This window comes from Ictidomys tridecemlineatus, chromosome 5, assembly GCF_052094955.1.
Source record: "Ictidomys tridecemlineatus isolate mIctTri1 chromosome 5, mIctTri1.hap1, whole genome shotgun sequence".
NCBI classification, from domain to species: domain Eukaryota; kingdom Metazoa; phylum Chordata; class Mammalia; order Rodentia; family Sciuridae; genus Ictidomys; species Ictidomys tridecemlineatus.
Genome location: NC_135481.1, coordinates 130,840,318 through 130,912,406, shown reverse-complemented (window position 1 = coordinate 130,912,406; position 72,089 = coordinate 130,840,318). Strand labels below are relative to the sequence as shown.

At 36.9% G+C, this 72,089-nt stretch overlaps 1 long non-coding RNA gene across 2 annotated transcripts; it reads left to right on the top strand.

Annotated features, from left to right (window-relative positions):
• Positions 1 to 15,544: 15,544 nt before the first annotated feature.
• On the top strand, positions 15,545 to 55,086 carry LOC144377585 (uncharacterized). Of its 2 annotated transcripts, XR_013438576.1 has the most exons (5): positions 15,545 to 15,650; positions 15,938 to 16,008; positions 16,184 to 16,420; positions 24,022 to 24,260; positions 54,477 to 55,086. It is a non-coding gene; the product is annotated as an uncharacterized LOC144377585 (long non-coding RNA). The 2 variants fall into 2 exon arrangements; XR_013438575.1 differs by having other exon boundaries at positions 15,938 to 16,420.
• The last annotated feature ends 17,003 nt before the right edge of the window (positions 55,087 to 72,089 follow it).

The following is a 72,089-nucleotide window of genomic DNA, read 5'->3' as shown; positions in this document are numbered from 1 at the left end:
TTAACAAAGGTCTCTAGACTAACTCTTAATGGTAAAATAAGTGGAATGTGAAACTGCCTTTTTCTTATTTTGATAGCATGTTCCTTCCCTGTCTCAAAGCCTCTTCACTAGGTGCCCAGGAATAATTCATTGTTTTTTTAGTGTTCTACCATTTGAGTCATCTAAACTTGTGCTGCGTAGCTATGGGGAGTATATAAGAAGAAGATCAAAAGGAAAGAAAGAGGGAAGAAAGCATGGGAAGACAAAAGGAAGAAAGAAGGGAGGAAGGAAGGAAGGAAGGAAGAAAGGAAAGACAGAGGAAGGGAGGAAGGGAGAGACTCAAGGAGAGAGGGAGGGAGGCAGAGTGTTTTGCCTCTATTTTAAACATTTTTCAGGAAGTGGTATTTATAATGCACCTATTGATTGCAGCTCCTGGAGGCGACAGCCCTTGGGTGTCTAATGTCCTCAGGAGCATTTTCACTTCCCAAATTAGCTCTTCACTCTTCCTTCGCTCCAGTGATTACCAGTGTTTGTCTTTCTTCTCTGCTTCCTTAGGATATTACTGCTAGTCTCTTACATTTAATATCCAATGTGATCTAAGCTTGGAAAGTCCTTCATTTGCTTCCTTTCATCCTATTTACTATTTTTCTAAGGCCATTATATTTCTTTTTTCCAAGATATAGGTTTCTTCAAGTTTTTTGATTTCAGTTCAGTTCCATCCCATTCACATCAAACATAAAAAGAAGAAAAAAAATAATAAAAATTGAAAAAAAATGTAATTTTTACAGCTACAAAAACTGTGTTGCCTCCATGATTCATTTATATCGTTTTGTCAGTATTTCTGCCCAGGTACTCTAGCTTGACCAGAAAAGTTAAGGTATCATAAGCACAAGCTTTTACTTGGATAGTCAGAGATCTGTTTATAATTTAAAGAGTTATTAAACTAGTTTATAGCCTCAAAGTTAGACTTCATTGAAGGAGAGTGAATATGAACACAAATACTTTGGAAAAGTATGTAGTAAAGGTCTGATAAAGACAGAACTTAAGTGAAGAAAAGAATTTCAGAAATTATTCTGGTCCCCATGGGATAATGATTTGGGGAAGGGACTTTCTTTCCTCAATGGTCACAGGTCACTCAGGTATACACAGAATTGGGGCTGTCTATCCACGTAAGTCCTTCCTTGAGGCCTGAAATACCTTTCACCCAAACTTCCACCTACACCAAGCTTCATTCAGTGGTAATAAATAAGTCTAGGACTGAAGGGGTCATCAGAGAACATCCCAAAGTTCCCCCATGAAATGTAAATAACTCCTGATTACTTAGTAAAGAGTCATTGGAAATTTCCTCTTTGTCAAGAACAAACAAACCAAACCAAAAAACAACAACAAAAAAACCCCCAACTTTCTTAATAATGGGAATATAAGGTGAAAACCAAAATTAAGTCCCTTTCTCTCTCAGATGTTGTATAATAGCACAAACAGTAGTTTGATTAATAAATAAATATATTATTAAGATAAAATATATAACAAAATGCATGAAAGACAACTAAATAGGGTATCAGGATTTTTTGTTGATATTAACCCATGTAATTATCATAACACTATAACATAGATACTATTGCACTTTTACCAGTGAGAATGCTGAATATTGGATTTATTATTTTGGCCCGATGTCATTTTCTGAGAGCCTATGAACACCTCATGTTTTACCTAAGTGATCAACATTCTGGGCCATCTTTGTCTGCCTTAAAATTCCCTCAAATAAGTACACTTGGATTAACTAAATGTGATAAGAAAACAAACTTGGAGGAGAATATATTGTCAGCTGCAGCTTTCATTTGTTTCTTCCATGGTTCTTTCTGGTTACTGACGAGTATTTTCAAATACTTAAATAAGAGCTTAAATAAGACCACAATGTCTGCACTCGGTCTAGACAGTTTGTTGCATTCGATGAGGCAAAAGCCAAAAGAATGTGCACGGCTTGGTTCCATAAGGAGTAAGGACATCACAGAAACCCACTGGCCCCACACTAATGGACATGATCTCCTAAATCGTGTGTTAAATATTTTCATGAGTCAGGTTGTGTTTCAACTTACAAATTGCTTGTTTCCTTATGACTCTCCTCCAAACCTTACCTGAACAATAGTTCAAACCTACTTTTGAATTTTTATCTCTTTATTTCAGATATTGCCAACTCAGTAACGCATTGTTGACATTTTCATTCACAAATCAGTATACCCCAGTCTTCTCATTTAAAAAAATAAATGGAAATCCAAAGATTCCAAAGGGAGAATTTTTACATTTCCCCCCCAAATGCAAAATTATAAAATTAGTATGTATACTTATCAAAGAAAACTAAGTAAACATACACCTATTTAAAAAAAATAGAAAAATGCCACCACCCAGATATAAACAAAATATGTCATGTTTTTTCATACTAGCAATTTTCTTCTGCATGCGATAGTTGCAATACCTTGGGAAAAATCACTTTAACACTTTCTCCATATTATAATTTGTGAATTGAGAAGAATTTGAGTGCCTCTTTCACAAGATTGGTATGGCCTTTGATTGAGTTAATATAGTAGACAATATGATAAACACTGTGTATATGTTTGCTACTGCCATTGTTATTATGAATATTATGTTTATAAATATAATGATATGGAGGATTATATCATGCTATGTTTTTTATTTAATTCAATTATTTGATAAATTTTAGTTTAATTCCTCCTATATGTAAGATATTGATCTACATGTTAGGGGGCAAAGATGAGCAAGGTCACTCAAGGTACCTGTTTTCATGAACCTTGCATTAGGATTCAGTAAGAAGAAACCAATGAAATTAAAACAGTAGCATTATATACAAGTGTGCATACATGAGGGAGTAAAAAAGACAAATGGTTGGTGATAAGGAGTGCCTGCATTGTTTTCTTTTTCAGACTGAGGGATAAGGAAGAAAATTTGGACAAAGAAGTACTATGGGCCAGATCTGAGTTCTGGGGCATTCCAACATGTAGAACTCAAATTTCACAAAGGTGATCAAGAAGGAGAAGTTACATTGCCCTTCTCAGACCATTCCCTGAAGACCTTAAAAGAGCGTACTATAGGGATACTGCCACATCAATGTTCATAGCAGCACAATTCACAATAGCTAGACTGTGGAACCAACCTAGATGCCCTTCAATAGATGAATGCATAAAAAAAAATGTAGCATTCATACACAATGGAGTATTACGCAGCACTAAAAATGACAAAATCATGGAATTTGCAGGGAAATGGATGGCATTAGAGCAGATTATGCTAAGTGAAGCTAGCCAATCCCTAAAAAACAAATGCCAAATATCTTCTTTGACATAAGGAGAGCAACTAAGAACAGAGCAGGGAGGAAGAGCATGAGGAAAAGATTAACATTAAACAGAGACGAGTGGTGGGAGGGAATGGGAGAGAGAAGGGAAATTGCATGGAAATGGAAGGAGACCCTCATTGTTACACAAAATTACATATAAAAGGTTGTGAGGGAAAAGAGGGAAAAAACAAGGGAGAGAATTGAATTACAGCAGATGGGGTAGAGAGAGAAGATGGGAGGGGAGGGGAGAGGAGGGGGGATAGTAGGGGATATAAAAGGTAGCAGAATACAACAGTCATTAATATGGCATTATGTAAAAACGTGGATGTGTAACTGATGTGATTCTGCAATCTGTATTTGGGGTAAAAATGGGAGTTCATAACCCATTTGAATCAAATGTATGAAAGATGATATGTCAAGAGCTTTGTAATATTTTGAACAACCAATAAAAAAATACTAAAAAAAGAAGGAGAAGTCACTGAAATAAGAAGGAAAACAATTCAATGTTGTGGAAGACTATAGGATTCCAAGCGGGATGATTTCTTGCTTATTTGTCAGATTTTTTTCTTTTTTAATAATATAAGAACGTGTAAATGCTTAGCTCTGATCTATATCATATGACAAATAGCTTCCAAGTTTTAATTTAAATCCTAACTTTATAATTTTTTCTCCACTTAAGTTTATTGCATTTTTATATATTCAGGGTTTTTTGTTTTGTTTTTTATTTAATTGTTTATAGCTTTTATGCTACCTTTAGAGACCATATTAAAGTTTTTCTTATTAAATTAAAATTTTTATATATCAAATACTTCTAAAATCTAGAATTTCATTTTTCAACATGTATCCACTACTTACATGTAGATTTTATAGTTAAATTAATTAAAATAAAACAAAACTTTTAATTGCACTAGCAACAAGTTCAAGTGTTCCATAGCCACGTGTAACTAGTGGCTATTGTATTCCACCATCACAGGAAAATGATTTTGACAGTGCTTCTCAACTTAACAAACAACTGACTCATCTAAGTATTTGTTAAAACACAGATCCTTACTCAAATGATGTATGGACTACATGTTTGTCCCCTCCCCCTGGGTTCTTATGTTGAAATTCTAATCCTCAGCATGACAGTATCTGGAGATGGGGTACTGTCTTCATGGTGGGATGAATTCTTTCTGAAGAGAGAAATGAAATTTCTTTCATATCCATTTCTCCCACCTTTTCCCATTTGAGGAATCATGGGAAGAGTCCTCACCAGAACCTGACCTGATGGCATCCTGGTTTCAGACTTCCACCTTCTAGAACTGTGAGAAATCAATCCCAATTTTTACAGCTCTCCAAGGCTTGTTGTGGCAGTCCCAACTGACCAAGGCAATCTGCAAAAAGACCTAAACTTCTGCATGTTTAACAAATCCCCACATATAAGCCTGGTGCTGTGGGTTTTATAACCACACTTTGAGTTGCAAGTGTCTAGGTTTATATTTGTGTGAGAAATTGCAAAAATTCTTTATGTGCATATATATGTATTTCTGTTTATTTAACTTTGTTACATATTGATATGCATGTTTATCATGTGCTAAGTATCTGTATAATGCTCTTTCTGAACTTTTTTAACCTCTTCTATTGATTTCCAGTCACGTCTTGTGCTATATTACAATAAAATCAATGTAGTTTTGCAGGATATTTTAATTTTTAGTTAAGAACATATGTTGCTAGAAGCTTTTCAAGTCCCAACAGCATCAATTTTATTTAAGTTGGAAATTAGATTCATTGATAGTGAATTTACTTAGAAATAATTAGGCAAAAATTGATTCCTTTCTAGGAGAAGAATTTCTCTATTTTCCCATAATTTTTTGTTTTATGGATTGTTCATGTTCCCCAAGATTCACATATTGAAGCCCAAATCCTCAAATGGTAATTGAGATATTTCTCTCTTTCTCTGGAAAAGCCACCCAGGCTGAGATGTTTTGTTACAGAGATAAGACAGTATTTTTTTAAATGTATTGTTTTCTATATATAAGCTCTTCATACTTGTATATGCTGTTGATCTTCTTATGAAATTATCTCATTATTTTTAATAGGTTTCAAACTGGTTATGTTGGACTTTTCAGGGGGAAAATTTGTAGAATCCCTTCTTCAAGAATTTAGTTTTTAAATTTTTTTTTTGTTTTTTATAACCAAGGATTTTATAACTCAGCCATTTTTTATATTTTATTTTGAGACAGGATCTTGCTGAGTTGCTTAGGGCCTCACCTAGATGCTGAGGTTGACTTTGAACTTGCCATCTTTCTGCCTCAGCCTCCTAAATCATTGGGATTACAGAGATGCACCAACATGCCCTAGTTTGTCTAATTTTATTTATTTATTTATTTAAATTTTATTTTTTTATGTTCATTACATGTACTGTGAATTTTCTATTATTGCAAGACATACCAACTGTTGAGATCTGGAGTTATGCATTCATTCAACAATCCCAAGCACTGACTAGAGGCAGACACCATGCTGGGACCCAGGAAATATAAAGGAAGAATTCCTATCCTTAAGGAGTGTCAGACAAGCACATGTGAAAAATGAAATAGCCATGTCCAGCAAAGTATGAAAGAAGCCTCACAACTGTTTTTAATTCACTGGATATTTCACAACACACAGGACAGACACCAGCTTTTGAGGATATAAATTAGGATAGTACCAGGGTAAGGAAGACATGATTTTTGAAACTTGAGTGTATATCACCCACTCAAAGCAAGTCAGTGGTTGGCCGAAATGGGTGTGTCTGATTTTTTTTAGATATAAATACTTTTTAAATAATATTTTATTGTTTTCGGGCATAGACATAGTATATTTATAGTATTTCTGAAATATTCATGGGAAAATATTAGTTGGACAGAACAAAGGAAGTCCGGTTGGGTCTATTCACAAGTTTCTTGCCAGGAGAATATTTCTTTTATGGCCAGCTTGCTCCTTTGACACTCCAAATGTAGTTTTTGTATATCATTAAACCTTAACTGTTTTTTCTTTTAGACACCAAGTAGCCTGGATCTTGAAGCACCCAGACTGCCATCTGCTGCTGCATGACCCCAAGTCATTCGTGTAACATCTCGTTGTCATAGGGAAAAATCATAAGGAGATATGGTTCCCATTCTACCAAGACTTTCATCTCATGCTGTTACCAGAAGGCTTAGAAATCCTGATTGGATGGGAAGGAGATTAGCTCTTTCCCTAGTGGAATAATTTCATTATAACAAAGGGGTCACCTCCCTAAGCTAAATGTGGAATGAATAATAGAAAGATTACAGATCATGAAAAAAATAACTAAAAAGGCTTTTTTTTATAAATTATGACAAGACTTCGGGTAGGACTTCTTGATGTTTTAGAATAAATGCTTTAACATTTAGGCAACTAGACTGCTCTTTTTAATCCTTACTTTTCTCATTTGCATCACTTTTACACAAAAAGCATTCCTTACCACTTGGCTGATATGTAGAACAAGAAGTATTTTCAGGGCTGTGCTTCTACTTCTCTGCCTTGACAGAATGGACCTACTTAACCCTAAAAGTATCAACTAACTGAATCAGTATGACAGAAAAAAGCTAAATCCTACCCTGACTTGAGAGCTTTAAGAGTCACATCAAGCCCAGAGACATCTCAATGGCTTGTTTTCTATGGACACTGGTGTCACGACCCCCTTGCCCGCAAGGAAGACGCGACTCAGGAATCTTCTTTCAGCAGTTTATTCAGGCCCTTGATATTCTTCTAATGATTCTTCTACTACCCGGAATAATAATTGGATGCCCCTCCCAGCCTTAATAAAGCACCTGGAACCCCAATGCAAAGCTGCCACGTGTACCCTTCTCACAGGGTGCTAGAAAATGACACGCCAACTTTCTCTGATAAGGAGCTGGGAACACGCCAACTCTCTTTGATATGGAGTTGTCCTTCACAGACCACAACGGAGCCAGCGCCATCATGTAATGGCGACCACAGTCCGCAGGAACGGCTCACCACAGCTCCCCCTTTTTGTTTCACTAAGACAATACAGGCGAGAGTAGAGGTCCTATCCCACTGTGCAAAAGTGGCTGCATAGTATGGGCCAGCCCCAGGGGGCGCCTTCCCCAGACCTGACACCATATCAGCCGACGCCTTTTTTCGTGGGGCGGGGCGGAGACACGTCAAACCCGCATGCAATAGGACATGCTCCCCTTGAGGTCCCTCTTCTCAATGGATCACTCAAGTGCAGTGCCTTGCCTCGCATCCTGTATCGTGACGATGGTGAGTAAGAGGGAATAGCTGAGGTTGAACTGTGGCCATGCAGAAGTACAACTACAAACAAGTTGGCAGCACCCTGAAAGAAAGGCACGGACTTTAAAGTGATAGATAAAGACCAGTGTGGAAACCCTTCTGCGTGCAATGGCAACAAGACCCGCAGAGTGCAAGGGCTTTCCAGCACTAAGAGAAAGACAAAAGAAGGACATGTCGTACCCAGTGCAATGTTATAATAACTTGGGGTGCAACGACCATGTCAAAGGCACTAGTGTAGAAACCCATCTGCGTGCAATGGTAGCAAGACCGGCAGAGTGCAAGGGCTTTCTGACACTAAGAGAATAACGAGGAAAGACATGTCAATCCCAGTGCAATGTTATAATAACTTGGGGTGCAATGACCATGTCAAAAGTTTAGTGCTTAAGATGCGCAAGCCAGACCTGTGGCGAGTTGCCAGTTTCTAAAGCAGCAAGAGCTTGTATGATCATAGCCTTATCTTGAGCACTACGAGCCTTAAGGCGACAGAGAAACCACAAACAGAGGAACATACCAAAACAACACAGTGCACCAAAAATGCCTACTCCCACCCACTCCTTAAAAAAGGAAAAAGCAGAAGATATCCAATTGGTGAATTGACCCAGAGTCACGGGATCGACACGGGTACTATTCAAGACAGCTATCTGGGTTAGTTGAGACTGGATCATGTCTTCCGCTTCCATGGACCAATTCCCGGCCAGATATCCACCAATGATGTGGGAAGCATTCCTGGAATCATTAAATCTGACAGAGGTTATACATAAATGTGCACGTTGGTCAATGCAGCCTAAAAGTACTAGGTCAGCCAATTCTTCTACCTGAGCTTGAAGAAAATCTATTCTTTGGTTGGCAGCTAAAATCCCTGACAAAATATGTTGATTAATCACATTTTGCGATTCAAGTATAGTGGACGTTTGTTGAACAACTTGATTAATAGTGGCAGCAGTTTGTACTTGACTGGCCATGGCTACTCCGGCCGTAACTGCTGCAGCAGCAGATGCCGCCACGGCTGTCACTATAGCTGCTGTGATTCCAAAATCTCTGCGGACTCTAAGTAGCTCTACAATAGGAAATTTATCTGGATCCGCAGTGACTGGTATTGGGACAAAAGTTGGAATTTTCATAATTACTGCTACAGTCCAAGAACCATTCCAACACTCAGATAAGAAACAGGTAGTATGAGAACAATCCAGCATCCCCGACGAGGTGTGATTAGCTAAAAGGAACAGGAACGGGGATTGGATACAGACCATTGCAGGAGGCAATGTGGCATAATGTAACAGAGAGTTGAACGAAACAGATGTAAGCCTATTACCTCGTTCACTCTCCTTAGTAGTGCCAGAAACATTAGCCAGCCAACTTTTGGCTCCTAGTAATTGAGCCAATGCGGAAATATCGGCTGAAGCCCCCTTCTCATTGGAAATTAGCCATTGAAACCAGGACCAACCTGTTCCTGTAGAGGAGTTGGCATTGTTGTTAAAGTTATAAACATATCTCTTCAGAGGGGGGGAAAAGGAGAAACCTTTAGCAACTTGATGTTTCTCCCAAGAATGATCCTGACAAGGTGTAAATGTCGGGGGAAAACCAAAATTAGGGGTACAGTAAGGAGAGGCTTTGAAATGAGTGGCATAGCAAGTACTATTAGAAGAAGGAGGCATTGGGATCAATACCTCGGAGATAATAGCTAAAGTAGTTATGTTTAAAACAGAGCTAGTTGCGGGGGTCCCTGAGCCTGATTGCTTCCCTGAAACTACTTGGCTCAATACAGCACTGAGAATACTCCCTGAGACTCGACTGGACCGCAATGGGTCCTCCCAGTTAGTCAAATTTTTGGTCTTAAGGCTAATACAATTAGTGTTCCCAAGACTGAAACAAAAAACTCCTGTGAGATTAACTTGAGACTGATTAAAAATATTTTCCATGTCCCCTCTAGGAGAGGTACAAGGAGCAGACATCTCACATGAGGTAGAAAAAAGAGTGGGGAGGACACTAGAATTACTATGAACTGGCATTGGCATTGGCCATGCCCGTGCCACTGCCCACCACTGCATTGGTGCCATCTGTACCGTTGGCACCAGCATCAGAGCCAGAGCACTCATCAGAATGAAGCTCCTCATCATGGGACTGTTGTGGCACCTCCTGCTGCTGGTTAGTAGATCTCGAGACTCTTCTTGTCAGGCGTTCAGGGATCCACAGCGGCTCCGTGCGATCCTGGGGAAAAACACATACAGATCCTCGTGCCCATGTCAGCACGGGGTCAGGGCCGTTCCATTGGCCCGTAAGAACATCCTTCCACTTAACATAGCCAGTCACAGAGGGCTGAGGGGACACATGTCTATCAGCCGCAGAGCGGCCATGAATATCCAAATTCAAAAAATTAATGGTAAAGAGAGCTAAGGACAGGCGTTCTTTAGGAGTGTGGTCAACTCCTATTCCCCCTTTTTGTTTTTCTAAGGTTTCTTTTAAGGTGCGGTGGGCACGTTCAACAATGCCTTGCCCTTGAGGATTGTAAGGCAACCCATGAGCAAGTTGTACTCCCATAGTAGAACAAAAAGATGTAAACTGTCTTCCAGTATAAGCAGGTCCATTATCAGTCTTAAGGGATGCAGGTGCACCCCATGCTGCCCATGCCTCTAAGCAATGAGTAATAACATTACGTGCCTTTTCTCCCGATAAAGCAGAAGCATGAATAATTTCAGAGTATGTGTCAATAGAAACATGTACATATTTGAGGTTACCAAAGTCAGGCACGTGAGTTACGTCCATTTGCCAGACGACCAATGGCTTCAATCCTCGTGGGTTTACACCATAAGTAGGAGGATGAAGAAATGTGACACAATGGGGACATTGTAATACTATCTGACGAGCATCTGCTCTGGAGATGGAAAAACGTCTACGCAGCGTCATAGCATTGACATGAAAGTTGTGGTGAAACAATTTAGCTTCTTCTAAGGAGGAGGCCAAGCATACCAACTGGCTTCTAGTTGCCGAGTCAGCACAGGCATTACCCTGTGATAACGGGCCAGGAAGAGAGGTGTGAGCCCGAATGTGCATTGGATAGAAAGGGGCAGTACGGCTACGGATAAGCTGTTGAAGCTGATTAAAGTAAGCAGACACAGCATGGGTGTCACTAATAGCTCCTACAGCCTCCAGAATTTTGAGCGCCTGCACCACATAGATGGAGTCCGAAATGAGATTGAAAGGAAAAGAACACTGTTTAAAAACTTCAATGACGATTTGCAGTTCTACCCATTGTGGATTTCCAGGAGCAAATTGATGCTGGACAGGGGGAGAGTCATTAATCACATAAGCTCCCATTCCAGACTTAGAGCCATCAGTAAAAATATTAACAGCCCCTGGAATTGGAGTGGGTGAAGTTACTTTAGGGAAAATGATAGGATGCTCTTTAACAAAATGGAGTAATGGATGAGAAGGGTAATGATTATCAATATGCCCTTGAAACGAGCAACATAGAATAGCCCAGTTGTCTAGAGTAGCACACAAAACATTAAGTTGAACTTTAGAATAGGGTATGATAAGAGAAGAAGGTGCTTGTCCAAAAAATTGAATGCTCTGTTGAATCCCTCTAAGTGCTAACGCTGCAACAGCATCAGGATAGTATTCTAAAGATTTTCCTGGGGATACATGTGGGTGGATCCATAGTAAAGGCCCATCTTGCCACAGTACTCCAGTAGGCTGCCGCATAGTGGCAAGCACACATAACTGGAAAGGTTTATCACTCTGGAGCCTGCATAGAGTGGCATGTTGTATAGCTTCTTCTACTTTTATAAGGGCCGCTCTGGCCTCTTTAGTGAGGGTACGAGGGGAAGTAAGATCTGGATCACCCTTAAGAATAGCATACAAAGGCTGGAGCACGATATTAGGAATATGTAAATAACCTCTTATCCAATTAATATCTCCCAACAGTTTTTGAAAATCATTTAGAGTTTGGAGATCTTGAGTTCTTATAGTAACTTTTTGTGGTTTTAATATGTCATATCCAATCATCGCTCCCAAATACTGAATAGAATCCCCTGTTTGAACCTTCTCAGGTGCAATATGTAATCCATACTGAGCTAACAACTTCACCAAGTCTTTATAGGCCTCATTAACTGACTGTTCTAATTTGGCTGCCAATAATACATCATCCATATAATGAATAATCTTGATGGAAGGATATTGTTGTCTGAGAGGTGCGAGTGCCTTCCCTACATACATCTGGCAAATCGTAGGACTGTTAGACATTCCCTGTGGTAAAACAACCCACTCAAACCTTTGATCTGGTTCCTCGTGATTACACGAGGGAAGGGTGAAGGCAAAACACTGTGAGTCTTTAGGATGCAAAGGAATAGAAAAGAAACAGTCTTTAATGTCAATAGCAATGATATGCCAGCCCTGAGGAACAGAGGAAAGCAGCGGCAGCCCTCTTTGTTTGGGCGTGGAAACTTCGTCCTGAAACACCCCCGCCATACGGAGGCGGATCGGGAGGCCGCCCGTTCCCGAGCCCTTGCTTATCTCTGTTCCCTCTACCTAAACTCCCTAACTGCCGGGACAGCGTTCTTATCTCCTCCTCTTCATTATCTTCTACCTCTGACCCACTTTCGCATGGGGGCGTGCGCAGCACACTGAGATCTGGATACAGTCTCCTCCCGTTCTCCACGCCCCGCACACTCCCCTCTTCCTGAGACACTTCACTCTCTGTTGTTTCTGATTTTTCCTCATGCAATTGTTCTAAAACCTCCTGCCCTTTAACAAGCGCTTCTTGGCATCGGCCATCCGTAAGACAACTACGGACCATCTTCCAGAGGGGTATCACCCCGCCCTCTAGCATGCCCTGCTCACGAGCAAAGTCAAGGTCTTTGCCTAATTTATCCCAGCTGGGTGTAGTGAGGCTGCCTGAAAATGCAAACCACGGTGCAGCTGTATCTACCCTCTGTAAAAATTTCTCTAAGGTACTGCGTTTCACCTCCAGTCCCTTGGAACGTAAAAGGCCATCGAGGGCTAGAAGGAGTGGACTTGAAGTCACAGCACCCATAACGCAACACAAGAAAACACAGAAATCGAAAGTGAAAGTACACAAAACAAAACGAACATACACAGAAAACAAAAACGAAAATACAGAGTGCAATTGCTATGAGATGTAACGCCCTCTCTTTTTACAGAGGAGCAGGTACCTTTTAATGCTCCCTCTTTATGTATAGAGGAGCCTCCGCTTTTTAACAGCGGGTCCCACCTTACCTGGGACTTACCGGCGCGCCTCCCTGACTGCTGAAAGTTCTGGTTCCTGGGTGTTTCTTTGTTTCTTTTCTCCCGGGTCTCGGCACCACTTGTCACGACCCCCTTGCCCGCAAGGAAGACGCGACTCAGGAATCTTCTTTCAGCAGTTTATTCAGGCCCTTGATATTCTTCTAATGATTCTTCTACTACCCGGAATAATAATTGGATGCCCCTCCCAGCCTTAATAAAGCACCTGGAACCCCAATGCAAAGCTGCCACGTGTACCCTTCTCACAGGGTGCTAGAAAATGACACGCCAACTTTCTCTGATAAGGAGCTGGGAACACGCCAACTCTCTTTGATATGGAGTTGTCCTTCACAGACCACAACGGAGCCAGCGCCATCATGTAATGGCGACCACAGTCCGCAGGAATGGCTCACCACACACTGGAGGCATTTTGGTAAGCAACATATAATTTGAATTTCCTGGACCATTTATACCTTTATTCTTTTTCTTTTACTTTTTTATTTGATATTTTGAGATATGCATGACAATAAAATGCATTTTAACATATTATAAATATATGGAGTATAACTTTGCATTTTTGTGGTTGTACATGATCTGTTTGTGAATGTATATATGAACATAGGAGAGTTATGTCTGATTTATTTCACTGTCTTTATTATTCCCATCCACCCTCCTTCCCCTTCATTCCCCTTTGTCTAATCCAAGAAACTTCCATTCTTACCTCCCCACCCCTTTTGTGTGTTAGCATCCTCATATCAGAGGGAACATTTGACCTTTTTTTTTTTTTTGATTGGCTTATTTCACTTCATGATAGTTCATCCATTTACCTGCAAATGCCATAATTACATTCTTCTTTATGTCTGAGTAATATTCTATTGTGTAAATACATATATAACATTATCTTTATCCATTCATCTGTTGAAGGGAACCTAGGTTGGTTCCATCATTTAGCTATTGTGAACTGAGCTTATATAAACATTGATGTGGCCACTTCACTATAGTATGCTGATTTTAAGTCCTTTGCATATATGCTGAGAAATGAGATTACTGAGTCAAATGGTAGTTCCATTCCAAGTTTTCTGAGGAATCTCCACATTGCCTTTCAGAGTATATTCCTTTATTCTTAATAGATGGATGTTCAACTTTAATTTTGTCCAATGCATTTTCTTTGTGTAGTATTGAAGTGAGTAGAAGTGGGTTCTGCATTTGGTTTTATATACTTTTTTGCTTTATTCAGTGCACCTAAAGAAGTGCTTCTGGACCCCAATAACCAAAGGTGCCATAAACTCCCATACATTAATATGTATCCAGAGAAAAAATTGTCCAATTAGCAGACACTGAGGCCTAGAGTAAGGAAAGTGTCAGATTCAGAGGATAATGTGATGGTTCCCAAGTCCTATTCTATGATATGGGAATGGGGAGGTGAAAAAAAAAAGAAAGTCAGGGAGGGAAGGAAGATAGTAATGTGGGGAGGGAGAAAAGGAAGGAATGAGAGAAACTACCATGTCATTTCTTTAAGTTGAAAATATTCAACTTCCAGCAATAGCTATTATTATAAATAACTATTTATCTATTTTGGTTGGGATAAAAATTTATGTAATTTTGTAATATTTTTTTGTTGTCGTTATACAAAAATTTCAGGTTCTTTTTACCCCTGGAAGCTATATTTCAGTCTCTCCTCACTGTGTTTGATTTATTCTGGTGCATAAATGAAGGTAACAGAGACCACTGTGTTGACCAATGATAATGAGAACCGCAGTCCACAAGGTGATTTACCCTCCTTACCCTGGTCAGTCAATGAGTATGAGGCTAGAAGCAAGCCATTTTATTATTTCCTCATATGTGAAAATGTGCTTCAGTCTTGTTTGTCCAATGGACACATACACACACATATAAGCTGTGCATATAGTCTGAGTTATACGTATATATTCAGTAAGATATTGAGAACAGAATGAGGAGAGTGTTTGGGAAAAGTATTAAACAGAATCACTTTGAATAATTTCAGCAGTGAGTCTATAGGAGTTAATGGCACCCGTGCAATAACCATTTTACCTCTTATTTTAGTTAAATAAAGTGTGCACTCTGAGTGAGACCTTTGTTTCCTGTGTGTGAATGCTGTGTGTTCTTCCCATGCGGGCCAGTTTTGTTCTCATGCCATGAGAGCAGGTGGCATGAAGCTATTTTGATGAGGTTACAAGGCTCTTCCCCTCTTTCTCCCAGCAGCAGCCTGAAGTACGTCAGCAGTGATTGTGTGCATGGCTAGGCTGTGCGGGGAGGGTGGAGGTGAAATTGATATCAAATAAGGGTATCAAACAGAGATCCCGATGTTCCCTTTAAGTTGTTGCTCATTTTTATTAGCCCCACCAGGGGTGAAAAGTTTTTAAGTTTAATATCCTCTGTAGTAAGAACAGTATGTGTTGATGGATTCACATTGTTCTTCACCATAAAGATTGTATTAGTGCTCTCGTGGATATAAATGAAGGGGTTTCTTTACCCTCTTCTCATTTAATGATTTAGTAATCAGACTTCAGCTCAGTTAGATAAGAGAGAGGTTCTGCTGCCTAGATGTTAGCCCTTTAATGAGGATGGGAGCCCCCAGGGAGCCGAAATCCAAAGTAGAACGATGCTGCTTTCGGGTTTCTTGTCATTTCTTCAGTTGCTCCTTCTCCCTTTTCCAATGGGCCTAGGGAGCAGGAGCTATCCAAGGTGCTAGAATGCTGGCGGCTCTGCCATTCAAGGCAGACGGAGGGCAAAAGCAGAGGAGAGAGATTACCGCTTATTTCAGAAGGTAGGTTCTTTGTTTCAGAATCCCTGATTAATCAGCAGCAGCATCAACAGACTAAGGCAGCTGGAGAGGTGAGAGAGAAGCAGGGAGGGAGTCATGGGCAGGGAGGGAGGGAGTGGAGAGAGAGAGAAAGAGAGGGGGGGCGTTGTCACGGGGGAGGGACATTGCCACAAGCTATGCTGCTCCAACAATTCAGTATGTAAGTGGCAATCAGAAAGAGAATCATTTTGGCTGAAAGGAGACATTTAGAAAGGATATTTCTGATTTTTCACTTATTTTTGTCTTCACAGAATATAATCAAATGAGGGACCTTAGCCAGCCTGATGATTGCCTTGCATCTTGTAATCATCTGTGTAGCAAAGTGAGTAAAATCATCCAATTTCTTCCCCTCTGGACCTGGCAGGAGAGGGGCTGTGTGTTCATCCCCACCCATTAGCTATGCCCTCTTTTCTCTGAATGTCAATGTAAGGAAGCCAGCACCTGTCTTCTGCCAATGCATCTTCCTAGCAAACTTTAAAAGCCATTTTATCTGATAGGAAGAACATCAAGAACGCTCTGATCTCTAGTGATGAAGAATTTGGGATTCGACACTTTCCCCAAGCAGACACAATGCACTTTAATTGAAGAAAAACTGAGCTGAACTACAAGTCTTTCTCTTATGGTGCTGGATTACTCCTACAGAACTGCCCTGAGATCCACCGTGAGAGGGCTCTGACACACAGAAGTCACCTTCTGAGTATTGCACTAAGCTCTCCCTGGGAACTTAAATTTTGGTATGTATTTCATTTTTCCGATTCTCTAAGCATGCTGATTGAATCTAAAACTAAATAGATCAAGCCACCAGGTTATGAAATGGAATGGGTTTTAGTTAGGGATGCTTAATGCTGAAGTTTGCATGTTTTATTAGGTGGAACAGAAATAAAGCCAAGGCATCCAGTGAGCCTCAGGCTATTTTTACTCCTTTTCCCACTGAGTTACATTACCATGGAAATGGTTAAATGACATTTTCATTAGTAAAATAAGCCACATTGAATTATTAAAAGCAATTGAAAATATTTTCCAGGATATTATTTGACATTCAAGTTGTGCATGCTAGCTCTTTACCCACTATTCCATACCATAAATATTTTACAACAGTCTCTGAGCACATTTGTGCCAGAACTGAGAAACCAATTTTGCATTCTCAAAAGAGACACAACACCACAGAAAAACCAAACTACCAGACACACACCAAACTGAAACTGCTTCTTCCTGACTGATCAATTCTAAACCTCCTTGAGAAATGTATTTTCAGTCAGTATCAGGAAGCTTTCATGAGTTTAAATATTTTCTGCAGAACTTTTGGTTTTACTTAGGACATTTACTTATTTTGTGGAAGAGTTTCCATTCTAATTTTTCCAACTACTCTTGTTGTAAAATACAAGAGATGCAGGTATTCCATATCTAGAAGAATTGTTACATTTAAAATGCTATTTATTCTTATTGGGAAGTCATAAAGTTGTTTTGGTATTGGAAAACTATTTTTTGTAATAAATGTAGTTTTATAAAAAGGATCTTCATTTGAAGAGGTTACATGTTTAGTTATTCTAACATCCAAGAATTCATAACCAAGTAGTGTGAAATAATGAATAAAAAGTAATAAAACATTAACTCCTTTCCTAACATTTCATATTTTATTTATTTATTTATTTATTTATTTATTTATTTATTTTGATTGGAAGGCAGTGATTTTATTTTATTTATTTATTTCATTTATTGTTGGTCGTTCAAAACAATACATAGTTCTTAATATATCATATTTCACAGTTTGATTCAAGCTTTCTTGGTTGTAACTTCAACATTTCCCATTTTGGGCAGAACAGCTGCATTTTGATGACACTGAGAATGAGAAAATGAGCATGACCATGTGTGGAGTTGGGGAGAGGATTTTGAGCATAATCAAAGTGGAATTATAGCACTAATGTTTTATAAGATTTTATCATAAAAACAAGTTTGATGTAATTTACACAGGTTATGGGTTATTACTAGACTATCTAGTCTGTTGATTTGATCCTACTGTGTGACGTCAGCAAATTTCAGAGATCAGTGTGCATATACATGTTACATATGTATATGTATATGAAGGCTGATTACTTAAATACTTAAATGTTCACTCACAATGTGTTTTCAAATTGATCTTAGTGCATGCACAGAATGTACAAGAGTCTTCTCTTCTGCTGAACAACAAAATTAGTCAAAATTGCCTTGGGAAACATTTACTGGATCAATACTAATAGGCAAAATAGGATTTTCTATCTCAGGAAAGATGCAATGATTAGAGTGAGGGGAAAATCAAATTTTAATAACTCAAATTCTAATATCTTCCATACAGCATTAAGTCAGGTGTTCAAAAACTGCAGAAAAATATAAAGGGCAGAGACTAGGAAACTTTCCCATCTGCAAATAAAATAAAAACATAAATATTAAATAAAGAAGAAAATGTCCATTGGGAAATGTATCACCTTGCATTATGGTTTTCATGCTTATTGAATAGTATAGTAATAGGAAAATAAATAAATAAATAAATTGTTCTTTATTCTAGTCCTAAGATTATCTTGTGGAGTTAACTGTGGTCTAAAAATTCAAAAAGCTTCTTGTGGAACTTTAAGTATCAGGAAGCAATTTTCTCCCAAGCTAGAGTGTTTTATTCCCCCACTGCAAAGTACAGGTGGCACATATTCAGGTTAAGGGCATTGTCATGACTCTATATCTTGAGAAATCAAAGTTTCAGATGGAGAACAATTTTATTTCAGAAATTCTGGGCAAAACCTTCAAAAAAAAGGAACCATACCCATAAGTTTAGTGATTAGTAAACTCAGATAATAGTATGTACATAACTCTCTTCTTGGTAAATAAAAATGAAAGGGCCACAGTAAGACTGTGCCTGATAAGTCAGTGGACAAATCTGTCTACATCTGTCCTTATGGAGATAGAGTGGTTGATATCAAAATGCATGAAACTGTACTAATGGAAGATTTGTTCTGAATTTTAATCAAATGGAAAAATGCTTAAATATATGTAAGAGGAAAGCTGGCTTGTGGATTTTTTTTTCTTTTTGTACATTTTTTTTCTTTACATAGCCTATAACATATCAAAAACTTTCTGTGATGGGGAAATTCAAGCTTGACCTGATTTGGTGGCATGTTCTATAAATTAAGACTACACTCAATGTATACCTTAATTGACAAAGGGGATACGCCACACAAATGCATGATCTTTGTTAAATTCTTTTGTATACACATATTTCTCAAAAAAAGCTCCCTATTTTTTTTTCTTTTCAACACTAAGGATCATAGAGTACCTTAGGTTTTTGTATTCCCTGGATGAAAGCAGTAGCTATAGAAAGAAGATAGAAAGTGAATTTAATTTTTTTAAAATGTTTCCATGGATTCCATACTTAGTTTATGTTCCACATGTGTATGAAATAGGTAGTTTTATTTTTTTGTGGGAATAATTGTAATGTTGCTTTCAGCTTTGAGTTAATAACAGGAAAGAAGTATTTATGGCTTTGCAAAAAAAAGAAAATAATAAGGTTATTAACTCAATACAAAGTTAAATGCTTACTGTTCAGAATATGGTAAGAATCCCACCAGTTAAAATGCATCTTTGCTGAGTTGAGTAAAATTTATTATCTTGGGAAGTGGAACAAGGTATTCTTTGCAAAGGGTGTGGTCAACAGAATATAATTAACAAAGTGAACATATAAAGTAAAATAAAGCTAAACAATTAGTTCTCCAGTTGAATTTAAACCTATAGCTGTAGCTTTTATAAGAATGGCTGTGTTTTAATCTAAAAGTTAAACAACAGGATTGTCTCTTGAATGCAGAACACAACAGTGGAGGAAAGGCATAAAAGGACGATGTGAAGTTATCTGAGGATTTTGTGGGGATTCTGACCCAGTCATTTTAGGTCCTTTCTCAAAAGAGTCCCTGACATGAATTGTAAATGTTGGCCACAAAGAAGCAGAAACAGCACTGTACTCTTTGGATATCAGTATGGTGCATTCTAAAGCATAAAGACCACAGATACGTTTTTAACCAATGCTCCATGAGTGTAGAGAGGTGAGGCTAGAATCAAATTCACTTTGAACAAATATGGCTGCAGACACATCCTGTTTCATTTAAAAGAGCTTCCCACCAAAAAAACAAATGTTCCCCTTTAATCTCACCCTCTTTGTTTTTACTACTCCATGCAGAAATTAGAGGTCTATGGGGGCAGATTTTTCTTCCTGTTAAGCTATATCCAAATATTCTACCTGGAAGAGATGCCTCTTTTGCTTCTCATCAAGTAGGGTCTCCTATGATGCCAACTTAGACAATGGGTGCTAGGTAAGCCTTTGTAAATTGCTCCTCTACATGGAGCCTAAGTGGACTTGGTTTAATATCTCACAGCCACACTGCAGCCAGGACTTCCTGGTGTAGAACGTCTTTTACTCCATGCCCATCTCAGCCATAAATATACATTTCTGCGATGAACAGATTTATGATCCTGCTTTGACTGTAGATTCTTATTGCATCAAATTGTAGTTTAAATGAAGTCAACAATTAACATGAGGTTTGCTTTTCTTTAGGGAGGCCTTTAATCTATTCACTCAGAGATCATTTGCCTGAAAAATACCCTTTTGCTGGAAAGGTGGAGTCCAAAGTTTTGGGAGATGGAAAGAGTATTATTGTCCATAGGTCCCAGTGCCCTATTTTTCTAGAGGCAGACAAAAGGGGACAATGGATTGGTAGTCTGACTACAAGTGTTTGGCGAGTGAGGAAGTAGATTAAAATGTATCTTGGCTTCCATTTGCACATATGTGTTTAAAGAAGTAAATTGTACAAAATAATCTACTCACCTATGTTTCCAAGTACAATCATTTTTACTTCGAGGAGTTATGCTACCACTAAATATAATCTTGTGGACACTTAAGAATTGGGAAAAGCATCTAATAATTGTGTTACTAATAGATATAATCATGTTTATTGAGTACATTTGCATTTTGTAACTGATCTTAAAAACATGAGTGAATTCCAATACCATTGTTTTTTAAATTTCTTTTTAACATGGAAACTGGAGCTTAAAGATGTCAGTTAACTTACACAAGTCATAGATCTAGAAACTCCTTGGTTGGGATTTTTAGGGAAGACTTCCAGACTTCTAATCTCTGCCTTCCTGGACCTAGAGCACCCCACATCACAAAGTGCATTTTGTATAGGAAGAAGTAAACAGGAAAGTGTGATTCATGAACACTGAGAGGGTTCTAGTTCATGTTTGAAGACTACCTGTGATTATTGAAGTATTCCTTGTTTATCTCCTCAAAAATAGAGACAATAAAGCACGCATGACCAAATAGTGAAGTTCACCTAGATCTGTGTCCTAATCACACATTTGTGCAGACATTGATGGTGTTTGTCTATTGCTGTGTAGATATCTAGGACAGAGTTCTGCCTTCATTAGTGCCCAATTAATCAACAAGTGCTTAAACCTCCCTGAATAAATGAATAATAATTGAATTGAATACTTCTCTATAATCAGGTCGCAGGACCATCTATCTTCTTACTGTGAAGTTTTACTAGATGATAGAGTTTATTTTTATTTCAAAAGTTTTCATCACCATTTTCAAACCTTAATATCACTCTGATAGTCTAACTATTTTGTGATAATATTATTTAATATTTATCTCAAAAAAATTATTTAAAGTCCAAGAAATTTGAAAGACCACTTATAAAGATAATATTCAGAAGTAAACAATTAACCTTGTTAAGAATTAGACTATATGAACTATCAGAATAACTGGTGTCATCTGGGTTAGAGGAAAACTTTAGGGAAAAAGTAAAAACCTTTGGATAATAATGCTTCATGAAACTGGGAAATATACAGTGTTGCAAGAGGGTAGAGTGGGAGTGATCATTTTCAGCCTGAGGCATTATCTCTAGCATCCTTGTAATAATGACTTGGCTTGCTTAACTCCGGTAAAATTAATTGCCATAAAGTTGTGCTGATTTTTTAAAATCCAGGCATATCTCATGCTGAATGTGGGGTAGAAGTAAATTTCCAATAATAGTAATGCTTTAACTCTCTAAGAAATATTTTTTTCATATCCTCTCCCTGAAATGACAATCATTTTTAGTAGTAATTTCCTCTTGCTCCATATGTCTACAATTTAAGCATCTAATCTGGTGAACTGATATTAAAATACCATTCAATTACATTACATAGTTGGAATTAAAAGAGCATTTTAAAAATGTCTCTATCCCACAACCCACTAGGGCTTAAAACCAAACAAAGTATCATAAAAGTTTAACATAGCCAAAAAATCATTAGTCTATAAACAAGGCCACCCTCCAGGTTAAAAAAAAAAAAAGAAAAATCTTAGATTGTGGAGGAAATCCTTAAATTCACGATGGGCTTCAAATATGGATTGGTTGTCCGCTGTAATGCTAAGAAATTCTAATAAGAAGTAAAACTTCCTTAGCTACAACCCAGGTTGTGAAACATGATTATACTTGTTAAAAAGTCCAGAATAAAAACAATTTGTGATGAAAATGCAGTCTAGGATTTTTACATTAAATAGTTGGACTGATACTTTCAAAACACCCTTTTTATGATTTTTGAAGAAAATAAAAGGCATAAGCTAATTTAAAACTTTTTAATGCCTATCATTTTCCCCTTGTTAATTGGTTTTGCTTCTGATTTTTCAATCTAATTGAAACAAAACTGTTTTCTATACAAAAGTGAATATGCAATCAAAGACAGCAAGCTTTGTTAAAATAAAAGAGCACTCTTTGGGATGTAATTAATTTAACTTTGCATCTATTTTTATTTGCATAAAGCACAGTTTCTCTGACCCCTGGCTTCAGTGATTTGGACAGCTCCTCATCAAGGCATGCTGCTTTCATAGCTTGCTTGCATTTCCTCCCTTCTTTCTTCCTTTCACCCCCCCCATTCACACATCCACACTCATCCAGTTAACATTACTGTTGCTGCCATTCTTCTCCCTACACCTTCATTATGGCATGATCTAACTTGACCTGCACACTGTTGTCGAATTCCATTCTAAAATCTTCAGTCTTCATCTTCTAAACCTTCATACCAGCAAGAGGTAGGAGTTATTGCTACCATCATTTTATAGATGAGAGTAGAATGGACTGGTTGAAAGTTTAATGGTTTTAAATTTTGTTTTGTTTTGTTTTGATTTGACGTGATTTTGATCTCTCAGAAATCTGTAATGCCAGCACCTCAGGAGGCTGAGGTAGGAGGATCACAGTTGGAAGCCAGCCTCAGCAATTTAGTGAGGCCTAAGCATCTTAGCAAGACCCTGTCTCAAAATTTAAAAAAAAAAATTAAAAAGGACTGGGGATGTATCTCAGTGGTGAAGTGTCCCAAGGTTCAATTCCTGTTTCAAAAAAAAAAAAAAAAAACATTTCTATGGCTCAAGTCTTTAATCTCAAGTAGCAATGAAACAACAATTTATCACTGCTGGAGTTACTGAACTGGCCAGGATTAATGAGGTCCTGGTGATCTACAGCATTTCAGTTAAACTAAGTTATAATATGAAGCAGTTATTGAGGACCATTATGGAAAATAGTAGGGGGTCACAAATGGATTATGTCCTATAGAAATTATACTAGAAATGTCTTTGATTGCTATATTTTATATGAATAATTCAGATTTATAAATTTTATTTAAAAACTTTAAGAATAACACATATAATACAAAAGGTTTTTTTTCCAAATAAAATTTTATTTTTATATGAAATATCACAGAAAAATACTTACAACAGTGAGTACTAAATGAAACTTGTATCTGCTATGTTTTATTGGTATAAGAACCCTTTTTTATTGAGCATGGTGGCAAACACCTGTAATCCCAGTGACTGGGGAGGCTGAGGCAGAAGGATCACAAGTTTCAGGCTAGCCTCATCAATTTAACAAAACCCTATCTCAAAAAATAAAAAAAGGTTTGGAGATGTACTTCAGTGGTAAAATGACCCTGGATTTGATCCCCAGTACCAAAACAAACAAAACCCCTCTTCATTTTTGAAAAATGAAATATGACTTTAATTATGCAAACCAAATGACTATCTTCATACACAAAAATCCGCACATTCATATCAACTCTTACTCTAGTAGCTTTGACCTTGGTCCTGTTAATGAGGGAGTGTTGGATAGCCAGGTGACACTTACTTAATAATACTTCAAATACTCTAGAGGAATGTAATGTCCAAGGAGATGTTTTCTCCAAGTGGACTGCTGGAATCATTGGGAACTTGGCAGACACAGGCCAGGGACACTGCACCTTGCTTTTGTCCCCACCTGTGCTGAACTTGTGATGTCTTCTGACTCTGCAGGAACCTTCCCTCTGCATGATACCCTCCAAGATGACCAGCGCTCACCCAGAGGAGGAGGATGCTCTGGACACCTTTCTGCAGTACATTGAGGATATGGGGATGAAGGCATATGATGGCCTGGTGATTCAGAATGCCTCTGACATTGCCCTAGAGAACAATTGCTTGAGAAATAAAACAAACCTGGCCTACCTGAAGGAGAAGAATGAGAAACTCCACAGACAGGAAGAAGCCATAAAGCGGTAAATATAATAAGCATGACCTGGGCTTTGCACACCAGGGAGTCTGTGAGTGCTGCTCCGGCTGTGACGTTATCACCTGGTCAAGAAGGGGCTCTCAGAGTTGGCTGGACTTGATGAGAGGAGGTGACAGTGGCAGCTCCACCGTCCAGGCTGCTGACAGGGTTCTTCCCTTAGCTACAAGTTTCTTGCATGTGTGTGGTGCTTGTGGAGGTTCAGAAAGGCTTGGAAAAAATTCAGCTTCCTCCAAATTAAGGATCAACAACCTCTGGGGAAGAGCACAAGAGAACACACCACCCCTCTAATAGCTTAAGTTTGATGTAAAACCCCACCTTAAGGGCCTTTGTTCATAGCATTTACCATAATATAAGGATCATCTTCTCCCAAAAATATGACCAAATAACATCAATAATTAGCCTTTGATGGCCTCTGGAAGAGGCGGAATCCTCAGTGTGTGCTCCCAGATGAATTTAACGGCTCTTCCATTTCTTGTTTGGTACCAACTATCCCAGGTTAGTTCAAATGAATTATATTTATGGTGCAAAACCTAACAGCTCCAAGCTAATGAGCCTGGCATTGCAGCCTTTCAAATCCCAGAGGCTTGGGAGGCTGAGGCAAAGCCAACCTCTGCATCTTAGCAAGGCCCCAAGCAACTAAGAAAGGCCTTGTCTCAAGATAAAAAAAAAAAAGGACTGGGGATGTGACTCAGTGGTTAAGTGCCCCTGGGTTCCATCCCTTGAAACAAACAAACAAACAAACAAAATTGAGGTTAAGTGTCCTGGGGCATAGGCACCAAAAGAAGGAATAAGTTTTGGTTTTTCAAGAGAATGTTAGTGTTTTAAGCATATATTTGCCCATGGTACATGTACACACCTGTTGTGTTTCATGCAATCCGCTTCTTCAGTGAATCTATTTGCTAAATGTAAAAATCTAACATAGGAAATAATTTCATCAGTTAGCGGGTAACTGAAAATAAGCTATTTTGGTATTTCATGCTAGATTTTTTCCTCTAATTTGGTATTAATATTTTGTATAGTCTGTGTGAATATTATGACATAAAATATTATTTTAAGATAAGTTATTTATGCTTATAGGGAACTAAGCTAAGAGTAAGATTGTGTTACTCCAATATTTTGTGAAAATTAATTTTATATGAGAGAGAGTTTGGAAAAAACACTAGAAAGAAGTGTTGTGGAAGACTGTTTTGAAAGAGTATATTCTTGTGGACTATTAAAATGGGAATGTATTCTATTACTAGTCTAAAAATATTTGCACAATTATGTAGTTGATAAACATTTTCACAATGCACATGTTAATCTTTAAAATGAATTCACTTGTTGTTGGGGACTGTGTTGGCTTTTATTTCTATCATTTCTCACACTTAAATGCCCTTAAGAATCCCCTCCCCACTCAGACTATTTCTGATGGGCTTCTGTAGGTGAGCATTTTACTTTGGTTTCAAATTTGAGTTTTTCAAAATTCTAAACAAAAATAATGGCCAACATGATTTCTAAGTAACTTCAGCTCTACAATCTGGAGTTTCCTAATTTTGGTGTTAAAACTCAACAACTACTTCTTTTTATAAGCATATAGATGAAATTATTTGCTGAATTGTTCTATTAGAATTTTCAGGGCACACATGGGTTCCATAATACTATATTTATCCATACTAACATCTCCTGTTTCATTAATAATATTCAGCATATTTCTATCTAAAGATCTATAGACACTAATAACAGAAATGGCTAATTTTTAGATGGCTTACTGTCAGGTGTTCTAAGGCGCATAACCAACAGTGCAGAGGAAGTTTAAAGTCCAAGACACACAAAGCAAGAATTTGTATAAATGGAGACATGGTGAAACCCTTTCACTACATAGGTGAGGTCTGGAAAACCCAGTTATGTGAACTTTGAGTTGGTCTCTACTAGATTAATAAGCAATAATTTCCAGAATTGTAACAGAAAGCATGAAAATAAAGACAGTTCAGGATAAATGTTGAATTGAAAAGCAGCCAAATGATCTGAGCACATTTACTTCCCCATCACCCCACCTCCTAAACAGAAACTGATTGAACTACTATCAGTTTGAGAATAGAGGGGGAAAAAAGAAAAAAAATTGGAAGGAAATCATCCCTCATGTTATGTGCTAATTGGTAAGAGCTTATGGCGGTTTGGGCCAGGATGCTAACATTAGAGTTGGTATAAAATGATCAAAACACCAGCAACATCTGAATTATTTGATTGATGAATGTAGGAGTTGGTAGAGGAAGCAATTAAAGATTTGTTCTCTTGTTTTCTATTTTATTTTGATTTTACTTAGACTGGACAATAATATTTTCACCTAATGAAATGGCAAAGACTTAACGATGAGCAAGTTTAGGGTCAATTATTGGGGAGCTCCTGCTCACCTTGTTGGAGCATATTTGTGAAGGTCAATTGTGTGAAGCCTTTTAAGGACTCAAGTGGAGAGTCTGAACAGACAGTTGGAGAAAGAATCTGGGGGTTTGGGTAGAAATCAAAGCCAGATGTATAAATGTGACAGCCTTATTCTATAGGTTTAGCACCCAGGAGCCTGGAGGAGAGAAGTAGTATTTAGGTTTAGACAGAGGTGATGAAAGAACCCAGAACTCATTCTTGGGGCATCTAATTGCTCATTTAATGGGACCAGCAGAAGTATCTAGTGGAAGTGCAGTTACAGTTAGTGAGAGGGCAGAAGAATCACTAAAGGGAAAGACACCTCCAAGAGGAGTAAAATATGATTGGAGAAGAGGAATTTTGCGGATAGATCAAATACACGGAAGCCTGGAAAGTCACTGTTGCCTTTTTTTTTCTTTGTTAATTTTTTTAATTTGTTCTTTTTAGATATACATGACAGTAGAGACTATTTTAACATATTATACATACATGGTGTACAACTTATTCTAATTAGGATCACATTCTTGTGGTTTTTCATGATGTGGATTTTCACAGGTTGCATATTCACATATGAACATAGAAAAGTTATGTCTGATTCATTCTACTGTCTTTCCTATTCCCATCCCCTCCCTTCTCTTCTTTTTTCTTTGTATAATCCAATGAACTTCTCTTCTTCCTTCCCCACCGCCTATTGTGTGTTAGCATCCACACATCAGAGAGAACATTTGGCTTTTGTTTTTTGGGACTGGCTTATTTCACTTAGCAAGATAGTCTCTAGTTCTATCCATTTACTGGCAAATGCCATAATTTCTTTCATCTTTATAGCTGAGTAATAGTCCATGTGTTTATATACCACATCTGTTGAAGGGCACCTAGGTTGGTCCCATAGCTTAGCTATTGTGAATTGAGCTGCTATCAACATTGATGTGGCTGCATAACTGTAGTATGCTGATTTTAAGACCCTTGGGTATAGACTGAGGAGTGGGATAACTTGGTCAAATTGAGGTTCCATTCCAAGTTTTATGAGGAATCTCCATACTGCTTTCCATAGTGGTTGTACCAATTTGCAGTCCCATCAACAGTATATGATTGTACCTTTTCTCCCCACATCCTTGCCAACATTTACTTATATTCTTGATAATTGCCATTCTGACTGGAGTTAGATAGAATCTCAGTATAGTTTTAATTTACCTTTCTCTAATTCCTAGAGATGTTGAACATTTTTTCCATGTATTTGTTGATTGTATTTCCTCTTCTGTGAGGTGTCTGTTCAGTTCCTTTGCCCATTTATTGATTTTTTTTATTGTTGGTCGTTCAAAACATTACACAGTTCTTAATACATCATCTTTCACAGTTTGATTCAAGTGGGTTATGAACTCCCAAATTTACCCCATATACAGATTGCTGTATCACATCAGTTACCCTTCCATTGATTGACATATTGCTTTTCTAGTGTCTGATGTATTCTGCTGTCAGTCCTATTCTCTACTATCCCCCCTCCCCTTTTCTCTCTCTACCCCTTCTACTGTAAATCATTTCTTCCATTTGTATTATCTTGTCTTACCCCTCTTTTCCTCTTATATATCATTCTCACTCCCTTTCCCTCCCACCTCTCATCCCTGTTTAATGTAAATCTTCTTCTCAAGCTCTTCGTCCCTACCCTGTCCTTGTTTACTCCCCTTATATCAAAGGGGTCATTTGGTATTTGTTTTTTAACGATTGACTAGCTTCACTTAGCATAATCTGCTCTAATGCCATCTATTTCCCTCCAAATTCTATGATTTTGTCGTTTCTTAATGCAGAGTAATACTCCATTGTGTATAAATGCCACATTTTTTTTATCCATTCATCTATTGAAGGGCATCTAGGTTGGTTCCACAATCTTGCTATCGTGAATTGTGCTGCTATGAACATCGATGCAGCAGTGTCCCTGTAGCATGCTCTTTTTAAGTCTTTAGGGAATAGACTGAGAAGGGGAATAGCTGGGTCAAATGGTGGTTCCATTCCCAGCTTTCCAAGAAATCTCCATACTGCTTTCCAAATTGGCTGCACCAATTTGCAGTCCCACCAGCAGTGAACAAGAGTGCCCTTTTCCCCGCATCCTCTCCAGCACTTATTGTTGTTTGACTTCCTAATGGCTGCCAATCTTACTGGAGTGAGATGATATCTTAGGGTAGTTTTGATTTGCATTTCTCTGACTGCTAGCGATGGTGAGCATTTCTTCATGTACTTATTGATTGATTGTATGTCCTCCTCTGAGAAGTGTCTATTCAGGTCCTTGGCCCATTTATTGATTGGGTTATTTGTTATCTTATTGTCTAATTTTTTGAGCTTTTTGTATATTCTGGTTATTAGGGCTCTATCTGAAGTGTGTGGATTAAAGATTTGTTCCCAGGATGTAGGCTCCCTATTTATCTCTCTTATTGTTTCTTTTGCTGAGAAAAAACTTTTTAGTTTGAGTAAGTCCCATTTGTTGATTTTAGTTGTTAACTCTTGCGCTATGGGTGTCCTATTGAGGAATTTGGGGCCCGATCCCACAGTATGTAGATCGTAGCCAACTTTTTCTTCTATCAGATGCTGTGTCTCTGATTTAATATCAAGCTCCTTGATCCATTTTGAGGTAAATTTTGTGCATGGTGAGAGATAGGGATTCAGATTCATTTTGATGCAAATGGATTTCCAGTTTTCCCAGCACCATTTGTTGAAGATGCTATCCTTCCTCCATTGCATGCTTTTAGCCCCTTTATCAAATATAAGGTAGTTGTAGTTTTGTGGATTGGTTACTGTGTCCTCTATTCTGTACCATTGGTCCACCCGCCTGTTTTGGTACCAGTACCATGCTGTTTTTGTTACTATTGCTCTGTAGTATAGTTTGAAGTCTGGTATTGCTATACCGCCTGATTCACACTTCCTGCTTAGCATTGTTTTTGCTATTCTGTGTCTTTTATTATTCCATATGAATTTCATGATTCTTTTATCTATTTCTACAAGAAATGCTGTTGGGATTTTGATTGGTATTGCATTGAACTTATAGAGAACTTTTGGTAATATCGCCATTTTGATGATGTTAGTTCTGCCTATCCACAAGCAGGGTATATTTCTCCATCTTCTAAGGTCTTCTTCTATGTCTTTCTTTAGAGTTCTGTAATTTTCATTATATAAATATTTCCCCTCTCTTGTTAGGTTGATTCCCAAGTATTTTATTTTTTGGGGGGATATTGTGAATGGAGTAGTTGTCCTCATTTCCGTTTCAGAGGATTTGTCGCTGATATACAGGAACACCTTTGATTTATGCGTGTTGATCTTATATCCTGCCACTTTGCTGAATTCATTTATTAGCTCTAATAGCTTCTTTGTAGACTCTTTTGGGTCTGCTAGGTATAGGATCATATCATCTGCAAATAGTGATAATTTAAGTTCTTCTTTTCCTATTTTTGTGTCTTTAATTTCTTTCGTCTGTCTAATTGCTCTGGCCAGTGTTTCGAGGACTATGTTGAACAGAAGTGGTGAGAGAGGGCATCCCTGTCTTGTACCAGATCTTAGAGGGAATGCCTTCAATTTTTCTCCATTCAGAATGATGCTGGCCTGTGGCTTATCATAGATTGCTTTTACAATGTTGAGGTATGTTCCGGTTATCCCTAATTTTTCTAGAGTTTTGAACATAAAGGGATGCTGAACTTTGTCAAATGCTTTTTCTGCATCTATCGAGATGATCATGTGGTTCTTATTTTTAAGTCTATTGATGTGGTGAATAACATTTATTGATTTCCATATATTGAACCAGCCTTGCATCCCATGGATGAATCCTACTTGATCATGGTGTATAATTTTTTTGATATGTATTTGAATCCGATTCGCCAGAATTTTATTGAGGATTTTTGCGTCAAGGTTCATTAGAGATATTGGTCTGTAGTTTTATTTTTTTGAAGTGTCTTTGTCTGGTTTCGGAATCAGGGTGATGTTGGCCTCGTAGAATGAATTTGGAAGTTCTCCCTCTTTTTCTATTTCCTGAAATAGCTTGAAAAGTATTGGTGTTAGTTCCTCTTTAAAGGTTTTGTAAAACTCTGCTGTATACCCATCTGGTCCTGGGCTTTTCTTAGTTGGTAATCTTTTGATGGTTTCTTCTATTTCCTCTATTGTTATTGGTCTGTTTAGATTGTCTATATCCTCCTGACTCAATCTGGGCAGATCATAAGACTTAAGGAATTTATCTATGCGTTCACTATCTTCTATTTTATTGGAGTATAAGGATTCAAAATAATTTCTGATTATCTTCTGTATTTCTGAAGTATCTGTTGTGATATTGCCTTTTTCATCCCATATGTTAGTAATTTGAGTTCTCTCTCTTCTTCTCTTCGTTAGCATGGCTAAGGGCCTGTCGATTTTATTTATTTTTTCAAAGAACCAACTTTTGGTTATGTCAATTTTTTCAATTGTTTCTTTTGTTTCAATTTCATTAATTTCAGCTCTGATTTTAATTATTTCTTGCCTTCTACTTCTTTTGCTGTTGTTTTGCTCTTCTTTTTCTAGGATTTTGAGATGAAGTAAGAGATCATTTATTTGTTGGTTTTTTCTTTTTTTGAGGAATGAACTCCAAGCGATGAATTTTCCTCTTAGAACTGCTTTCAATGTGTCCCATAGATTCTGATATGTTGTGTCTGTGTTTTCATTTAACTCTAGGAAGTTTTTAATTTCCTCCTTGATGTCTTCTAAAACCCACTGATCATTCAGCATCCTATTGTTCATTTTCCAAGTGATGCTTGATGTTTCCTTTCTTCTTTTATCATTGATTTTAAGTTTTATTCCATTATGATCAGATAAGATGCATGGTATTATCTCTACCCCTTTATATTGTCTAAGAGTTGCCCTGTGACATAATATATGGTCTATTTTTGAGAAGGTTCCATGTGCTGCTGAGAAAAATGTGTAACTACTTGATGTTGAGTGGTATAGTCTATATATGTCAATTAAGTCTAGGTTATTAATTGTGTTATTGAGTTCTATAGTTTCCTTATTTAACTTTTGTTTGGAAGATCTGTCCAGTGGTGAGAGAGGTGTGTTGAAGTCTCCCATGATTATTGTATGGTGATCTATTAGACTCTTGAACTTGAGAAGAGTTTGCTTGATGAACACAGCTGCACCATTATTTGGGGCATATATATTTATGATTGTTATGTCTTGTTGGTGTATGGTTCCCTTGAGCAGTATGAAGTGTCCTTCTTTATCCCTTTTAATTAACTTTGGCTTGAAATCTATTTTATTAGATATGAGTATGGACACTCCTGCTTGTTTCCGCAGTCCATATGAGTGGTATGATTTTTCCCAACCTTTCACCTTCAGTCTATAAATATCTTTTCCTATCAGATGTGTCTCCTGTAGGCAGCATATTGTTGGGTCTTGTTTTGTGATCCATTCTACTAGCCTGTGTCTCTTAATTGGTGAGTTTAAGCCATTAACATTAAGGTTATTATTGAGATCTGGTTTGTTCTTCTAGCCATATTTGTTTATTGATGTTACTAAACCTGATTTGTTATTCTCTTTGACTACTTTCCCCCCTTTACTGTCCTACCTCCCATTGTTGGTTTTCAATGTTATTGTCCATTTCCTCTTCCTGTAATGTTTTGCAAAGGATTTTTTGAAGAGATGGTTTTCTAGTTGCGAATTCTTTTAACTTTTGTTTATCGTGGAAGGTTTTAATTTCATCTTCTATCCTGAAGCTTAATTTCGCCGGATACACAATTCTTGGTTGGAACCCATTTTCTTTCAGTGTTTGAAATATGTTATTCCAGGATCTTCTAGCTTTCAAAGTCTGTGTTGTGAGATCAGCTGTTATCCTGATTGGTTTGCCCCTAAATGTAATCTGCTTTCTTTCTCTTGCAGCTTTTAAAATTCTCTCCTTATTCTGTATGTTGGACATCTTCATTATAATGTGTCTAGGTGTGGATCTCTTATGATTTTGCACATTCGGCGTCCTGTAGGCTTCTAGGATTTTGGATTCTGTCTCATTCTTCATGTCTGGGATGTTTTCTCGTATTATTTCACTGAATAGATTGTTTATTCCTTTGGTTTGGAGCTCTGTGCCTTCTTGTATCCCAATGACTCTTAAATTTGGTCTTTTGATATTGTCCCATAATTCTTGGATGTTCTGCTCATGGTTTCTTAGCAGACTTGTTGAGCTGTCTATGTTCTTTTCCAGTTGAAATACTTTGTCTTCATTGTCTGATGTTCTCTCTTCTAAGTGATCTACTCTGCTGGTAGTATTCTCAATTGAGTTTTTAAGTTGGTTTATTGTTTCCTGCATTTATAGGATTTCTATTTGTTTGTTTTTTATTACCTCTATCTCCCTGTGAAATTGATCTTTTACTTCCTGGATTTGTTTGTCAATGTGATCTTTCATTGTCTGATTTTTCTGTCTCATGTCTTCCTTGAGACTCCAGATCATCTGAAGCATATATATCCTGAACTCTTTATCTGACATTCCATCTGTTGCAGCTATTACCTTTTCTAAAGTTGAGTTGACCTGCATTGCTTGTGGTCCTTTCTTTCCTTGTCTTTTCATGCTGCTCACGTTTCTTTCTGCTTGGTGAAACTGTTGTGTTAGGGAGTGTATCTTTAATGCCTCGGTCCCAGACTCAGCCCTATGGAAGTCACTGCATATCGCCCCGGAGGCCTGGTGCACAGGAGACTCAACTTTCCCGCCTGCGAGACCATTTACCGACCGACTGGGACGGGCAGCCAGTCAGGACAAGAGCGGCCGTGAGCCCACTGTTGCCTTTTACCGATTTGGTGTTAATAAGAACAGTGTTTTGGGAGGACAAAGCCCACTGGAATTATGTTCATAAGAAAAATAAAAAGAGAATCGAAGCAAAATATAGAGAATTATTTTGAGGACTTTCAAAGTCAAAAGCTGCAAAACAATTATAGTAGTTGCATGGCCAGTGTGATTTATGGTTTTGTTTTGTTTTAATTTTGTTTCAGTAGGAAGCAAGAAAACTATATGTTGGTATAAATGAAACCATGGAAAGCGAAATGTTGGTGACTTAGGGAAAAGATTTACTGTGAGTATGTCCTTGAGTAGTTGGGAAGCACAGACCGCTCTGTGGTAAAAGAAAATGTGCTCTAGGTTATGGATGAATGAATGAGTGATGAGTGAATGACAGGCTAAAAAGTATCCCTAGAAAGGCTTCTACCTGGTCCTCTAAGGCCATAGTACGAACTTAAATCAGGAGTCAAACTTTAGAAGAGAAATGTGTTGGAAAATCAGGACATCTGAGAATAAGTAGTGGAAAAAGAGGCAGAAGGACCAAATTACTGAACAGTGCTATTTTCCTGCCTTCCCAAAGTTTCATTCAGCTAAAACTGCAGAATGAAAGTAGAAGTAGGAGCCTGAGGCTAAGGACAAGCTCTGGTTGGAAAGCAGTGTGCTGGGAAGATAACCCAAGGTTGCAACCCTGTTTTGTGCCCAGGTGGATAAGGCAATCCACGGTGATTACCCACACCAGTGAGCCTCACTCTCTGGGAACTACCCACACTCACCCCTCACCTCAAAGGCAATCACAGGGTAAGATTGGATGTTAATGGTAGAAATAACAGGCAGACATACAGGAGACAGTCCTGAGTGAGGTCAGTCATAGCCCAAAGGACGGTCCATTAGTGTCCTTGTAATTGTTACATGTGCCAGGAATGGAAAGATGCAGTACAGTTGTAGATGCTTTCTACAACTCTTTCTGCTCGCTCTCATTTTCCCTACCCCACATCCTTTTCTGGAATTTTTGTTGAAAGTACAAATATCTCAGAATGTTATTAGAGCCTTTCCAAAATTGTTGATGCTTTTCTGATTTCCTTTGTCCTCCCGTGCTTCACCATCCCCAAAGCAAAATCACGCACAGCATGAGGGCGTACATGTCTCTTGATATCATTGGGGGAGACAGCTACCCAGAGAAAAGAGAAAGAAGTCATATAAGCTATGGTTGGATATTAAGAGAAGCGGGGCTTAAAGACCTCTGCACTGCCTAGGGAGAGGGTGTCTCATCAGGTGGTACAGTCTCAGCATTTATAGTAATGTACAAATTCATTTTTATTTTATTCACAAGGCAACCAGTGTCCTGAGATTTTGACAATTTGAAAGCAATAATAATCTTTTTTTGTCCCCTTAACTTACATTTAAGATGAATTAACTTTTCTAATAAGAAATGTATTTTTAATTCTTTGAGAGAGAGTCCAAAGCCTTACATAGGTGTTCAGGGGTTCCAGAAATGGTAACAGATGCAGAGTACTCTCAGCCAAACCTAACACATATTGTCATATATTTTCCAATGCAGTTTATGTCAAGTAAAGAAAATTCAACATGGCATTCATGAACACAGTCTAATTAATTAAACTTATTTAATGTCTCTCCTGAATGCCTTTTAAAATAAATACTACGATTTAATATATAGGCTATAAATGCCAAAATTCTAAGGAGGAAGGATGTTTGACCTTGAAAAGGCATTGATGATAATTCTCTGTGAAATATGCCAGTTGCAATTTCAGAAATGTGCAGACTGCCAAGGATTGCTTAAAAAATGGAAATAGGATTTCATATGATTGACCTTCTGGATCACATATGTGCTGAAATGCCTTTTGTGCTGAAGCTGGGAAGCTTAAAACACTGAGCTCTTAGAAAGAGAATATTCTCGTCGCATTCTCATCAATCTAAGTCACTTAGACTTTCTAAGCCCAATTCCTTATTTTTAAACTAACTTGAGCCCCTTGTCACTATTAACTTTCTTATACCTTCACTTCCATTTCTCACATGGGATTTTACTGAAAAAGCTGGTTCGGTGAAAAATACTAAATAAATAAAAAGTGATGCTGTTAGTGTTCTTCTTAACAGCTACAAATAACATTTGGTGTGAAAGAAAGACTTAAGAGGGTGAAAAATTAATGGAGAATTTAAAAAATTCTTTCTGTGGTTCATCTTTTTTGCTTTTAAAATCCTAATGGTTTTGTGCAGGCACTGTTAAATGAAATTAATTTTTCATTAAAAAAATATAAGAAAAAAAGCATGCAAAACCCATAGCTTCCAACTAAGTTCACTCTAGATGGATTACAAAATCCTATTTGTCACATGAGTAGGGGAAAAGTAAGAAACAGGCTTGAGAGTGTATTGAATCATTGACTTGGCTCAGAGGCCTGCCAATAGGAAGGGAACTGACCAGAGAGAACAGAGCCTAGCTGTATTCTGTAAGAATGACTTTCATGTACCTGTTAGGTCCCCTGGATTTTCACTATGAGCAATCCTGTGTTCAGACCATTGGGTCAGGATATTCATTGAAGGTAATTGCCAATCAAAAGATGATCCTACACACCCAAAGTATGATTAGCATTTAGGATCCCCTTCAAATATATTTTCTTTCTGAATTCTGGAACTAGCCCCTGCACCATCTCATTTTGTTATTGGTCATAGTATTTTGGAAACAAGGAAATATGCCTGAAACTAAAATTTGTTCCCAGAACATATATTTCTGACAATAATTTTATTATAGGAAAGGGGCTGGATGTTTTTTTCCCCCTGATAATGCAAATGCTACATTAGTGAAATTTCCCCAAACATTGTAAATCTGGAAGACAGCTCTAGACTTTAGCAAAGTGGTTTTGACACAAAGGACTACTTAGGCTGATTAGCAACATTTCTATTCCCTGTGGATGCCCTCAAGGGATCTATCTGAGGTTATATTTCCTCTTTAAAAGTGACAGTCAGAAATGGAATTAGATTACTTACAGCTTCTTTTAAAAAACACACACAATTTCCTATTAGTAGGTATATTTGAGAGTTATTTATATTTGAGGGTTTCAGAGTTCTGTTTTGCAGAGAGAATCAAAAGACACTGATGTTCATCCTTTGGGTCATTAGAAAAAATAAAAATATTTGCCTTTATTTCATTAACGCGTTGCTTCCCCAAAAGCAAATGGTGGTGACAAAGTAGTGAATTGGTTATTATTTTAAATTATTTCTTTACCCAAACACATAATTACACTAAGAGCTCCTGGAGAAATATTAGCTGTAACATAAATCTTTAGATTTCTATGGTTTCTGGAATCATACCATGATTGGTGGCAGAAGACCGTGGAAGTAGGGAACATTTATTGAAGTGCAGTTTAGTGAATGATGTGCTCATTGGGTGCAGCTCAAATTGCTACTTTGTTCACAAATAGCTAATCTCATTGGATTTGTTTTCCTTGGGGATTTTTAGAAAAAATGAAGCATCCTATATGTATATGAAAACAGGTGTTGAAGCATCATTGCACAGGTGGTTGAAGACAGTTAAATGAACAAAGGTTCAGAAACACAGTGCTCAAATGTTAGTAATACTGAACAGCCAGACTTAGAGTATGGTGGGGAAGTGCTTGCAGCTCGCCCCAGGTCCCCTGCTTCTCCAAGCACAGGAAAAATCCCTTAGCCACACCATCCACAAGTAAACTCAAAGCTGCAGCTCTTCAGGGTCTGGCTGCACGCAATGATTCCGCTGATCTGATCTGATGTGAGTTTCTGACCTAATTTTGCTGTAGGACTTAGTGCTCAGGCAGAGAAAACAAGGTTAATGTGTTGATAAGGGGCGAGATTAAACAGCAAACAGTATCTTAATAACCCTCGCTAATTTTGGCTTCCTTGTGTGTTTGTGATTAATTCAAATCACTTTTCTATTAATCACTTCAGAGGGCCACAAGCTGCTTTGCTTGTTTTTATGTTAAAATTGTGCATCTGGTTTGTCTTTGTCAATGCTAAACAGTATATTCATGCTTGGGAGTAATTTTGATCATAGTACCAAATGCATGGGAGGTTCTTATTCATAGAATCATATGATTAGAAGAGAAAATTAAAAAACTTGCTTTATCCATCCTTCACTGATTCCTCTTTTTTTTTGAGGCAGAAATCATATTTGCAAAACTGATTCTTAATAACTTAATTTATATATTTTTGAGTGCTGGTGATGAAAGTGAATAATTTTGTTGAACGTGTATCTAAGGACACTTCTATGCAAATGTGAAGTCTCTCTTGCTGGCCTCGTGTTTTCAGTAGAGGTCACTAACTGCCCTACGATCATTAATCTGAATTTCAGAACTCATCAACTTACAATTTACCTTATGCTTATGTTTGTAATGGTGGTGATCCTTGACTTCTCATTTAGTCACCTGCCAGGACAGATTAGAGGCAGCATGGGGAGGGGGGCTTTAAGCCTCCTTTCCAGGTAAGCCTCCTCCACATTCTCCTCTCATACCTTTTCTAGAGCTCTTTGTATTGCTGGTTGTTTAAACTTTAATTATAGCCTGGACCTTACACTTACTTTACGTTCTAAGAAGTACAGTGCCTGTTCAACATATCAAATAAATAGACAGATGTTGGCAAGAGGAGGGGCTTTTCAGAATACCGCTGCATATGACCCAGTCAGCACAAGAACGAAACTCTGTGAAAAGCGAACCTTCCACATACCCAGTCCTGTGACAACTGAGTGATTTAGAGGAAACCCTTTGGACACTTCAAGGTAATCTTTCTCTTAAAACGACTGTTAAATATTTAGAGATGGTTTATGTTCTCTGTTCTAGGGCTATTTCTTTTGTTGGTTAGTGTATTGAAGGATATTCTCAATGTTTTAATTTTGATGACTTTTTAAAAATATTTTTAAAGAACAAATAATAAAAAGGAAATATTGTAGATCAAGGCTATGAGTCAAGGGGTATTTCTTTTTGTGACTAAAAATGTGGTCTCTCTGGGAGAACAGGTTTAATGTAACTATTGAAATGGCTAAAGTGAAGCCTGAATATGCTAATAAAATTGCTCCAAGCCTTCTGTCCAACTGTGAGGTAGCCTGAAGAAAATGTCTCCATTATAAATGTATGGGTTGCCTTGAAATTAATTTAATCATGAGTTGATAGAAGGCAAATCAACCCCCCCAAAGATGAATATCTGCTTGAAAGACCTGCCTCCAGTTAAAAGTTATTCTCAGTAATGCTCATATTTCCAATAAATAACAGGATATTCATGTCCATGCTAGAATATAAATGTAACTAGCTTGCCGGGAAGCAGACAAAAAAAAAAAAAAAGATCACTTTTTTTTTAAAGAAAAGCACTTTGAATAAGATGTACAAGGAAGACTTTTTTAAAAAAGCAAAAAAAAAAAAGACCAGCATTTAAAATCCATTATTTTAATTAGTAAATTGCATTTTAGTCTTTGATTTGGAGCTAAGTATACCACTTAGCATATTCTGATGTTTGAATAAGAAATGAAGTGATTCAGCATTGAATGAAAAACATCACCAAGGAGACTTTTAATTTTCTTTCAGGTTGATGTTTATATGTGTTGTATAGCTATTCAATTTTTATTTGGAGTTTTATTAAGTATTTATTGAGCATTTATCATATGTGAGGCATTGTTCAAAGTGTTCAAGGTTAAAACAGTGACCAAACAATAAAAAATGCTTGCCCACACAAGATTCACAATGTTGTGATGGTGACCGGGGGCAGAAGCAGGGGAAAACAGACAAAAATCAAGTAAATACAAAATTAGAATGTGATAAATTGGGGATCAGGGTCATAAAAGAGTACAAGTTGAATGATTTTGCTTAGGGAAAGGCTCACAGAGGATGTCACTTTTGAGTGAAGACCTGAAATAGGTAAGGGAAGAAGCCAAGCAGCTGTCTGAGGCAATAGGCTTCCAGAAAGAAAGACTGACAAGAGAAGAGGTCATGGTCCCGGGTAGAAGTATTGCTGGCATGTTGAAGGAAAGTCAAGGACATCACTGTGGCTGGAACAGAACAGAGCAGGTGAAATAGAATGAGGTGGATGTTCACTCAGGCCAGAGGCTACGCCCATTTGTCTGGGCACAGAGGTTACTGATGGAAATTTGATTTTAACTCAGGGTGGAACTGGATGAGATGAATCCAAAGAGGATCATTCTGGCTGCTTTAGGTAGCAGCAAGGAAAGAAGGAGGCACAGCAGTTTGGAGCCTCAAAAACAACTGGGCTGAGGGAAAACCCAGGCTAGGACCTGAGTGACATAAATGCTGGATGTAGTGGGAATGAAGATACATTTTAATAGGTAGAATTTGCAGAATTTGGTGGCAGATTGGACAAAGGGTTTGAGAGTCACATTAAAGGAAGCTATTTCCACAAACTGAGAGGGGGAAGACAGAAGAAGAAGTAGGTTTTGAGAAAGGTTTTAAACATATTAATTTTGAGATGTTTCTTAAGTATCTAATGATTGAAAATAGTTGTTCAAATTTTCTAGTTCATTTTTGACAATCTGTAGATATAAAATCAAAAATTTTAATAGAAAATTGAAATACTCTTATAAAACTCTAAAAGTCATATACATACAGTCTGTTTGAGAAGAGACTTTTTATTACAATAAGAAAAATGAATATGAAATGTACCCTCTTAAGCAATTTTTAAATGTACACTACAGTAGTATTAACTATAGATACAATGTGGTACAGTAGATCTCTGGAACTATTCATAGTGGGCACATGAAACTATATATCCATTGAATAGCAAATGGAGGGTAAGCGTCTGGATTAACCAGAGCAAATGAACAATTGCGTGAAGGTCTCTGTTTTGTGCAGTTGGAGATCATGATTCTAAGAGCTATATGATCCACACACTCGGGGGCTTTACAATTCAGGGCAGAGCTCACAGTCCTCCTGTAATTCAAGAAGCCAGATAAGAGACAGACATAAGCCTACACAATGCCTGACATTTTCAAAAAGGAAAATTACTGTGAAACAGATAGATTCAGCTATTATCAGCATTGGTCATGTTGACTTAGGGCTTTTTGACAATGATGGAGACATAAATAATTAGTTTGCCAATTGATGCTCACAGGACATTTTTTTTCAGTTGGAAGGTATTTTGATAGACCTGTTGTAAGACTTAAATTTGGAATGTTAGGTGTGGATTGAAGGCAACAGAATTTAGGAGAGAGGAAATTCCAGTGTCCAAGTTCAAGATGGAGTTGGTTTCTTTACTTGCTAGCTTTAGTGATATCCATTAAAATTTCTTGATTCTTAAAATTTACTGTTTTTGTTGTTGCTGTTGTTGTTGTTGTTGGAAGAAACAGTGCTCATTTTGTTCAGTTGTTAAAAGAAGCAAGGGATACAACATAAATCTTTGGAAAAACTACTGGGGAAGTGGACATACAGCTATTTTGACTTGATAACTGCCGTGATTTTAGTGTTATTATTATTATTACTCTTACTGCTTTTCTGTCATTATTGTCTTCATTTTCATCAAAAATGTGGCTACATTAATAATGACATCTGGCACCATGTTTGCAAGGGTTCTGCTCTACCTACAGTAAAAACAGTATGGAAAAGGGATTGATGGCTTTGAGCATTTGCAAATAATACAGGTACCTATTCCGCAAATATGATTTACTTTTTACGTTATCATTTTTTCACCTTATTATAAACATGTTTTGTTCTTTCTTTTTTAAAATAGTTAAAATTACAGAAGGAAACTTTTGGCATATGCATAGATTCTAAAATGATGCAATAAATTGTGGCTGTATATCTTAATTATTAAACCAGCTTCCAAAAGTAGGAAAGCTTTTTTTTTTTGTACATAGTAGGTTTTTAAACATTTGTCAGTGCAGATTGTTTTGAGATCATTCAGTGCACTAATGATGGCTTTTCAAGGGAACAGTTAAGCTGGCATATCATGTGGTATTTACAATGAAATTTGCGAATAAATTTCTAAATATTTTAAGGGAATTACCTTGAAAGTTTTCCATCTTGGCACATGAACTATTAAATTTTCACTTTATGGAAATACATCTTTCTTTGAAATTTCTATACCATTTAGACTATAACTGAAGAGTGATATAAATAATGAATTCCAATGATAGAATCATTGTATCTACAGGAGCTAAAATCTCAAACAATTTTTTTTTTTGGTGCTTAGCAGTTTGATTTCCCTTTGGGAGAGCAAAGCATTTTCAGAGTCACACTTTAAATGCTGTTGCATGTTGCCCTTCATCTTGATTTGAGGATGCAGTGGAGGCTGGACCCATGGTGGTCTGCACTGCCCCATGTCTGGAGATAAAGGCCTACCTGCTTCTAACTCCTTGGTGCAGTCACTGTGACTCAGACATGTCCAGCTCTTTATAAAAAGAAACCACACATGGATGGAGAAGCCTGAGGTTTTAGGAATTTTCCTAGAGGAATGCTTAACTTCCTAGGATGCACATTGTCAGATTTCACATATAATTTTTAAAAATTTGTTTGAGTGCCTGTTTATAAAACACAATTATAATAGTACTTGTTTTGGAGATAAATGACAAAACAAGATGGGAAATCACTTGTCAAGCAAGTTGTTTTCTAGGTCATTATGAAGAGAACATTTTTCTTCCCTTTCAGCTGGTATTTTATCTTATTTAGGGGAGCATTGGCATTTTGTGATTTACAAATATAATGAACAGTAATGGAGAAATTTCTTAAAAAGATAATGGGGAAATATCTATAGGGATTAGAGCATGTGAAGATGCTTCTCTCAGAAGAAGGAGGATGACAGCCCTTTCATCCTCCCCCATTCCAGGTTTGAAATCGTACAGTAAGGGATATTTGTTCAGGGTGAGACCAGAATCTGAAATAATTCATCCTTACGTTTCCTTTAAGGTGTTTGAGGAAAAGATCATAATCAGTGTGAATTGCTCTCTCCTGTCTAGAAGCCTCTGGTTGATGAAGCAGAGCTAAGAGATGTGCAGTTCATGACTTTTCTGTTGATCCTGAATCCTATTCAAAGTTCCCAAACCCCAGCAGATCCCAACTTCCCCTATATCAATAAAAAGAATGTATTTTGTTTAGAAGAGAATGCCATGATGCATAAAAACATTCATTCCCAGAGATTAGTTTTTTTTCAAATGTCAAATATTGTTATTAGATTGTTTCTTCTTTTTATGTAATTTTACTTTTTTTCTTCTTAATAACTTGGTAGGATTTTTATTTATTTTTTCAGCTTCCTTTATAATCTGTTTCAATTCCAATCCTTATTTTTAATTTGTTTGTTCTGTTTAGCATGCCCATAGTTACTTAAAAAGCCTAGGTATATCAGATAAAAACAAAGCAGGGGAACACATTTTCAAAACAGGGTACACTATTCAACAGATTAAATGGGATAAAGAGAAATGGGGGAGGGGGGAGAAAATGACTGCCCAGTAAAAGCCTTTTTAGCAAATCATACTGAATCTAATTAATAAAGAATACGTCCACTAAAGCCGTACAATCAATCAGCCATGTGTGTTAGTGATGTCTAGTCCAATTAAGGTAGATAAATTGTTCTTTAAGTGTCAGTCAGCTGCCACTCAAATCACAATACAAATAATACATGCCATGCTGAATTTTCCAATTCATGACAAATTTTCTTTTCACCGAGTTAGACTGAACTAAACAGGTGTAGAAGAGTGATATCTGTTTGAGTGAACACTGCCAACATCAGAAAAGAAAAAAAAATGATAGATAACTGGAGAGACAAGCAACAGACAAAAGCTGTGAATCAATTTACCAAAAAGTAACTGGCAGAGGGTAATCCAACCAAACACCCTTGCCAAAACTGTCGATTAAAAATTAAAATTACAGGTATGGTGGCACATGCCTGTAATCACAGTGGCATGGGAAACTGAGGCTGGAGGATAGCAAATTCAATTCCAGCCTCGGCACCTTAGCCAGGCCATGAGCAACTTAGCGAGACTCTGTGTCAAAATAAAAAAAATAAAAAGGGCTGGGAATGTGACTCAGTGGTTGAGCATCCCTGGGTTCAATCCCTTGTACCTAAAACACAACAAAACAAAACAGAAATAAACCAGAAAAGCAAACTCGGTACAGAGTCCAAAACCTCAGATGAGAGCATTACTGTAGTGTATGTTAATGTAGCATTACTGTAGGTATCCATCATATGGAAACACTGAGACACAAGAAGGGAATAAAAGATAACAGGGAAAAAGTCACCGTACACTTCCAGGAATATTTTAATTACAGAGACTTAGTGTGTTTTCTAATCATGCACAATTTCATTGACTAATGGGTAGCATGACGAATTTCATTCCAATGGATAGCTCCAGAAGCTCTCATTATAAACAGGTACTTTGAAAGACCCAATATAATATGGCTTTGTGCGGCTCTGGTTGGAATTGATACCTCATGATTTTTCTAAGGAAGTCAATCTGTTTCACATATGACCTGAAAATAAAAGCACCTGCTTTTGAACCTACAGTGGAAAGGAAAATATTCTGTCACTTCTCACAATATTAAAAGTCTCCGAGGAGAAATTGTGTATGTAAGAGAGCATTTTGAAATGAGGTGGAGGCACTGAGCCTGTGCAGCTGCAGAGCTGCATTACAGTGGAAGAAGGAGAGATTAGGGTGGTATTGGGTTTTAGGAAGGAATGCTTCTTGTGGATTTGTCATTAATGCAGTGACCCTATCTTTCAAGTCTTTTCATTTCAATGTGACTTAGAATTCTAAAAAGAAGTCAGCTTAAAGGTATCAGCACAATCCCTTGTATAAGTTGCCTTTAGCAAAAGAATCTCTATCTTTAATTTAACACAATTGGCAATCTTGGTTGGAGACAGAATGTGATTTAGTTAACATGAAAAGAGAATGACCTCTGTCCCCCAGAGTTGAATGAGAAGTTCAATTCCAGCTTGACAGTATGTATGAACTATTGTAACAACAATAGCCGGAGAACAAACAAAAATGGCCTTGGGCAATATGGGAGGGATGGACAAATCCTCAGACAGAAGCCTGATGCTCTCCTGGACAAGTGTAGGCATATTTATTTCTTAATGTTGAACTGCAATAATGCATGCCCATGAAGTTACCTAAGTTACACAGATAACATCTGGTTTAAGGATCAGGCTCATAATGATCAACCTGATACAATAAAACTATCTCTATGTGCAACTAGCAGCTCTTGTTAGTTGCTGATGAGGATGTGAAATATTCCGGTAGATAAGAAATAGTGTGAGGTAGATACATTCCACTAGTTTCAACTCTTAGGTCAATTTAGTTCATATAAGTCTCATTCTTGTACTGAATTAATCATGAAGATATTATCAGTAGTGGAAAAATATGTCCTTTCTATAAAATTCCTATGATGAAGAAAACTTGGAGATATTTTATTCCTCATGTGTCTAACACAGTCCTCAGGTTACTTAAGTAAATGCAATGCATGCATTTAAGATCAGTCCAGATACTCAAAGTCAACATTTCATTTCATTTTGTTTATATTCTTGTCTGAACTTTAGGGGAAAAGAGAGTGTCCATTACCCCTTTGAAATTCTCTCTTTTTTTAATTATATATTTTTGATAGTAGAGTGTATTTTGATATATTATGAATACATGGAGTATAACTTATTCTAATCAGGATCTCATTCTTGTGGTTGTACATAATATGGAGTTACACTAGTCAAGTATTCATATATGAACATAGAAAAGTTATGTCAGATTCTTTCTACTGTCTTTCCTATTCCCATGCCCCTACCTTCCCTTTATTCCTTTGTTTAATCCAATGAACATCTATTCTTTCCTTCCTATCCCCCTTTTTTGTTGGTTAGCATCCACATATCAGAGAACATTTGGCCTTTGGTTTTGGGGAATTGGCTTATTTCACTTAGCTTGAGAGTCTCTGGTTCTATCCATGTATTGTCAAGTGCCATAATTTTATTCCTTTTTTATGGTTAAGTAAGATTCCAATGTGTATTTATACAACATTTTCTTTACCCATTCATCCATTGAAGGATACCGAGGTTGATGCAATAGCTTAGCTATTGTGAATTGAGCTGTTATAAGCATTGATATTGTTGCATCTCTATAGTATGCTGATTTTAAGTCCTTTGAGTATATACTGAGAAATGGGATAAAATGATGGGTAAAATGATGGTTTCATTACCCCTTTTAAATTTATTAAGATATATTGAAAATACTGAACTAATAAAATGCTATTTTGTATTAAAATGCTATTAGGGCAATGAACTAATTAATATGAAATTTTTTATCAAATTGTTTTTCTTCAGTATATCAAATTAATCAAATATCCATTTGTACATTTCCTTTAAATATTTTTCAACCTTGATTTGTATTACTCAGATCCTAATTGTCATCTCAGTACAAAGCAAATATCCACATCAATAATACACCTCACCTCTTTAGGTACTGTAGCAAAAATCTTCCACTTACCCTGGTTTCAAAACTAGAATAGGCATTTTAAAACTTTTGAATATTGGTTTTTAAGACCTGAAGTCCAAGAGCTATGCTCTACCATTATCTGTCAAATCCTTTCTTTTACATATCTACAATAAAAAAGGCATAAATGCATCAGCAGGCAGTGCAATTACCAATATTTACCCATCTAGACTTCAAAAAACTACAAGACTGAAATTCTAATTTTCTTTTTTTTGTCAACTCATTTTAATCTATTTCCTTCTGCCACCCTTATTGCCTTAGACCTCATAAAACCAAAGCACTAAGAGGAAATAAATTTGATACAAAGAGAAAACTAAAAAGAGATAGAAGTGATAAAGGACATTTTATCCATTTCACTACAGATCCAGAACTTTCCCCCTCCTTATATAGTCTCTGAAAATTTATACATTGTAAATGATTCTGTAGACTCACTATGAATAAAAAGCCTTGCAATTTTGTTAATTAAAAATGAATGAGTCTATATCTATTATAGTAAAAGTTGTATGTCTACACTGACATACCTTAATTATTATAGCAACACTGCTTATCTAGAAGCCACATATTTGGTAACATCAACTATAGAAATTGCTTGTTGAAGTGAGAGAGTATTCATAAAACGAAGACAGAAACATTTTAGGTGGTGAGTTCAAGTCTATGGAGAGATCAATGTATTCTCCCACTGTGGAGTCAGTGAGGCCCACATCCAACAGAGATCTCCAACACAAAGAAACTCAAAACAAGGAAATAGGTGTGTTCACACACAAGGTACCATCATCACCAGGCACTTTTTGCTCAAACTATTCAGCTGGCATTCCAGATGTTTTACCTATATTTTAGTTTTTGTGAATATGAGGGTGGTGTGTGTGTGTGTGTGTGTGTGTGTGTTTGTGTGTGTGTGTGTGTGTGTGTTTGATCTATTAATGTTTGATGGATTACTCACAGAGCATTTCTCACCAGGAATTCATCCAACAAGTAAGGGCACTTCGGTTATTAAATTGAGATCTCATGTTAGAGGCCATTAAGCAAATTATTTAGTGCATTTTGCATTAGAAGGTTGGGACCAAGTACAGTATTTTATAACTGGTTAATTTCATGCTACAATTAAATTCTTGACACACACACTTGGAGTGGGAAACTATGGGAAAGGTAAAATTAAAGAGGACTTTCTACTTGAAAAAGAAGTTTTCTAAGAGGTCTACATTGCACATTTAAAAGACATTTTTTTTTGTCCTAGGATATAAAGTAGTTGTTGTTAGAGAATGATCAAAACAGAAATAAATGCTTTTATTTTTATTTGCTTTTGGATTTTATAGAACCAGCAGGAGATTTATTTTATAATAGATATCAGCAGTCACCTTATTGAGGACAATTTCAAAGGCAAATTTTTATTTCAAATAATGAAAATGTACTAATTTGATATATGTGTTATATACATTTTTAATTTTCAATTTGATGACCAGACTGTGAGAAGGTGAAATACTGTGTGTGTAAGTGTGTGAGTGTGTGTGTGTGTGTGTGTGTGTGTGTGTGTGTGTGTGTCAAACGGGGGTGGGGAGAATATGGAAGTATAAGCTCATAGTTAAATTCATTAGGGTTTCAATCATCCAGACAAAGAAAGATAAGGAGTTATTGTGTAAGAAATAAATTCTTAATAATTAAAATCAAATGATAATTATGATATTCTCTGGGGAATTAGTTACACTGATTTTCTTTTTAAAAATGTGCTTGTTTGGTATCTTCATGGTGTAGCAGTGTGAAGTATAGAGACAGACTTCCTTCCAAGCAAAATTTTAGTCCTAACTCCTGTTTGGAATTATGGACAAATTACTTAGACTTTCTGGGCTACAGTTTTTTTTTGTGACAAAACAGTACTTATCGATTAGAATATCTATAAAACAACAACAAAATGGTATCAGTTACATGGAGGGCTTAATAGAGAATTGAGAGTAAATGCTAAGTGATCTGAGACACCAACCACTCAATCCCACACTTCCAGGGAGGCCCAGGAATTCACTCAGTCCTCCGTAGCTGGGTTAATGGACACTCAGGAAAATATAGTTGAATGATTCAGTGAATGATTGGTTAGTATCATTAGATCTTGTTCAGGGATGAACAGGAAGCTTGTAAGGTGGTGAAAATCTGAACAAATGCTCATTCAACACTCACCCTTTGAAAAGAACTTCTTTGACACAACTAGTGCTATAATTCTCAAAATTATAAACTATTCTTTTGGCTTGAAATTTGTGGCAAATAAAAAAGACAACATATTATATAGACCTATTACAATAATTCATTCTTTGTTTTACTGTGAGTGATTTTCTTAAACCCAATCTTGATAAAAAGTTAAAGAGTTTCATTGTTTTAAGAGTATACTTAAGTGCCACAAAGACTGTGAAGTGAAACCAGGAGTTTCCTGGTATTACTGTCTTAAATGAGCCCATTTAGTATAGATTTTTGTTGGATATAGAAATCAAGTGGGAAACCCAATCTGGAATCTTTGAATAAAAGAAATGAAAAGTTTAAGAATTTTCTAAAGACTTTGAACAGTAAAGCTTTCTCTACTATGAGTCCCTACACACAACTCAAAATAGATAGATAAATGTTAGGGAATATCTAAATTGGTTACATATTTAATGTTGACAAGATAATCCCCATTCAGTATTTTTTTTTCAAATTTTTTTAAAATTTTTTTAATATTTATTTATTTTTTAGTTTTTTTCTGCCAACACAACATTTTCTTTCTTTTTTTTATTTTTATTTTTTTATTGGTTGTTCAAAACATTACAGAGCTCAAGACATATCATCTTTCATACATTCGACTCAATTGGGTTTTGAACTCCCCAAATACATAATATAGACTCACTTCTGTTACATACTCACATTTTTACATAATGGCATATTAGTGACTGTTGTATTCTGCTACCTTTCCTATCCCCTACTATCCCCCCTCCCCTCCCCTCCCAACATCCCTCTCTACCTCCTCTGCTGTTGTTCAATTCTCTCCCCTTTTTTCCCCCCACCCCCTTGCCCCTCATAACCTCTTATTATTTTGTGTATCACTGAAGGTCTCCTACCATTTCCATATGTTTTCCCTTCTTTTTTTTTAAATTGGTTGTTCACAACATTACAAAGCTCTTGACATATCATATTTCATACATTAGATTGAAGTGGGTTATGAACTCCCAATTTTACCCCAAATGCAGATTGCAGAATCACGTCGGTTACACATCCACAATTTTACATAATGCCCAATTAGTAATTGTTGTATTCTGTTACCTTTCCTATCCCCAACTATCTCCCCTCCCATCTTCTCTCTCTACCCCATCTACTGTAATTCATTACTCTCCTTGTTTATTTTCCTATTCCCCTCACAACCTCTTATGTGTAATTTTGTATAGCAATGAGGGTCTCCCTTCATTTCCATGCAATTTCCCTTTTCTCCTTTTCTCTCCCTTTCCCTCCCATCTCATGTCTCTGTTTAATGTTAGTCTTTTCTTCCTGCTCTTCCTCCCTGCTCTGTTCATAGTTGCTATCATTATAACAAAGAAGACATTTGGTATTTGTTTTTTAGGGATTGGCTAGCTTCACTAAGCATAATCTGCTCTAGTGCCATCCATTTCCCTGCAAATTCTATGATTTTGTCATTTTTTTTGCTGCATAGTACTCCATTGTGTATAGATGCCACATTTTTTTATCCATTCATCTATTGAAGGGCATCTGGGTTGGTTCCACAGTCTAGCCCCCATTCAGTATTTAATACTTGGAAAATGTCGACAAAAATGGTCATTTTTAAAGTTGATAATGAGATACAAGTAATATTACTCTAGTAAACTGTATAATTTTAGGCAAATTTATTGATCCTCAGGGTATCTCAAGTTTTCTCAACTAGAAAAATTATAATTATAATGCCCATATTGCCAGATTGCACTGAGGACCCAATGGAGTGTCATTACAGTCCACTATTGCTGGAGAGGTCACTGCTTTCCAGCCACAGAGGATGTGTGGTTCCCTTACAAGGTCGATCTTTTCTCACACCTGTGACCTTTATGCTATTCATCATCTGCACCTTGGACAGGTCTTTATGACTCTCTTCAATCTCAGCTCAAGTAGCATTTCTCTGAGTCTTTTTGCCATTCTCAAAGGCATTATTGTTTATCTTTTATTAATTCCTATAGCACTCCCTGCATAACATTCAACTTTTAGTGCATTCTCTGTAATGTCTTGCTTTCTGTATGTAAATCTAAACCAAGTCAAATAATGATAAGACCCTGGCCAAGAATCCATTCAAACACATGGGAGTCTAGTGACCTGGAATATTTGTAAAGTGATTCAGATCTTTGCTGAAGTTTCACACAGAATAGCCAGAGGAGCTTTTCTTTCACAAAACCAAGGCAATGACACCCCTGTCAGTCTGCACATAGGCAACTCAGGCTCTTCTCTCTCTACTTCCTTTTCTGGTTAAGCTTTTTATTGTGTAGATCAAAGTAAGTTTTCTTTCAATTTGGGGAGTCTGATATGAATGCAAGATAGGTTGACTCTTCCTCCTTCCATCTTTGTGAAGTTCTTGAACTTTGCACAAGAAAACAAGTTTCTGGGCTGACTTAGCAACAAAGCAATCCTCTTCCTTCAGAAGGAAAGAGGAAATAAGCTTAAAATAATTGTGATTTAAAATGTTCACTGTTGTTGCAGTCACGATTGATTATCATTTTCTTCAGTGCCAGCCTGAGTCCTTTGTCGATATAGAAATCAAGGTGGAGTCTTGGGAGATGATTTAAACAGTTCTGAATGTCACTAGTAGCTCCGTTTTTTAAGAGCCTCCTCCCTTTACCTATGTTTCCTTACTCAGGGAGCCTCTAGTTCCTGGGTCAGCAAATGTTTTCAACAGTGTATTGTAGTATTTGCATTCCAAGGTTTTTGCTGTCACTACCCAACTCTGCTCTTGTAGTATAAAATCACCCACAAAGGAATCTTAAAAGATTACTTGAAAAAAAAATGGTTGCAAGCTGGATTTGGCCAGAGGGTCATAGTTTTGCAACACCTACTAATCTCTCCACTAGTTTTGATCAAACTGTTGTCAAATTGTTTTCATCCAGGCCAATTCTTCAGAAAAAAAAAATCTCATTGTTATTCTGCCTTCCTCAAAAATGTGAAGCTTGAGCAACCATTGTTAGAGTAGACTTCAGAGCGACTGCTGAATTGTCTTGTTGGATTATTGATCCAGATGCACAAAGAGCACATGGAGGGAGTTTTTCAAGTTATAGGACAGGTACTTTTCAAGAATTTGTGTAATGGAAAAAAGAAATGTGTAAGTAGTCATGAAGACTACAGTAGCGACTGACATTGACTTAGTTTAGCATATACCATATCCTGTAATTTCCTTACATCTTATGTCTATTTAGTCCAAATTATATTCCCATGAGACAGATTGTATCATTTTCTATTTAAAGTTAAGTCTTGAAGACTTCAAGAAGTTTGTCAAGATCACCTAATTAGTCACTTAGCTGCAGAGTGAGGGTAGAGCTCAGACAGACTGCACATCAAAGAATAGTTTTTTTGAAAAAGAAAAGAGAATAAGATAGTGAAGACAAATGCATTATTTTAGGGATGAGATTTAGGAATAAGCCATGGCTCACCCATCAGTTGCTGCTACTTGAGTCAAATAAGGCAGATCACAGGAGCAACCCTAACAGGATTCCAAATTAATAGTCTAAACACTAAACTTTTCTTTACATAGTAACACTATGGAGAGCCAAGGTGAATTTCTGAACTTTTAAAACGGGAATAAATGTTACAAAACTGAAAGTTTGGTCTTTGGACAGCTTTAAGTCAAATCCATAATATTATCTTCAGATTTCTAAGCAATTTAGCATAGCTGGAATTTTGTAAATTTCTATGAAATTCTATATGCCTATATATTGAGGAACAAAGAATTCTTTTCTTTTTAAATCAATAATATCCTGGTAGCTAAGTCCCACTGCAATATATACCTCAACATAGCAAAATAGGAAAGAATGAATTTGTGATTAATATATTTTGAATAGCATACTAATAATCCATTGACTATGTTAAAATAAACTATTTTTAAAAAAAGATAATATTTGGATGTAGCAAATTTGCTTACAGAACCTAAGGGGAACTCATGCACAAGTGCTGAATATTTAGGCAAAACTCCATAAAGCTTCCTCTTAATTTTATTTTAGAATTAATTTGAATTCTGGTGCATCAATCATGATAGTAAAGCATATCAGAAAAAAATCAGTGGCACATTATCTACTTGCCATGGCAACCCCGACATCACATGGTACACACACTGATCTAGAGCCAAAGACTTCACAGGCTCTTACACACACACACACACACACACACGCACACACACACACACACTCCTCCAGGTCATATGACTTTGCCTATCGTTAGCAGCATTTTCTAGGGAAATGTGTTAACCTAAACTGATAAATTCTAGTTTATTCTGATTTCTACAATTCTGTGCTTTCTTTAGATCTGTTCAATCATGTTTTCTTTCTCTCTTTCTCTTTCTTTTTTTCCCTCGTCTCCCTTCCTCTTTCTGATACTTTCCTTTATCTTGGAGAATAAAACAGTTAAAGTTTTATTTGCTTCCTAAGATTTTCTCAGAATAATTCTTTCTGGTAACATATCTACCACCAGAAGAAAAAAAAAAGGCATTTTGAAATGTTCAGGACCTTATTAACTAGCTATTTGTGTCTTAGAATCTATACCACATGAAGCCATTAAAAAGACAGAAAAATCAGAAATGTCCATAGCCTAAGTCATTGGAATTTGCACAAGTTGCTTAGATTCAACTGTGTAAGGGATTATTATTTGCTTAGCCCTTATTTTAATAGCACGAAAGCCATTCATTAAGTAAAAAGCACTTTATTCATCCATCAGCTATTCACTCTGCTAGTTGGTCCCTCAAGAACCCTCTGTCATGGTAGATGGTACCTTCAATTTCTATTGTACACTGACAGTGTGCCTGTTGCTGCACAAAGTAAGCTGCATACAGTAACTCGGGTTCCATGACATCAATAATTGTTACTATTGCCACCTCCACTCTATAGGTAAGAAGACTGAGGCACATGATCTCAATTAAGACCCTAACCGTGATGCTGATTCTTTAATTCAAACCCCAAAGATAAACACAAATACGAATAGGACAACAACAAACAAACAAATTCCACAAATTTAAAACTCTCTCATTCATATGAATGTTATCTCTTAAAAATGGTGGTTCTGTGTTTTTCAGAAGTTATTTCAAATGTGAGCCTAGCATTGTAATCCACTTGGATTAAACACATCACAGTTACATAATTGCCATATGCTGCTGCCATAGAGGAATCATACCTCATCAACAAATGGTAGATTCCTGGCATTCTTTCAGACTTTCTGTTTACATATTAGTTTAATTAACAAAATTTAATTTTTTAGTTTCTTGCGGGGACTCTGATTCTCTGGTTTAGCTTCAAGAACATAAAGGCAGCAGATTCTACAAACAGGTAACTCCCAGATACTATGTAGGGTAATTAATGATTCTTGTGTTTTTTGCTAAAGCTTTGAACTTCAAGGGAGTCCATTTTCAATTTACAGTGTCAGTCAATCAGACTCTAATGCTGTTTACCAAGTAATCACATTTATGTGCAAATGTTTTTAGTTAACAGCCATCCAGTAATTGTCTGCCTCTAAAATCTCTCTCTTTCTCTCTCTCTCTCTCTCTCTCTCTCTCTCTCTCTCTCTCTCACACACACACACACACACACACACACGCACGCACGCACGCACACACACACACACACACATTTTCTCTTTCTCTTTCTTTTAAATGAGGTTGTTTGTTTGTTACCATTTTGGAAATGATCCAGAACAAAAATGTCATTAGCGCATTCTGGGAATTTATGTGCAAATGCATTTATTCAATAAGAAGTCCACTTATAAGGCAAAATATGTTGCATCTACAAAAAAAAAAACCCTGAAATATTGAGGATCTAAAAATAGGAAGAGTTGACTAAAAGTTTTATCAATGAGCAAAGTAATCAGATTTACATGAAATTTGAGACAACAATAAATAATATTTCTATGATAAATACTATATGTTTGTGAGTGGCCATATAATTTATCTGATGATAGGTTTTAAAGCTCTTGACTGCAGAAGCTTATCAGTGATTTTGTGTATACATTTGACTGTACTTTGCATGCATGTTCAGATTCATTTAATAGAATAAGCAATGTAAATAAAATTATAAACAATGTAAATAAAATGTAAATAAAATTATAAACACATTATAAATTATAAAATCTAAATAAAATTATAAACACATACACACACACGTGTGGATGTGTTATTATCTTGAGAGCTGGAATCATATTTGATTCACTTCTATACATTTCAAAAGACCACTTAATGTGACAGTTCATTTATTTCAAAGGCAAAATAACCTTGACTGAAGTAAGGTATGACTCATTCCCTCCTATTCCATCTATGATATTCAAACATTAACAGTCCAGAGCTAATAGGGCTTCTTTACCAGGTTTTGTCTCCAGACTCCCTTATGATTTTGTTTATCTTCTCTCTGCAGATTCCCTCTTCTGATCTCCGATCGTACTCCATGCATCTCTTCCCACCATATCTGCATTTTAGCCATCAGGAAGGGAGAGTCAGGCTCCTTTATTCTAGAGCATGACCCCAAACTGTATTTTCTTTTCACTCAAATCACGAGTGCAAGGGAAATTGGAAAATGTTTTTAGCTGTGCAAGAAAATGAATATTGATTGAGCATCTAAAGTCTCTGCTTGAGCCATTGTTAAGAGTAGAAAATATATGCATGGTGCTGAGGGCCTTATAACCACCTCAAGGTCTAGAAGAATATCTTAGGTTGGGAAAAAACTTTATTTGTTGCAAAGCAAGAAAAAAAGCACTATAAATATAATGAAACAAATATCTGATAAATATCTATGAAGAGTAATTATTTGAATTCATTAATTAATTCTATTTACTTTTAAATCCATTTCTTTTGAAAACAATGTTTATACTGAACTTTTTTGCCAAAATCTAAGAACATGAACATTTTCTGACAAAGTATAATTAACCATAAGCTAAATGCAAAAATATAGTCAAATATTTTCAAAGCAAATTCAAAAGGTAGTTTGAAATTTTACAGCAAATATTGTATTGAATGATACAGTTGTATCTTTTAGCTTATTCTGCATGAGAATAGGAATATTCCAAGACTAAATGATTGAATGTTCTTTGAATGTTTTGAAATGGTCTTGAATAAATGATATAAAAGTTGTTATGGTTAAGCTGTTGACATGTTAAAACATCCGCTGTTTTCATTAACTTCTATTTTTCAAAGATCAGTATTTATGGCATGTAGAACTGACTGTGAATGGAATGATTGGGAGTAGCATGTATCTCTCCAACTATCCATCCATGGGCCAGTATATTCTAATACAAGGAATCACCATCATCAGACTGCCTGTGAGTCTTTTTCAGTAACCAAGAAGGGGTCTTGTAAAATACTGAAGAGAAGTGCTCTCTCCTTTGATGTAAATGGTGCTGCTAACTCATTAACCAAAAGGATTAAAATGAAAATCAAATGTCACACCTAGAAACTTTGTTTGGGTGAAATACCTAGTCAAGATATTGCAAGGTATGGGGGTGGGAGCTTCTGAATGGCCTTGGGAACAGCTGTCACACCGCCCTATGCTGCAATAGCTTCCTAGGGGGATTTAGAGCTGTTTATGATTTTCTATTAGCCCACAGCCAAAGTAGCATGAGCTTTTCCACATATAAACAGAAGGAATAAATCTATTTTCCTCATGGAATTCTAGTACAAATTTCAGTATTTGGGGGCATAGGTAGCTAGCTGTTCCTAGTATTCAGAAGCATGGCACATGTGTAATTAAAAGCAAAAATTTGAAAAAAAAATGATGCTTTGAGTTTCCATGATGGGAGATGCAATTCCTTTAGTTTTCATTCCACTGATGTGGTTGATTTTCTACTCTGTGTCTGCATTATTAGTAGACTCTGGAATGGATATCATGAATTCAGGGTTGTTGTATTACAACAGCTGGTATTTCCTGATAATGTCTTTTCTCTGTGAATTTTCTCCTCTGAAGACTGTATACTATTTCATAACATGAACATATATGGTGCTACCATTATAGATGACCCAAGTCCACATGCGTGCGCACACATACACACACAAACACACACACACACACACACACACACACACACACACACACATACACACACACACACACACACACACAGGGAAAACCGGTAGTGGGAATGTTGAAAAAGTAACACGAGATCCTTCACATATGATCAGCATTTTGTGTCTGTGCCAGCTGTGAACACTGAACAGATCCTTCATTGGGAAGAATGCTATTGTTCTCAAAAGCTATTGTGCAACTGGCTAAGTGTGCTCTCAGACTAGCCTAAACATGTCATGGATATGAAATGCTGTGTTATCTCACAATACTACTCTTTCTGCGTCTTGACTCATAGTTACCTATAGTTTATGACTTCTTCACTAGCCATTTTTTGTTTTGTTTTTGTAACATTTCACCTCTGCATTTACAATCCAGAGAATTGTCATTTGCTCCCATAGATCTTCAATATTCAAATATGCCCTGAAAGTAACTAAGTCAGGCATCATAAGTTGAAAACACCATTTCATTTTATTCAGTATATAAGGCAATAAGGTATCAGATAAGATAAGAAGGGGAAATGATCCATGTAAAGATATTTTTAAAATATCTAAGTATTCTGAAAGTCAACTGCATTTGTATTATAAATACAAATGAGGATGATTGAAATAAGAACTCCTGAGAGTCAAATAATGTTTTTTTTTAAATATATCAGTTTAAGTCTCCATAGAAGTAGTCAAATTGAAGTTTAAATAGTTTGATTTTTTTTTAATTGAACTTGTCTGGTCAAATATTCAAATTTCAAATCTATGCCGATTAATACAGCCACCTTTTTGATTTGGCTTTCTTTTAATAGAATAATTCATAAATCATTCCTAATTATTTAAGAGCTTAAGAATATTCTAAATTTTTTTCTGATTCATTTCCCTTCCCTTGCAGTATCCTAAAGGGATGAATTTATGCTATTGCAGCAACCCTTCTTGGCTTAGTCATACTTATGCAAGTGGATTTAAACTCAAGCATGCACACATTCATTCAGTTAAAAGAATATTTACTATAAAGCTGTACTAGACAATGTTAAAGGTCTTAAACCCTGGAAACAGACAGATATAGATTTAGTTTCTGGCACGATCACTGACACTTTTTGAGTATTAGTTTACTTTCTTGTAAATGAGACATGAAATTAGCTCTTTCATTAGGCAGTTGCAAGAAATTATGCATGGAATATGGCAGATACTAAGTACTGGCAAATGTAGAATGTAATTATTTACTGATCACCTTCTAGGCACTGTGACTTGCATCGTGACTTGCTGGACACCCATCTCCAGCCCCCACATTCCTCATCTAGTCAAATTAGCACACAGCAGCAAAATTAATGCATCTTATTACATTTTTTTCCTTGAAGGTTTTCATACTTTCCTTCCCCTATAAAAATAAAGGTCAAATAAGGCCTAGTACAGAACTTAAAACCTATTGGTTTCTAGGGTAGCATAAAGAAAGTATCATAAATTGGTCGTCTTAATCAAAGAAAATGTATTGCCTCATAGTACTGCAGGCTGGAAGCTCAAGGTCAAGTGTGGACCATGTTGGGTCCTTCTGAGCTCTGTGAGCCTGGTCCAAGCCTTTCTCTTGGTGGCGTGCTGACAACCCATGGCATACTTGGTATGTGGATGTCTCACTCTGATCTCTGGCTTAATCATCACATGATCTTCCTGCATGTGTCTCTGTCCAAATTTCCCTTTTTATAAGGACCTCCACTCACATTAGATTAGGGGATCACCCTATTCAGATGATGTATGACCTCACTTATCTAATTATATCTGAAATACCCCTCTTTGTGAGTAAGGTCATATTTTGAAGTACTAGGAATTAGGATTTCAAAGTATAAGTTTGATGGTGTGGCACAATTCATTTCATCAAAACTTATAATTCAACTCACTTTAACTTACATTATGAGTGAGGTCTCAGGGCTAGAGATAGGAAATCCAACACAAGGTCCGCAACGTAATTACATGTCACAACCTGGTCCCAAAATTCAAATCTCTAAACTCATTAATTTTTTTTATGGGAGGAAAATATAGCTTGCTGGATGACCATTTTATGCACCCTATTTTCCTGCCTCTTTGTCTATTATAAGCCAAAAAGACACCAGAGTGCCCTGTCTTTATTTTTATTTCCCATATCAAGGGATCCTATATCCCTTCATGGGCTGTCTTTCCCCCCTCTCCAGTACTACTGCTGTTTCTTCATCCTATCCCTGGTCAAAATACTCTCCTATAAACTTCTGCCATATTAGAACCTCAATATCTCAGGTAGGGCTGATACTGGGGCTAAGGGAGCAGATATTCACCAGGGTGACATAGGACTGAGTAGACAGAGAGTTGTCCAGTGAGCTGTCAAAGGGGAATGGTCAAGGTGAAGAAGAAGTTGAGCAGAGCTACAGAATGGAAGGTACAGGTCAGCAGCATTGCATTCTTGGGATGTAAAATAGAATAATTTGTTATTTGATGTCTGACTTCTAAAACCAAGCAGCTGAAACTTCTAGAAACGTTGGGTGTGGGCTAAAGTAGAGACAATTCACAGGCCCTTCTCCAAAGCCAATTGGAAGGGCTTCATGAAAAAAAAAAGTGGCTGAATCTTATGGAAGACTCAGTGACAAGTTGAAAGTTTCTGTTCCTTTGTTTTAATTACCTAAAGAGAGGATGTAAAGAGAGGAGCTGGTATGAACATTAGTCTTATCATATTCCGGGAGAGGTGTCAGAATGAGCCAAATGGCAGCCAGTCTGTCCCTGTCTAAAGTAGCAGCCATCACATCTGGCTTAATGTCTGGGGCTGTTTGTGTGACCTTCTCCCCTCTTGGAGCACACTGCTTGTAGATCACAGTGTTCCATTTTCCCACTTTATGCTTTCTAAACAGCATAAAGGTCATACTACATGATAATTGTTTGCACTCTTTCAGAGAAAAAGAAACCTAATCTACCATGCTAAATAAATTTTAATGGATTTATCTGCAAATCTAATGTGGTCTTCTTTAATTCCTGCAAATTCTGGGCTACATGTTTCATGCACACATCAAATTTAATCATCCTTTCAGATGAGAGAGCTGAAGTTTAGAGAGATGAAGTGAAGTGCCCTACATCAAACAACTAGGAAGTTTTAGGAATCCTATCACATCCGGAGCTGCCTGACTCCAAAGCCTGTTTTTTAGCTCTTGCATCTTGTTAGTTTTCTTCCCATAAGCAAATGACGGACAGGGACATCAATCCAAGTTGTCACAAACTAATCAACAATATGATTTCACTAGGTACTCTGACTAATAATAATTTCTCTCTCTTTCATTCTCTGAACTAATACAGCACATGCATGTGGTCAAAATACGGCAGGTTAGATCCTGGTTGTTTTCTCATCATTTTAAGTTACAAATTGAGATCTTGAGCATGTTGCTCATGTCTTATCTTAGTTAATGCCTCCTGGACCCTTCACCATGCCCAACCCAGTACTGAGTATTTTTCAGTTGAAACTCCTAATTGGCCAGTTCTGAGTATTTAGATTTACTGGGTATAAATAAATTTCATCTGGAAAACCTTCATATTAAGTAACATCATAAATAAAGTTGGGCACATTTACAACGCTATTGTAGTAGCCTAAAGAGACTGCCACAGAACAAAAGATTCTGGCAAGTGCCTTAGCTTTATCAAAGGCAGACAGAGACTCTCATTCTTCACAGTGCAGTGCCTTTGCTATGGCATTGCAGTGACAAGCTCATCCACCAAGTTCTGGACTGAGATTTAAAAGCCCTATTTGGCAAGTATTGTAAAATCATTAACAAATGTCCAATTTTTTAATAGCACTTTTCTCTTATTTAATTTCTACAGATAAAAATACCAGCATGGTTCAGTAGATAATAATTTATACAACATTTTTATTTCAAATAAAAGGTTTAAGAATCCAAGATAGATGATATCTTTAAGATAATGCCATCAGAATTCCAAGAGTAAACCAGGAAGACAGTATAAATGATTTATTCATTAATTTGCTCATTCATTCAATGTATAACGATAGCCACTTATTTTTTGCACTAAGAATTATGATGGTGAGCATTCATGGGGTAGAAATATATAGCTTGTACAACCAAAACCAGAAAGAGGTAGCAAATAAATTTCTTGGGGAAAGTAATATGTATATTGAATTCTATATGATGAGCAGAAGTTACCCAAAACAAGGTAGTGAAAAAAGTATTTTAGATCAAAGAAAGAAACATGATCATAGGTCCCCAAGCATAAAATGCTTAAGAAACCCAAAGAAACTCAAGGTGACTGAAGGAGAATGTAAAGGGAAAGTGGAATATCCCAGAGAAGTCAGATGAGGTCAGAGGATATGTGCATTTGTGTGTAAATCCTAGTGGAGATGTCGGAGAGTAGGATAGTGACAGTTGATGGTTTGAGTTTGAGGACTTTGGAGAAGTTTTTTGTTTGTTTGTTTTTGTTTTACTTAGATACACATGACAGCAAAATGATCTTGACCTATCATACATTTGAATCAGATGGGGTATAATTTCTCACATTTTTCTGAGTATACAGGTTGCAGAATCACATTGGTCATGCAGTCACATATATACACACAGTAATAATAAAGTCTGTTTCATTCTACTGTCCTTCCTATCTCCCCAACACCTCCCCTCCCCTCCCATCACTTCTCTCTACCCAATCTAGGGTAATGCTATTCTTTTTTTCCCCCTCACATCTCCATACATGTATTTTGTGTAACAATGAGGGTCTCCTTCCGCTATCCATGCAATTCCCTTTCTCCCTCCCTTTTCCTCCCACCCCTCTTCCTTATGTAGAGGTAATCCTCTTCCCATGCTCTTCCTCTCTTCCCCATTTTGAGTCACCCCCCTTATATCAAAGAAGACATTCGACATTTGATTTTTTGGGATTGGCTAACTTCACTTAGCATAATCTGCTTATGGAGAAGTTTTAACATTGCTGATAACCTGAACAGGAGAGGAAGCTAATTGAGGGTGTAGAGGGGGTCCTGGCAGCACAGAGGGTTGATTTCAGTTGTAGACCACAAATACATGCTCTTAATAAATTGCCCCAGTGGTAGTAGGTTTTCTACTAGTGCCTGGGATCGTGGATTAGGCTATAAGGAGACAGACATGTCCACGTATGTGAATTAGGCTTTTGGGAGGATATTTAAAGGATTTACATGAGGAAAGGAAGTTGAAGACACAGGCAAATGTGCACTTGAAGAAATACATTGTGGAATGCAGGCTAAAGAAGAGAATTAAACCAGAAATGGCTTCGTAATTAGGGAGAAAGTCAGAAGGTTAAAATTTGACGTTTCATTGAGATGAAAGATACGTGGTAGAACACAAAAGGGAGAACAGCAGTGACCTGAAAGGAAGAAAAGTTGTGACAACAGAATAAGGAATTTACTGTTCCAGTGGTGGACAGTCGCAGTCCTTACAATTGACAGGCGAGGGCTATGGGGAGTCATTGAAGTGGCCGTTGTTGGAAATGAAGACAGCAAGGACATGAGAGAGAGGGAGTGACCTATGAATCACTTTCCACCTGACAGTGAAAGATACCCAGAAGCACAGAGGGACCCATGTGCCTCACATTCAGGTAATGGGGAACAGGGACAGCAAGGAAAGCTAAGCAAATACTGTGATTCCCAGGGATCAGCTGGCCACTGAATGCCTGGACACAGCAGTGTGCAGGCAGGAAGTGGCTAATGCTTCTTTCACCTGGGGCCCACTGGTAGTAAATGAAGAGATTTCATGGGACACTATCAGTTCACAAGAGAGTGACACAGTGAAGATGTTAATGGCTATTTCAGGAAGTGCTGAAACACACCATTTTGTTGAAATGTTGTAGGGTGAAGCTTGTGGACTCTGGAATATGAGACTCTGAGTTCAAACCCCAGCAGAAAAGAAAACAAAAAAACAAAAACCAAACAAAGAAGTCAGGTTCCTCCAAGATGACTATGGTTCTTTTAAGCTAATGAACCATAATAAATGCTCAGTAAAGACTTCTCAATGTGTAGAGGATTATTCCTCTGGAATACAGGCTACAAAGCACAGGGTAGAGCCATGTAAAAGTCAGAGGAAGGATGTGACGTTAGAACAAGGTCAAGGCGAGAGTGGAGTAGATGGGGTGCAAAGTTATAGGCTTGTGGGAAGATATGATGTTTGGAAATGGTGGGAAATGGATTATTTTGTGGGAGGCAGTGTCTCATATGGGGTAGTTACATCTGAATCATGAACCATGAATTTATCTCAAGTTTGCCAAAAGATTTAGTTCTCCTGGTGGATGGAGGCAAATTTGTTCAGAATTGAAGAAGAACCTGCCAGGCTGGGATAATTTGACCTGAGGATAGATGAAAGAATCCTTTCTTTGGAGATGTCAAACAAGTTCTGGCTTCTTAGAATGTAACCCTCAACTCTTTCAGAGTTGTCAAGTGGTTCTGAGTTGAGTTCAGAGTGCTGAGCAGTGTATTTTTGTTAACTTCTAATCACAAACCCTTTAAAATTTAAATGTGCCATGACCATATTTTATGACAATGAACATCCTTTGGGACCTCAATGAATGGAGCTGTGAGACCTGTCACAAACCAGGGTGAGTTCTTAGGTGGCTATGTGCTTTCTAAGTTTAAAGCTCTGTACATCAGTTAATCTTTCCATTGAGCTAATTATATACAACAGCCTATACTTCCCAACATTTACATCCATTGTGTATAACCACAAACATATACATAGGAAAATGATAGAATAGGTACCTTTCATATGATAAACCAAATCTTATAATTAGAGTCTTATAGTAGTAGAAGTCTCAGTGAATCCTTTCATGTAAGGCACATAAATTATAGTTTCAACAAAATAATATGTAGATTCCAGAGTCTGATGGTCTTCTTTCAGAGAACAGCTATACTACTTATAGTGAAGTGACATTAGACCAGTTTGTGAACTAAGTCGTTTATCAATCAAAAATGCCATCATTGCCAATGCCATCTATACCTATGTACTAAGATCAGTGCCTCAGACACAGTAATCACTGCATGAGTCATGGTTATTATCACCAACATCATCATCATTATCAGTGACAATTACTGAAATGTTATAACTGATGGCTCTAGAGGCTGAGAGTGTGGTACTGCGAAGTCCATGGAAAAAAGGAAAATAAGGTTGTTGTCTGACAGTTTCATTATATCAACATTCAATTGCTCATAGCAGAAAATCGTTCATAAAGAGTCAAATTGCCTGCTGCCTGCTTGAACTATTCCATATTTGTTCCAAAGCACAGAAATTGGGATAATAGTTGATTAGACATGAGAGAATAGAAAACAGAGGCACAGAAGAAAAAAACAACTAGCATTGCCCATTTAAACACTGCAGAAGGGACAGGGGACATTTTCATCCTTGTAGTGTTTCTACTCCTATGGAGAAAATATCATCAGACTATCCAAACCTAAAGCCACTGAACACTGCAAGCAAATGACTTAATTTCTTGTTTTGCTACTTTGACATTTGATTGGATTATTGACAAGGAAAAATGGATTGTTTCATTTCTGACTTTCTGGAAACTGTATTTCCCATGTTAAATGTTTAAATACTTAATTCTAACTGTGATTTGGCTTTCCATGCAATGAGCACTTGGGTACAACATTAGTCAGAGGATGGGAGCATCCATCTGCATTGGATGTCATAATTTTTATTGTGAATGAGAACAGAGGTGTTTAGGTTTTTTTTTTCCCTTAGGTTATGGTCATGAGGATATTCATTTTATTTTATATATACCTATGGGAATTTGCTTAACCTGAGCCATTTTTGAGGAACAATTCTCCTTCTTGTGTGTGTAAAAACAGATAATTTCTGAACCTGGAGTGACAGGATCCTTCACCAGGGGGCTGTGACATTCCAGTGTGTTGGAATAGCAGTAAGGGAGGTTTGAATTGCAATGCGTAACCAGTAGTTGAGTGTCACTTGCAGCATAAGCTTCCAACTGAAAATATGAGTTTGCTTATGGTAGAGAAACCCATGAAGAAGACTTTTATTCTTGACTGTGGAGGATTTTCCAAGTGTCACCAAGACAGTCACCATGGAACAAACAGGACTTCCTGTGCTGATACCTCTCTGGACTTCTGCAGGCTCAGTAGGAACGTTAAGCTTTGAAATATGTATTGTTTTAATCAGTATAAGTTCCAATTTATATATCAGGTTTGTTCCATGGTCTTTAGATTAAAAATAGAGCTATTGATCTTATGACCTGACATAATGTAAGATGCCTCTCTTAAATGTCTCTTTTCCTCATGACCTACTTCCGTCTCCCTTCAAATTGGCAAGTAAATGGGTTGGTTGTTCCTGTCAAGTGAGTTATTTAAAAGAGGAACATTAACTTATTTGAATGGGCTCATGTCAATGTCAGTTTGGAAAATGTGATAGCATGTCACACTGGTGCTTAGTCTCATGTACAGGACCTGGGCTGCAGGAGAAAGACAATCAGAATAAGCTCCTTAATTTTTGTTTAAGACCAGACCTGTTAGTCCAGCAACTCCCATAGACAGCATCCCCAAGGTACACCCTAACGATTGCATTGATGAATAACTGACTTTTCTCAGACATAGTACTCTTTTTAAAAAATGGTAGTTACAACTTTTACAATATTACATTTCTTAAAAATACTAATCAATTTAAATATTCTATTTACTGATAAAATACTACATTCTAATGAAAATATCTTGATTAGTGAAAGATGTTTTTAAAAAGCATATGCATAATGTTTGCATAAGAACTATGTGACATGATTGATTGGAGATACTGGGAAAATAGCCAGGACCATACAATGAAGCTACATCTGAAACAAAGAGTTGAGGATCAATGGGGGGGTGGATGGACAGACAGCTGAACATGACTTGGAACACAGACAGGCAATGTTAGAAGATATGTGAGGGCTAACAATTGGAATGAGAACCCCCAAATATCTTAGGTCAAAAAATAATGACTGATTAAATGTAAGACTCTGAAAGACATAAATATTGATAGGCATCATAGTAAATATTCAGGAAAACATCAATGGATCCAAACAAAAGGGAGGATGAAACAGCAGGACTTGGATATCAATAAATCATGTTAAACTATGACTAAAATTTTAACAAGAAAGGTGGATCCTTTCACATACCTAAGAAATGCACAGATCAAAGATCAATTATAAAGATTTGTTACAGTCAAAAAAGAATATGCTGGAACTCAGAACCTAGGAATAAATGGGACAAGTTTACACAGTGAAAGCAGCAGGGGAATCTAAGCAAGGAGATGGAGTGGTGGGTACAACAGTAATAATTTAGTTTTTGCTGAATCAAGAGCTGCCATATGTCTATGTTGATTGGCATAATTTCTTGTTTATAACTTCATAAGTCTGGTCTCTCAAGGAGGTTCTTCTGACTGATGTTATAAGAAGAGATGGTATTCTCCAAACTATGTTCTGGGAAATACTAATCCTTCAGGGATGCTGCGTGTTTATGAACACCCACTGATTATGACATGATTTCGAATGTACCAAATACTACCTCTAAGATTTATGGTGTACATTCTTGTCATACAAGCACTAAGAAGTTGTGAAGGAATAAACTTTTCATTTTTATTCTGTCTTTCTAGCATTTCCCAAATTTAGCTCTGATTGAACAACAGACATCTTAACAATTCTGGTGTTTGTAAAAAAATCTTTCCAACCAGAAAAGCATGAACTCAAATTTCACATTGACTCCTGACTCTGGGCAAGTTACTAATTTCTTCCCTTATAAAACCAACGTTATTATCAATCCAACAGAGTTGTAGTAAGACTTAAAGGAGACAACAAAAGTAGACAGCATCTACTATAATATTTATTCCTATCATTCCTAAAGCACTGGGTAGACATCCTTTTAGGAACCTAGGCACATAGCTCCAAGAATGGATGCAAGGTGATAAAATGATCCCAATATAAATTGAGATTCCTTTTTTTGGAGGGGGAAGGGTACCACGGATTGAACTCAGGGGCACTTGACCACTGAGCTATATCCCCAGCCCTATTTTGTATTTTTATTTAGAGACAGGGTCTCACTGAGTTGCTTAGTACCTTGCTTTTGCTGAGGCTGGCTTTGAACTTGTGATCCTCCTTTCTTAATCTCTCAAGCTGCTGGGATTACAGGTGTGCACCTTTACACATCAGTACTTCTTGCTTGAGCAGAACCAATCCACAGGCTTGTTGTAAAAACGATGATACTAGTGCATATATGGTTGCATGGGGAAAAAAAAACAGAAAAAATTAAATTCATTAAAAATTGGACTACATCAGAAAGAAACTAAATACGTATAAAATAATAAGGTTCAGTTAACCATTTAACCAGCTGGTATACATAGATTTTTTTAGGGTTTTTTTGGCTCAAAATTACATAAAAACAGTACACATAGAGTTTTGAGTTTTCTTCTGAGGAACAGCTTTACAAAAATTGTTCTATGTAATTTTTAGCCCTTTCCCTTGGACTACTGACGTTTATGACATGATTGCTCAGACTTAAGTGCAGTGATCACTGGCCTGGCTACAGAACCAGGTGAATTAACACACTTGAAGAGATGAAGGTCTTGGCCACGTGTGTTCTTACCAGCCTAAAGTTTTACACATTTCGTTGCATGGTATTATGCCAAGCCAAAATGGCAACCACTAGTTAGAGTGAAATGATCTCAATGAGCTAAATACATAGCAGTAATCATCTGCTCATGTTGTAAGTTTTTCAGGTAACCTTAGAATTATATTAAAAGCTTTAAACTATATATATTTAGATGGCATTAACCTACTAAGAAAGAATTATTATGCAAGTCATTGATTCCCAGAGAGATTGTTTCCTCTCTTCATTATGGGATTGAGGTTTCCTATAGAAACTCAACATGCCGTCTAATGTTTTCTATACCAACATAGCCAAAATCAATACAAGTTAAATTATGTGCACTGGAGGCTATGCTTACCCTGAGTTCAGTGTTTCTATCTTCTTAGTGCACAATCCATCTGTATCCCAACTGTTTCTAGTGGGAATACAAAATTGTGATACAGACTGAGATGCTTCTGAAAGTGGAGTCTCACTGTAAAAAATTTCACAGGAACCTTTACATCTCTGAAATATGTCTGTTTTATAAATATGTCTGAGCTTTTACACACTCACACAAACACACACACACACACACATACACGTGCAACATGTAATATAAAATGTATTATGAAAATTAAGAGACTGGCATGTATTCAAATAGCTTCCTTGGAGAGGATACTATGAGGTATGTGGTTATTTATTTTGATTATGAAGGAGTTTTAGAATTTGTAAATGTGTATTGTGGTGAGAAAGGAGAAGTAGATTTCAAGTTCGGTATACTCTATTAGCCAGCTGTATCTGGGATGACATTTTTCCCCACCATTTGCTTGCCAATTTTTCGTTCCATATAGAAATTGCATGGGGTTTTAGAAGTACGCACATTTCTCCTGTCTACTTTGGACATGTAAATAATGTGGGTAATAGCATTTAAAAGAAGATACCACTTGTTTATGTTATTGATCAGTGCCTTCCACAAAGTTGAAGGAAGAAGTATGAAAATCTGGGACATTTTCCTCTTCATTTCCCTTAACAGCATGGAATATATGGAATGAAAACAAACAAAACAAAACAAAATTGCATAGCCTCTGTTTCTGACCTGGCAATGAGCTGTGCTTTTCTGCACTTTATCTCTGCTTGAATAACTAATCTGCACCAAGAGTATTTTGAAGAAAACATGTCAGAGGCACATCACTGACATTTGCTGTGGCAAAACATTAAAATGTGTTTGTGTTGCTCACAATTAAAATATATTCAACTCTCTTAAGAAGAAATGTTGTCTTTATTTCCATAATCAAACTATCACCTTCACCAGACAGATAAGCACACAAAAATGTGTCCTTCCAGTGCTTTAATTAATAACAAAAATTGTATTAATTGAATAAAAATAACTCTTGCTCACTGATATTTGAGTTCGAATTTATATGATACCAGAAAGCATTCTCTGAGGACAAAAGAATGAAGAAAGTTTTGGGGAAGCCATCTGGAAAAAGACAGTGCCTCTCTCATTCTTAACACTTTTCGATGCTGGACGTGTTTGTGTTTAATTTGCTGAATATTGTGTATAGTGGGATTTGCATTATCTGATTTTTTAAGTGAATGACCAAGATGGGATTTATATCACCTGTGATTTTTTTTAAAGATGGCACTTACAAAAAAATATAGAGCTTTAAACAAAATATGCAGCACAATTTGATACTGGGTTGAAATAAGAACGAATTAGAGTAAAAGTGACTTATAAAGCATTGCAAAGAAGAAAACAGAGATAAAAGGTTTTAATTAGAGAGGTGTGTGAATACATAATTGCAAAATCCAAATAGCAAATTTCCCTTGAGTTTTTTATTTATTTATTTTATTTCCTTATTAGTAATGATATGCATTCATACCTTGGGCTATATAACTCTGCTGCATCTAAATTTTCTTATTTATAAAACTAGCATAAAACCTTGGCATTATTGTTATGATTAAGTAATTGAAAGCCTAAGAGAGCAGATGGAACTCTTGTGAATATTTGGTGCTACTCTATTTCATCCATTTATTGAATAATCATACTGTTCTGAATCTGAGGAACCTAACCAAATAATATTCTGTGGTGTGAATAATTCCATTGGGTATACATAAGTGGTGAAAAAACAACAACTGCTTTAGAGATAATTTTAAAATTGAGAAAATATGAAGTTCTAGAGAAACACAGAGGATGGGAGAACTAAATGAAGGAGGGACAGAAATGGGAAGACTCAGTCCTGTAGTGCCTACAAATGGTAACAAGCTGTAGTGGTTCGCAATTCATTGTGAAATCCAATTATGTGCTATCAATTTATTAAAAACATCATATTCTTCAAGGCAATTGAAATGTCCCCGTTAAGTGGTAAAACAGCCTGTGCACAGCAGCAGATGATTAACAAGGCCACAAGGATTGCTGCCGCAGCTGTTGGGTTTGGCTGGCAAGGAGTCCAATGAGCCTGAATGGATTCAGACAGTTTTTATTTCCTACACAGACAGAAAACACAAGGCCAGCATGGTGTCAGCTCTCTGTGTCCCTAGTCCTCAGGACAGCTCACCAGAGAGGCCATGTGAGAGACAATAAATCTCTTCTGCTGAAAAGTCAACACTAAACTAGGGGCAAGGAGTTTTATAGACTTACAGGGAGTCCTGCATCTCTAGCCTAAGGTGGGGTGGGGAAGCCAGTTTGATTAGGAATTGCCTCACAGTGGCTCCTCACCAGATTGCTTACCTCCCTTGGCTCTGCAGAATTCTTAGGGAATTCTACCAAAGGTCCAGTAAAACTATACTCTAGCTTAGGTGGGTTAGGAGAAGACATGTAAAGTCAGCCTGTTGGAGCTGTTCCCTTATTTATGCCTTAGGTGGACCTCTTGTTCTTTGAGTCCCATGAAAGACATTTCAATCGCCCTTAAGTTTTATTAAAGTATGATTTTTTTGGTTTGTTTTACCCTGAAGCAAAGCAGTTTCTATTAATAACTATAATTTTATATATATATATATATATATATATATATGCACATTATTTATATATTAGATTTGTTAAACTTAAAAAATCTTTACATGTTTTATACTAGTACCAAATAAATCCCAATTCCAGTACATAGTCCCAGAGAGTTCTATATTAGGCCATATGCATCTCCTACAAACAAAATGACTTGAGTTGAAGATTCTAACAATAATGTAGGATACTAGCAAATAAGAGGAAATATAAAAAAGAAAGTGTAAATAAGAATAATGTTGAGTACATTCCAAACTTGAAGGTTAGAACCTCAAATCTTTTGTCAATTCTTTTAATTAATATAGAATGGATGAAAGAATCAGACAAAACGTTAGATAAAAGAGGCTAAACAATCAAATATAATAAATGTAAGATACAGCACTAAAATTAGAAAGAACTTGGAAGTGTCTAGGGAATGGAAAAATCAATGTCCTGTACATTTTACTGCATCATTTATGCTTAACTCGATATTAGCAATGTGAATTTACAGCTCTCTGACCAAGAGATCACAGCAGAAGTTTCTGACAGCAGAAGTTTCAGTGAGAGCAGCCCCGAAGAGCTGTTCAAACAAATGTGATTCTCGTGAATGTTCTTGATATTCTTGAATCTGATCTTAGTTGAAAAAGACTTTTGGTGGGGATTCCATATGAAGTGGAGCTAGGGAAGATTGAACCTGTGATCAGGGAAGGCAGATGATCCTGATAAACTGCCCCAATCTGATGCCATCTGAGATTTGCTATGATGGCAAAATATAGAAGGCTAGTAAGTGGTAGACCCAGTACAGTAGGAACAGAGCAAGGAAAGATCAAAGAGAAAAATGGAGATTTCACCAAATGAAGCTCTTGGAATCCTTTCAGCCAATTACCATACCACCTTCTCCTTTTGAGGCCATCAGCTATAATTCAATGTAAGGGTCATCAGTAACCCTTACAGATCCGAAGAAAGTGACATGGCTGTGATTCGGGAATTTCAGACTCAAAGGAGACCCGCAGAGTTATGGGAAACAAAGGGGGATTTATTTAAACTGAAATATTAAAAGGTTGGTGGGCGAAAAAGGATGTCAGATTATTTAAGCAGATGCTTTTCTTTTAATATCTGAATCAATGTGCCCATTCTTTATCTGTCAATTTAAAAAAGTATGTGAATAAATTAATCCTAAAAGAAATTTCTTATACTAAAGATTTGGGTCTTGGATGCTTCTGAGTGATTGATTTCTGGAACTAAATTAGCATGTATTTACATCTCTTGTGAATATGCATAAGTGCATTCAGGCTTATGAATCCCCAGTAATGCTGGCCTCCTCCTTTCCCAGAGAACTCACAACATATGCTCCAACTTCCAAGCTTTCAAATTATCATCATTGTTTAGAGGTACTGAATGGTGACCAGCCATCTTTTTGGTCATGTTCCAGAATCAAATATCAGGCAGCAGGGATTCAATGAGCATGTTCTAAGTTTAGGTTGTTAATTTTCAAATCTTCAAATCAGTTTGCAAACTGTGAGGTTTTTTCCATTCAGCATTCTTCTAGTTGGTGCACATTCAAAGCTATACCCACTTCATTGAATGAAAAAGATGCAGATGCATTTTTATGGGGCATTTTTATATAAAGTACATAATAAACTTCTTGCATCTGATAAAAATACTGTTCCAGAAATCATTGTGTCCTGTAGCATTCAGCAAAACAGACAATATATTTTAAATAATTAAGAAAAAATAAGAAGCAGTTAAAGAAATATTATATTTATGGAGCATCTGCTAAGTGACACATTTTTGACCATAAAGTAATAAAATAGAAGACTGTGCAGTTCAAGTGTAGGTGTGAAAGATTTACAGGGAAATATTAGGTGTCCACTCCCTGTCCTCATTCCTTAATCTAACTTTCTTAATTGTATGGACATAACAGCACTCATCACACAAGGTCACTGTGAAGACCAAATGCAACAATACATATTCTACACAGAGTTAACTCTTATAAGCTGTGAAACATGAAGAACTCCTAGAGTACTGTTGATACAGGGCACTACCAGGCAGAAGGCTTTGCGACTTATCAGAGGATATGAGAGCTTATCATCAATATAGCAAAAACAGCAATATGAGCACAGTGCAAGGTCATTAAATGAAGGTAACACAAAGGCAAAATAAAATTCTGACTAGTTCCTTACCAAATGCACTTTCATTTTCAAGTATGTGCCTTTTCTACCTTGCACCCAAGGAAAGGAGACCTCTCTCAATACATGCGCTTAAGAAACACACAAGACTTTTCCTATTTATTGTAACTAGTTCTGATAATATGACAACTAATAAATATTTATTAGATACCATTTTGTAGTGCAAACTCTGAGGAATCAGATAAAAACACATGGTCTTGATTCCTACCTTAAGGATATACATTCTATTTGGGGAAAAAAGATGAC